This window comes from Halichoerus grypus, chromosome 5 (assembly GCF_964656455.1).
Source record: "Halichoerus grypus chromosome 5, mHalGry1.hap1.1, whole genome shotgun sequence".
NCBI lineage: Eukaryota > Metazoa > Chordata > Mammalia > Carnivora > Phocidae > Halichoerus > Halichoerus grypus.
In genome coordinates, this window is record NC_135716.1 from 171,457,516 (window position 1) to 171,527,157 (window position 69,642).

Sequence of the window (69,642 nt, forward strand, 5' to 3'; positions counted from 1 at the left end):
AGATGACAGAAACATATGAAGATTAGACGGTAGGAGACCACAGCCAACTGCCTGCCAGTGAACGGCTGAGGCTGGGCCACGGTCTGTTTAAGCCTCAGCCTGACCAAGGCCTCTCAGCTATAGAGCCCCATCTGTCCACAGGAAAGCATATGGGCCACATGATCTTTCAAGGCTACCTTCCAGCCCAGGATCCCATCAATCTGCCTCTCTCTACTTTTTCCATCCTCTACTCACGGGCCCTTGCAAATTGGGGAGCCTCGATTCTATTAGATATACAAGTTCCCTCCTTGGAGGCAAAAGGGGTCTGGGAAAAACCAGTCAGTAGGAAATCTTTCTGAATGACCCAGGAAAAAGCTGAAGATTCCACGTGCTCACCTTTCCTGGCCATCTAGGCTCAGAACTGTGAGAAAATGTGGAGGTCGTCTGGCCTAATGGCCCAGTCCCAGTGTACGCCTGTAAGAGGACTTCTCTGCTTGCATACATTCCAATGAACCCAAATCTTCTCCACAGCCCTGAAGTAAACCAATTCCCTCCAACTCCCATCCCACACATGGACATTTCACTCTTCCCTGGCAGCCTAAACTTGATGCTGCTGCTTGGAGGGACAGAATGTGTCCATAACGAAAGATATCTTGGTCTACAAGTTCCCCAAACACAGAGTCTGCACGAAAGCTTAGCTCATGATCCAAATTTTTAAATGGGAAGAATAAAGACTGATGCTTGGCTGCGGGTGAACTGAAAGATACTCATTTATTTGAGAAATGGAAAGCAAGATCACTGGCTCTGGAGGGTGGTAATGGTTCTAAGAATTATAGTACAGGCTACAGGTATGAGTGACAAGTGACTGCGGGCAGTGGGTTCTCTTCCCAGCAATTTGAGTGTCTGTACTCTTTTCCCAGGGGCAATGAGAAAGACAAACTCAAGAAACCTTTCTGAGTCCCAGGTGCACAACCAACCAGACTTTTCTTGCTATTTTTCTGCCATCTAGTGGTTCCTCTGGAGCATTACAGGTCCACCTCTGGCCATGTTCCTCTGCTCCTCCGTTATCTTCCTAAATAATAGGAATTAGCCAATCAGGCATTATGCGGGGTGCTTCACCTATGTCACTGCTGCTCTTCATAATACTGCAAGATGGGCATTAATTCCATTTTTCAAGTAGGAAATCCAAGGCTCACAGAAGTCAAGTCACCTCTCCAGGGTTGCACTGAAGGTCAGTGGAAAATGTGATACCTAAGTCCATCCTCATGTCCTTGCGTTGTTATCACTTGTCCTGGAGGAACCGAAGGCCCCAAAACTAAAAATAATCTCAGCTTCTCCATAAATCTCTACATGCATCCAACTCCTCGCAGTTCGCTACCACCCTGGTCAAACAGATGACGCCACAGCCTCCTCCGGCCCCAGGACACACCGGGCACAGCAGGGACAACTGCGCAAATCACTCCACTCAACGTCTCCATCTGAATACTGGAAGGCCAGACAAAAGACATGTACGCAACTGTTCGCAGGAGCACTAGGCTAACAGCCAAAAGGTGGAAACAACTCAAGAATCAATCAGCTGATAAATGAGTTAGACAAAATGAACGGTATATCCATACAATGGAACATTTAGCCATAAAAAGGAATGAAGTTCTGATATATGCTAAAATATGGAGAAACTTTAAAAACATTATGTTAAATGAAAGAAGCCAATCACAAAAGACCACACACTGTATGATTCCATTTATATGAAATTTTCAAAAGAGGCAAATCTACAGCAAGAGAAAGTAGGCTAGTAGTTGCTTAAGGATGGAGGGACGAGGGGCAGGGGGAGGAGGGTTTAGGAGGTGACAGCTAAAGGGTATGGGGTGGGTTTCTTTCTGAGGTAAAGATGATGTTCCAAAATATATCGTGGTCATAGTTGCGCAAGACAGTGAATATATAAAAAACACTGAATTATACACTTCAAATAAGTGAATTATATGGTACGTGGATTATATCTAAACAAAACTGTTGCACCCCACCCCACCCCCAAAAAAGTGAAAGGGTTGGGCTAAGTAACCTCTAAAGGTCCTTCCCAGTTGGCTTTTCAACGGATGGAGCCATCTATCATGGTCAGTCCCAGCACTGGTGACTTGGCCTGAACCAACCCAAACTGGTATTAAGACTCGTCCCATCAAAGGCCACCTGAGTAACTTTGCTCCATGCCCTCCTCCCAAGCCCCTGAGCAGCCTCTGCCTCCAAGAGGTGGCTACCCTGTCTTCCTACATATACACACCCACTGACTCTAGCAAAGAAAAACAGGGCAGAGGCAGCCTGCCTCCAGTTCTGGTCTTTTCTCTTTTTACAGAGGTCTTCCTAAATTTAGTGTGGCTCCAGCCTGAGCTCAACCTTTCTAAGAATATTCATTCACATTGGGGGGTGAGGGGGCAGCACATATGGTGAGAAACACACTGGCCTTGGAATCAGATAGATCTGGAGCTGAATCATGATTTCATCATTTTGAAGCTCTGACTTGAGCAAGTTCCTCTGAGCCTAAATTTCCTGAAAAATGGTTATGAATAAGGCTCTCATTACCATTATGGAAACATCATGTGTATCATTTGGGGATATTATTATCACAAGTCAGACCCACTGTCCAAGACATCAGGAATACACCCTTCTCCTGTGAGCTCCAGCTCAGTAACTGTATATTCTTTTGAAACAACCTACTGGAAAGCACCCCCTGATTGTTCCCCTCACTTACAGTCTTCCAAGCACTTGGGTAGAGAGTGTGATGGCCCATAACCTGTGGGGGAAAACTCCCTTGTGTCTGTAGACTTCCTGTTTTCCTATAACGTATTAAATACTAAGTTTTGCTACTCTTCATTAACAAGAACTGCTCATCCAGTCATTTAAAAAAGTGAGTATACTCTGGGGCACTTGGGTGGCTCAGTCGGTTAAGCGTCCAACTCTTGATTTCAGCTCAGGTCATGATCTCGGGGTTGTGAGATCAAGCCCTGTGACGGGCTTACGCTGGGTATGGAGCATGCCTAAGATTCTCTCTCTCCCTCTTATCCCCACACCACCGCTCTCACTCTCTTTCTCCCTCTCAAAATTAAAAAAAGTGAGTATCCTCTGTTGTGAAATAGGAACAAAGTCCTGGACTGTATATACTGATCTAGGTTGGTTCTGCCACTAAATGTGCTTTATGTGACTTTGAGTAAGCACCCTCCATAACCTTAGATCTCTGCTAGGTATATAAGACCTGCCCTGAAAACCTGTGATCGCTAACATCAATCAAACAAACAATTCATCTAAGTAAGGTAGAAAAGATGTCTGTAACGAGAAAAATGCTGTCAGGGTTAGACTAGCAACTTGCTAAATTTTTAGCCGTATCATTGGTACCATACTACCAGACCCCACTCTCTGCGCTCTAAATTTTCCCTTTCTACAAGACTCAACACAGATTTGTCATCCTACTTTTAATAAACTCCTGAAGGGCGCCCTGGGTGGTTTAGTAGGTTAAGCATCTGCCTTTGGCTCAGGTCATGATCCCAGGGTCCTGGGATCAAGTCCCACTTCAGGCTCCCTGCTCAGCAGGGAGTCTGCTTCTCCCTCTACCCACCTCCCCCTGCTTGTGATCTCTCTCTCTCAAATAAATAAAATCTTTTTTAAAACATCAAAAATAATAATAAAAAAATAAACTCCTGGGACGCCTAGGTGGCTCAGTTGTTAAGCGTCTGCCTTCGGCTCAGGTCATGATCCCATGCTGCTCAGCGGGAAGCCTGCTTCTCCCTCTCCCACTCCTCCTGCTTGTGTTCCCTCTCTCGCTGCCTCTCTCTGTCAAATAAATAAAATCTTGAAAAAAAAAACATCCTGAGCAGGTAAGCGTTACTATTATCCCCACAAGAAATACCGAAATTAAGTAACTCAGCCAAGATCACACAGCAGGTAAACAGTGGAGCTAAGATTTAAACACAGGCAGTCTGGCTTTAGAGTCCCTGTTCCTAATTACTCCTCTATACTGCCTCTTGCTAATGGACAAGATATAAACAAATGTTCCCTGAAGTGAGCAAACACCAACGAGTAAATCACACTAGGTGACTTATCATTTTGAACCCACTAACATAAAACTGGATGCTTTTCTATGAGAATTCCCTAACAGACCAATCTTTGTCCTTCTGTCTGACCGTATGTTCACTGGAGGTTGAAGATACGTTATCCCCTAATCCTTACGACAAATCTGCAAAAGGTTAGCAGGTATTACTGGCTCAATTTAAAGATGTGTAAATCAAGACTGAAAAGTTAAAGCAGTTTGTTCAAACACAGCTAGTTAGTGACAGAATCTAATTCAAATTTACATCCCTCTACTCCAAAGTATATATACTTTTCTTACTATTCAGTATTCCTAAATCCCTTAATATGAAACTGGCACTAGAATGATTCTCAAAACACAAACAACAGCAAATGTTCTATATGCTTTATATAAATAGTGGAGAATGCCAGGATACTTGTAAGAGAGGTATCGGTAAAAGCATCTAGTTTCACTACTGAATTATATATCCACTAGCTTGGATCATACTGGTATTCCCAGAAGGAAGTGATACCTAAGAGAGGGAAATATGGTATCTGCCACTCTTAAGAACCATTATTTATCCTACAAGCAAAAACTAAGTCAGTCTTTACTGCACATTGCAATATATTAAAGCATTACAGACTGAACCAAACTTTAGAATCTCTCAATATCAATGAAAATCTAATTCTTCTTAAAGACTCAATAGTCTACTTGTACATTTCATATATACATTTTACAGATTTTTATTAACTACCTGTCAAGAGCAAAAAAATTCTTAGAGCTGTAGAGATGATCCTGTACCAGTGATGTTCACATCTCTTGGTAGAGCCCTAGAAGTCCCACAGCGGGGCACAAAGCGTGTACATCTGCACTGGAGACAAGGAAGCAGTGGGAGAGCAAAACTGCTTGCCTGGCTTCAACCCCAGCATCTTTGTTCCATAGGACACCTTTTCTATTCCCCTCATGGGGCCCTCTGTAAGATTTTATTTGAAAGAAAAGAGGTTTACTGCTAAAAAGACACAAACCAAAAAGGAACCGAAATTCAGTTTTATCTATACATGGGGAAACTGAGGCCCAAAGAGGTATAGCAACTTATCCAAGGAAACTGTTGCCCCAACTAGAACCTGAGTTTCCAACTCCCAATCCAGAGAATTATATTACTATCAGGGAGAAACGGAGAGAACATCAAACACCGTAATGCAAGCTAATTGCAAAAACAGGACTCCATTTAGTCACGCTACATTTACCAGGGGCCAAGATCCCTGTGGGCTAAGGAAAGACTGGTCTTACAGCACACTGGCATCTAAGACAGGGAAATTTCTGCAAACTCAGCGCCCTGGGGTGAAGTCATTCTCACATGAGGCAAGTGAAGAATTCACAGTGCCTACCCACCCTTCACAAGCTGCCAAGGGATGCACCGAACTCCCTAACACCAAAACAGTTGTGAAGTCCTCAAGTTATGGAGGAAAGGGGGCAGCTCTTCAGGGAGTAAGAGATTCAGAATCAAGCCCAAAACCTCTCTCCCATCAGACCAATGCAGACCTTCCAAAGCTTTACAAAGGAGGTTCAGAAAGCTGGAAATGAGGCTCCATTGTGGGTCTGGAGCTCCAAACAAAGGGCCAGCCCAATCACAGAGTTGATTAAAGATGAAATGTAAGGGAGAGTAAAACAATACTCTCACGCTCCCTGGAAGTGTTTTCCTATTCCTAGCAGGGGGTGCCGAGGGCCCCTCATTCGTATAGCAGCCTGAGACCCAAAAGCCAGCAGGGTTCTCTGGCCCTAGTATGAAGAGAGCTAATGAGGATGAGGATGACAATGGTGATGACACCTTCAATCCATTCCATTTACTGCCTAGTACCTCCTACTTGCAAGCACTGTGCTAAGTGCTTTACATACAGCATTTCATGTAACCCTCACAACTCACAGGTAAAGCTAAGTATAGCTATTTCTATTTCACAGAGGAGAATGCAAGGCTCAGAAGGTTTAAGTTACTTGCCTAAGGTCAAAGGATCAAATTAGTGACAGAACCAAAACTCAAATCCAAAGCCAGTTATGCATTTTCTATCACACAATGCCAAGTTGTTTAACCTCAGTCTTGCCATCTGACAAATGGTACCATCTATCCCACCTCCCTTACAGGGTTGTATTAAGGATCAGGTGAAATCACTAATACAAACATGATCTGAGGTTTCTACCACCTAAACTCCAGTGTGAAGACCCCTGACCTTTGTGGAGAGAAGATGGAGATCCAGAATCCCAATCACCTCACTTTATTTGGGTCAAGCTAATGAGATTTTGTGAGCTAATAAGCTTTCTCCTACTCATCAGGCCCATATTAAATATACGGAAAACAATGGTGCTATTCTAAAGGCCATCCTGTGGGATGGTAAGGAGAAAAGGGAAAGGGTGCCAGGTTTCAGAACTGGCATTCCGATCATCCCCTTGGCCTTGGGTACTCACTAAGGTCCAGCTTTCTCATCAACAAACCCTGCTCTGCCAACTCACAGAGCTGCTATAATGAAAAAAAGAAGGGCAGTTGAACAGTTGAACTTTTCTCTTTCTACAAGACTCAACACGGATTTGTCATCCTTCCTGAGGAGTGCCTGGGTGGCTCAGTCGGTTAAGCGTCTGCCTTCGGCTCAGGTCATGATCCCAGGGTCCTGGGATCAAGTCCCGCTTTGGGCTCCCTGCTCTAAATTCTTCCCATTGCAGTGCAAATCTGGTAGCTGTTAATATTTTCATAGCACTTTTGCATTTATAAAGTATGTTCACCTATATGATCCCATATAGTCCTCACATTCACCCCTGAGATGTAGATATTACCATTATTCCTCATTTACAGATGAAGCAAATGAAGCTTAGGGACATTCACTGACTTACCCAAGATCATGTGGCTAGTAAGGCCAGAGTCAAGACTCAGGGCAATTATTTCGCCACAGGAGACACCATCCTGAATTAAATTCTGATTGACTATAAAGCCTCAGGCTGACCCTTAAGAGCCTCTCCTAGATAATTCAGTCTCCCCAGTCCATCAGTGTACTGACTCAGCTTCTACTCCTTTCTACCTCACCACTTTCTCCCCACCCTTCTGCCATCTATCAAAACCCCATAAGGAGTGGTGTCCAGATAGTAACAATGTACCCTAGATTCAACTGCCAGCTTTAACTTAAATTTACCACTAGGTGGAGCTAATCTCAACAATCCAAGAAGCTCATGGGTTAGCTCACTGGCAAAGAGCAGAAGGGGCCAGGGTAAAATGTAGCTCAATAAATTGTTTAAAAGCAAGATATAGATGGCATGGTACTGGGACGAGCTTGCCCACCTTTTTGAGGTTATGCCCCAATAGCCCATGATCACGGAGTTAAGAAAGAATTGTGCTTATGGCTCAAAAGCACTGAATATCTGCAAACCCCTCTAATTCCTGCCTCTGAGACTGGCCATGTGACTCCATAGCAATTTACAGCTCAACCACAAACTAAGACCCTATCCAATCAAATGTTAATTCATCAGTATCAGGCCAGAACACAAAGGGAGCCGCTACCTGTTTAATCACTCAGACTTAGGTTCAATCCACCCAGAACTAAATATTCACTGACAAAAGGGGGAAATAAAGCCACGTAACACTGGCCCACACCCTGCCAAAAAAGGTTTGACAGAAGTGTGCACATGTGTGCTGGGAGGGGGGCGATGATGACACACAACAGAGGACATCTACATCAGAGGAACAAAGTGACTTTGACCTTGTTTTTTAAGTTAGCAAGAGACTTCATCTCCTAGAAGTCCAATTTAGTCTGTTGGAATAACTTCAATTTCATACTCATTTCTAGTACTAACTTTACACTATTTGGAATATGGTTTGGTGTACTCTCTGCAGGTGAACTGGAATATTCGTGAGGGGAATGAAAAAGATATCCATCTCCAGTGAAATTATACTTGTCTTGAAATTATCAGGGAAATACAGCTCCCTACATTCTAGCTTTGAGTTAGAAAACCTTAGCTGATCTCCATAACTCAAGTAACTGCTCTCTCTCACACTGCTGCCTAAGATTTAATTACTTAGGCATCTGCCCAAACTATCTCAGTACCAGTTCACCCATAAATTATATGACAATGAACTCTCTACACGTTCTTTTCTGGTTAAGGAGTCAAGAAATGAATGCTGGTTGGAACCACAAGTTTGGAAAATCTCTTTCCTCAAAGAACAGTTAAACTGAAGACTTACGACCCAAAATTACTCTAAAATTCATGTCAGATATAAATGAAACCTTAAGAAATCATTTAGTGACATCGTTCTCAAACCTGGAGAAACACTAAAATAATCCGATGAGATTTAAAGAAATGATGCCCCTCAAAACATAATTTGAAAAAAAAAAAAATTAAGTGATAAATTTAAGTGACCCTATCTCCAGAGATTGCCTAAAATGGCCCCAGGCATTATTTTCCTTTTTTTAAAAAATTAGCTCCCGAAGTAACATTCACACAACCAGAGTTAAGAACCACTGAGGTGGGGCACCTGGGTGGCTCAGACGGTTGAGCGAACAACTCTTGATTTCTGCTCAGGTCATGATCTCTGGGTCCTGGGATGGAGCCCCGCTTCAGCTCTGTACTCAGCAGGCAGTCTGCTTGAAATTCTCCCTCTCCCTCTGCTCTTCCCCCACCTCCCCCACTGCATGTTCTCTAAAATAAATAAATAAATCTTAAAAAAAGGAAGAAAAGGAAATGAAAACCACTGAGGTGTGCACTGGTCCCCAAACATATCTAACCAAGGTTCTACCCGGGAAGCTTTTAAAAATTAAATTGATTCCCAGGCCCCACCCCATACCTATACATCAGAATCTCAGAGGAATTTTTTTTTTAAGTTTCCCATTAATTGTTGACCAAGCAGGCAACGGACTTGTATCTGAGACCCCGATAATGATTAAATGCCTAATTATTTTACAGATAAAGAGCCTGGGAGAGTCAAAGCTACCTGCCAAAGGGCACGCTGGGTTAGGGCTGTCCTGCCCCACTATCTCCAGCGCCCAGTACGGAACAAGCCATCTGATGAATGTGTGCCATGGGCAGGCACACACAGACAAGACTTTTACTTTCTTGATAGCCATTCCAAGGGCAAAGAGACCAAATGGTTATTCAAAAAAAGCTATCAAATTTGCAAGGAAAATTCCAAGTAGAAGTCAGGATCCCACATCTATTTTATTCTCTGCCATATCTTCAGGGCCTTATTAAGTACTTTAAAAAAAACTATTTTTGAATTTACTATATATGAATGAATGAATGAATGAATGAATAAGTGGTACAGACTTTAGGCTTGACTATATGGAATCTTCTGCACAATGAAATACGAGAAATTAAATGTGCTTGACTTGCACCCCCTTTGGCTCACCAGGCTCACCATGAGAAGTCCACTCTTAGATAACTACTGCTCTCTGGAACCAGGCTCCAGCATGAGAAGCTTGGAGCCAACGCTGAAACCTGGAGGAAAGGCCCAACTGACCCATTAGTGAGAGAAAAATAAGCTTGTGGTAAGCCAGAGGGTTAGGGTGCTTTATAATGCAGCATTAAGCAAAAGCTAATGAAATGAGGCTTAAGAAAAAGGGAAGGCACTTTGGAAAAAACTCAAAGTAATATACTGTATAAACTTAAAAGTATTTAAACAGTCCCAGAAAGAAAATAGTAAGGCAAGGTCTTCTGTTGTTCTATGTTTAAAGGATCACACTCTGAAGTTGGGGGAACTCGGAGTAAGGCCTACAGGCAACAAGGAGATCTGAATTAGGAATATGATTTCAAGCTACTTCCCTCAGATGTCATTCAGAGTTACCCTAACCAGGAAGAGCTCAGCCCCTCCCAAAAGATAATGAAGTCTCCACTTCCTGGTGAAATGCTGTCCCTTCCCCACAGGTTATACACCAAATCTCCAACAGTAGGTTAGTGGTACCCAGAGGGACTAAGTTCCAATCCTCCTCAAGAAGCAAGGTCCTTCTGTACCAGAGTTTCTTAGCACGGAGTACTCAAAAACTACTAATAATATCAAAATGGGAGGAGAAAAAAAATTACATAGTCCAAACCTAACAACAAAGAAAAAGAAATACCATTATTTTTATCCATTCTATAAAGACAGCAATTATGATACCAGCAGGTTTAATGACAGCTTTTCAAAACAAAAACAACAACAACAAAAAAACTACTACATTAACTGTACAAATTTTAAGAGGTATTCTGACTACAACACGAAGACTGAGGACAAATACACCTTAGAATGAAGGAAATACTGCAATTGGTGCTTTCATACCATCATCCTCCCTTTCCCCTTGGAATATGCTCCCCTACTGGCAAAAAATCCAGCTCTAAGGGTACAACTTTAACAAACCACAAAACCTATTTCTAAGACCTTCAGTAAAACATTTGATATTTTAGAAAACAAGTGATGTATTAGTGTCATATTAGCCTAAATGTTGTACATTTTGCCACAAGCTAAGCCTGCTAAGGACTGTTTTAGATAATCCTTTTCCAACCTCTACATCACACTCCCTGAGTAGTATTAGTCACTAAGCCAAGATGACGGACAAGTCTGTTAAGTCAAACAGAAAACAGTATTTAAATAGAAAACAATGTTGACTTCATCCATTTGCCACACATGTTTTTCTGATATGTGGAAGTCAAATTAAAAATGTTTAATTAGGGATGCCTGGGTAGCTCAGTTGGTTAAACATCTGACTCTTGATTTCAGCTCAGGTCCTGATCTCAGGGTCATGAGATCGAGCCCCATGTCAGGGCTCCACGCTCAGCAGGGCATCCGCTTGAGATTCTCTCTCTCCCTCTCCCCCCCCAGCTCATGCTAAATAAATAAATAAATAAAATCTGTATAAGAAAATATTTAGTTAGAAAACTGTTAGCTTAAATCAATCCCCTTGTCTTTGTTGTTCTTCTGATATATGGATATTTCATTGACACAACCATGTGACCTTTATTTCACTCATTCGTTCTTAAAATCATGTACCATCCAATGACTATTTTTATTTTTATTTTTTTAAAGATTTTATTTATTTGACAGAGAGAGACATAGTGAAAGAGAGAACACAAGTAGGGGGAGTGGGAGAGGGAGAAGCAGACTTCCCGCAGAGCAGGGAGCCCGATGCAGGGCTCTATCCCAGGACCCTGGGATCATGACCCGAGCCGAAGGCAGACGCCTAATGACTGAGCCACCCAGGTGCCCCCAATGACTATTTTTAGAGCTATCTCTCATGTGTCAAACACTACGCTAGGCCAGGGACACAGCAATAATCAGGATGGACCTATGTGCCACTGTACTAAGAACTAGGGATATACGGTCCCTGATCCCTAGGCTCTCAGAGCACAATCCCGGTACCTCTCCCTAGCAGGGTCAACAAGGAGTAAGAAACATTGGTTAAAACAGTAAAGCTTAGATCTGCCTCTTCTTAACCCCTTCCCAACCAAGCCACCCAGCTTAGCTCCAGCACAGCATGGAATCAAGCCAAACATGATTCCACTTAGAAAACCACCAAAATGAGGTTACGCTGTACCAACAGCTCTTAGTTTCCAGGACTCTCCTACAGATCAGTATAATGCCCTTAAGGTAAATGAATCATTCCTGTCGCCTAAAGAAAATGTGTCCCATACTCAGATTCACAGCACAGAATCTGGAATCTGATGGAAGCAGTCTGGATAACAATCTAGGAGCAATGGTTCTCCAACTTGGCCGTGTTCTGGAAATACATGGAAAGCTTTTAAAAACCCACTGCTCAAGCTGTACTCCAGTAAGCAACAAAGTCTGAAAACCACTGATACAGAAAACTTGAGAAAAAAACTGGCCGCTTTCCAACTAACCAATGGACGAGAGGTGTGCTGCCATTCCCTCCCAACAACATGAACAGGGAGCTTCCTGAGCATCACCTTCACTAAGGACTGCTATGAACCCACTTGCCAAACTCGGGAGAAAGCACAAACCTGAACATACTGAGGGGAAACCACCACCTCAAACTGAAGGCCAGAAAAGCAATAAAGTACATAAATAATAATAATAATAATAAAGCTTTAAAATCTTATCCCAACGTTTGTTAGAAATTGACGTTACTAAGAGTCAAGTTCCCACTCCTAGGTATCTAAAAAGAGGCGGAGGGAAAAGAACAACCCCCAGGCTGGCTTGTGAAGGGTTTTTTGTTTAATACATCTGAAAAGAATGCATATACAAAGAATTGAGACATGAGAAAGCATTGGTTCAACACTAATGAATCTACAAGAATTAGGATTTGGGGAAGGTGGAGATTACCTAAACATTTTTAAAAATTGGAAACTGCAACCAAAATAAGTAGATAAAATCCCTATTAACACTTATGACGAGTCTTCATAAGACTCCATGATTTTTTTTATTAAACTAGAGAGCCTTACTAGCTACTCTAGGGTTCCTCATATGTAAAACAAAAATAAGGGGATTCCCCTGACTGGTCCCCATGTTGTTAAATGTTCTCCCCACCCCCACCCACACCCCCAGCTTCTTCATGAAGCAGGTCTCCATCCTCCCAACTTGAAAGAGGATGCACATCATTCCATAGACATCTGTCTCCTAGCGCCACCCCTCACATTTCCTCAATTTACCAGGTCTTTAGCTGTGTTCTAGGAACACCGTATCATACACTATTAAGCTGGACATCTATGCTAAGCATATAAGACAATGACTGACAGGGAAAAAAAATGTTTTTTAATTACGTACTCAATCCATTTGGTGTATTTCAAAAGGTGCAATACTTTTCTTCATTTATCAGTGAAAGAAGTTAGAAATTAACTTCAAAAAAAAAAAATCAGCAAATGGCAAACAAATTTCCTTGAAAGTCACAGTCACATATATAGTGCATCCTAGAAAAGAGGAGGGGCCAGACAGGTTCCACCCACTTTCATGAGTTTCATCAAATACTGGGCCTACTCAAGGGTGGAGAGAAAAGGCAACTTTCAAAAAGGAGTATGTTATTAAATGAGGCATTTACTATACTCCTTCCTAAGAGCACCAGGTGGGGAACAAGTTTTCTAAACTAGATCTAGGAAGTGGAATGTGGAATCAATCCGTCCTCCTCCCCTTAAGGGCTGTCCAATGGTTAATGAATTTAAAAAACATGACTAAATAAAAACAAACCCCACACACACTCCCCGCACCCCACCTCCCTCCCCCGCAAAAAAAAAAAAAAAAAAAGAAAAAAGAAAAACAAAACAAAACAAAACCTAAATGTCCCAGATCATTCTCCAGAGTGGATGGAGCCCAGGAGCAGCTTCAACAACCCAAATTAGTCTGTTACAGAGTCATCACAAGCATGCCTTGCTTTTAAACAAAAAAAAAAACAAAAAAAAAAATTGAAACAACAAAACAAAAACTAGTACTAATCACTTTTCTGACAATACACAATTACTCAAATTAACTAGTAATGAGAGGGGGAAGGGGACCATACCTACGGGCCTTGTCTCACACGAGTGCATGTGGGTAGGTGCAGGGCATTTGTCATTATTGCAAAAACGAATTTTAATCTTTAATCTTTAGTTTGATTTAACATTGCTTTTAGTACGATGCTGACTGACACCAGCTGTGCGGAAAGGGCTCTGGAGAGATGTTCATAGCAGCACACACCTGCGGCTCTTCTTCGGTTCGGGAGGCTCCAGGGCAGCCAGTATTGCTTCGTCAAATACATTCTTTAGGCCTTTCTGAAAAGGGGTAGAAAGAAAAAAATGGGCAGTCTGATTTTCAGTATAATAAAGCTGAAGATCAAATTAAAAACATTCAAACCCCCAAGAGTCGGCAAAGAATGAAACGTTAAAACAACTCTGAACCTCAACACAATCATCCCACTTCACCAAGTTCTGTCCAGGACGGACACTGGAAGGATCCAGCAATTCAGGAGCAGAGGAATGGATATTCATGAATGAGACAGTGGTCCTCTGAGAAAGCTTTTTGCAGACCAATGTATGTCACAAGAAGCGAACAAGCCACATGTGTCATTTGCTCATTCAATGAGTTGTGTAATATGCCGCTGAAACATTTTACATAAAAACAAGTGAAGCAGCTCTGCATTCCAATGAAACAGCGGAGTATGGAACAGGACCGAAGGGCGAGCAGCCGGCAGCGGCATCCTTGTTACATGGAAGGCGCAGGCAAGGATGGAGAGCGCAGCTACCACGGCTGCGTCAAAGACCTTCACTCTGAACTCCCTGCATCCCACCGATCAGAGCCAGGGGGCTCAAGGAAGCAAAATGTGGGCACCTGATACATATGTAAAACTAGAGCCAGTCAGTGCAACAGGAATAAAGCTTCATCAGGCATTTATACAAACAAGTGTATATTTTTAATTTCAAAATTTGAAGGTAACCACAATTGTATGTTTCCCTCACAACAATAAAATCAGAAGCAGGAAAATATAAAGGTGGCAGCTTTACATCTCGACATTAACAAACCTTAAGTCAACTGTTAAAATGGATGCTATTCTTAAAAGATAGTGTAACAAATGATTTCATAAAGCAGTAGCAGATACATTAATACCTTTCCCACCCCAGACTGACAAATACTCCACTACAGCACAGACAGCCAAAGCAATAGCAACACAAAGTTTCACTGCACAAAAGAAAACCAGAGAAGAATCCTCCCTTCCCCGTTACACTCTACTAGCAGGTCACCCTTTTTCCATAAAGTTTGTCATGCAATTACAATTACAATTGATCATAAGAGTAAAATGATGTTTGTGTTATTTTCTCCATCTAGAGCTAAGAAGTGTTAAAAAACTCTTCTTATTTTTTCCAAGAGAACATTCTTAATGCCACACCAAGTTCCCTTTTGCAATAGTAATCCAAACCAAAAAGCTCTGAGCATCAGGCAACTCAAGAAGCAGAAAATTAAACAAGTCCAACTTGACTACTGATCACAAAAAATATTCTATAAGATATTGCATTCTTGATCAAAAACTAATACAGAGGTTGCTCTTAGGTGGTGAGTAAAAAGACGCAGAGGCTTTCAAACAGGATGGTTTTATTCCTTTGTTTTTAAATGCTCTTTCTACAGTAGTGGGACAGGAAGCAGCAGCAAAGAGGGGAAGGAGAAAACAGTTTAGAATATACAGCACTTCCTTTTGGGTTGAGTTTCCGGAGGCTCGAGGGCAGCTAGGATAGCCTCATCAAACACATTCTTCAGACCTCTCTACAAGACAGAGGGGAGGAGAGAGAATAGCAGCCAGGTTAGAGGATTAGAAAGACTAGCAGATACAATAGCAGTCTGGATTAAATGGGCTGAATTCACAGAAGCAATGTGCCTTCAGAAAAATAAGTGCCAGAAAGCTAGATCTTAAGCCCATTATCAGGACAGTAGATAATTGAACAGAAACTTCTTACATAAAAAAGGTTAACTGAGCAAGAAAGCAATTTTTATGGAAATGCTGTATGTTGACTTCTAAAACAATCACACTTTGAAAAAACAACATTTTAATGAAAATAATGCCTGGAGAAAAAAATGGGTATGTAAACAAAACACAGATGGCTTGGACAGGCCTTGTAGAACTCCCGAGTATTTCCAATGAGAAGAATGGCACACACATTCTGGAACTAAATCGATTACAATTTCAGGCTTCTGTGAATTCAGCCCCTGAATAACTGAAGGACACAAACAGACTTACAGGCATGCTACATGTTTCTAGATTCAATGACATATCTGGATGGGATTAATCAGGATTTAGAGTATATCAGTTTCCCAGAACAAAATGGTTCAGACATTTAGAAAGAATGTTAACTGTTCAACAGTACCACATGGGAGAAGTTTAAGGAACAGACTCTAGAAACAGCATACACTTCAGTTATTCAGTAATGTTATTAGAGCAAGTAACCACCACCCAAGTCATAGGAAAACAAAGAATGGGGTCCTTGAATGAGTTTTAGCAAGCAGTCCAATGTTTTAAGATGTCTTCATGGATATCAGAGCATAAAGCATGGAGTGAAAACAAAGAATATTCTCAGATCTACAGGGATTTAGATGCAGAAACACACTTACACCTCAGGCAGAACTCCAACGTGACAGTGTGACTCAGTAGCACTGGTACCTTGGGCCCAGGTCTACAGACTCACCTAAACTCACCTAAATCTGAAGCCACAGGTTTACCACCCAAAGAGGTTTCACGTGTTAAGTCAGTTTGATTCCAAGTAAAAATCTCCCATAAGTCCCAGAACACAGCTCCAGTAACAAGTACCAGCCCCAGACTACCCCAGGTATTCCCACCCCAACCCTAGGCATCCCAGAAGACTGGCACCCACACATCCCATGAGGTACAAAATAAATGAGAAATAACATTAAGTACTTAAAAAGAAGCAAAGAAGTTAAAAAGTTTTCTTCTATGTCTTTTACAAAGTAGAAATGTTAAAAGTAAAGTTCCCATGAAATTCTTTCTACACATCTCAGAGCAAACTCTGGTAGTCAAATATAAAAGGAAAAGGGGAGGGTGGAAAGGGAAAAGCATTTTATAAAGGAAAAAAAGAAGAGGACCATGAGAAACTAGGGCACCCCTTCATAAAAAGCAAATCCTTTCTTGCTTACTGACAAAGATAACTAATTCCCTAAAAAACAAAACAAATATTTGCTTTACCCATACTATCTGATATAAAGAGTTCAGTTTTAGAGGAACCAACAAACAGAATCTAGAGTCCTAAAAGTTCTATCTCCCAAACACAACCAGACACCCCATTTTCTATCTTCTCTTTTGACGTTTCCAAACGTCAAAATCTGGTAAGAAAAATGTAGTTGCTAAGACCTTTTCAAATTCCTACTGTCTGCAAAGTGAGTGACTTACTGTATAAACCTGTTCATATTGTAAAAAATCTTAAATGGAAGCATCCAATTCTTTAAACTTCACCAGTGACCTAGAATTGGGTCCACATGGTCTATTTGCCTCCATTTCCCCCAAAGGCAACCCATACTTGGAGGAGAGGGGTATGCGAAGGATGCATACAGAGTTAGTTATAATCTGACACGTGTTCAGCATATATCCTTCTTCAACACACACACACACACACACACACACACACACACACACACCCCTCTCACTTTTCTGATGATGGTGTCAAAACACAAGCATCAGGCTTTTTTTTTTTTTAAATCTCAGTCAGTGCTGTGTGTGAGAGGATATAAGATCTTCTGAACTTTAAAATATCTGCTTTTGCAATAGAACTGAACTGCCAAGGAAAACCGGGGGTGGGAGAATGATTTTAGACCTGGAAGTTATCCTGCGGAATACCCAGCTAAGCATAAAAATGTTATCTTTAAATATCCAACCTAGCACTGAACTGGAGATTATTAAATTATGTCTAGGCCATACATACTAACACCTAGTACATACATAATAGGTTAATTATATATGCCATTTGCCTTAGTATACATATAATCAAGAATCCAATAGTGTTTAAAAAACTTAATAAAAAGAGCAATTATCTAAACAAGTAAGCATGATAAATATACGTGGATTTAATGTAATTATAAGAAACCTCTTTAGCCCTACCCTATTCTAATTAGACATGTTTACTCAGTGTTCAAACCTCAAAGCACCAGTACCAATAGAATAAAATATTTCTGTGCTATTTCCATAATTTTTTCCTTTGCCCCCAGAACAGTACTCAAAGGGGAGAATCAGTCAGTAATACCATGAGGGTGGAAAAGATGAAACCACACAGATCAGTTATAGCTCCCACTCTTAATAAATTCTAACACTGTTCCTTATCCTCAGAATCTGATGTTTCCCATCAAACTAGGAGAAGAGCTCCAATTAAATTATTCAGAAAGGGACAGAAGGATAGAGAGGACCACAGGAGGAAGGAATGTCTCTAAAAACACAAGAACTGATGCTTTTATAAAGCATGCTTGAGAAACAGCCAAGGCAGCTTTCTCTAAAATTAAAGTCTCAATTACTATGACTAATTCCCTAGGTCATTTGAATTACCCCAGAAACTGTAGCATCAGTGGTGAGAATTGGTAAGAAAAAATCAGATATTTAGATAAAAATTTAAGTGTCTGGGGGGGGGGGGAACCATTCACATACTCTCTTGTAAGTTAGTGCTAATCTGGAACCCTCCCATAAAATTTAACACAATCCCTGACTACTACAAATGAGTCAGTACAATATGGGAGCTCACCAACACAAGAGTTTTACTCAGAGCTTAATAATTTTCTCCATAAACACAGAACGTCTAGCAAAAGAATATATACTATGAAGCTGGTCCTAGTCTTCCTGGGCAGCTTTCTTGAGCACCGCAGACCACTGTTAAAAATAACCCCCTGATACTCTTAAAAGAAACTACCCAACTGTAAATAAACAAGGGGCTACACAGTCCTCACCTGTGTGAGTGCAGAACACTCCACATACTTGACGGCCTTCAGGTCACGGGCCAGCTTTTCAGCAGTCTCTGGAGTGATAGGCTTCTGTTTGTTCTTGGCAAGTTTCTCAATCGTAGAGGGGTCATCTCGGAGATCAATTTGGGTCCCAACAAGCAAGAAAGGAGTCTTTGGACAATGGTGAGTTATTTCAGGCACCCACTAGAGAAAAAGTATTTTAAAAAATACGTCTGCATTAATCCACAAGCCTCTAAAGCTTTTATTTTTTTTAAGATTTTTTTTATTTATTTATTTGACAGAGAGAGAGACAGCGAGAGAGGGAACACAAGCAGCGGGAATGGGAGAGGGGGAAGCAGGCTTCCCGCCGAGCAGGGAGCCCGATGCGGGGCTCAATCCCAGGACCCTGGGATCATGACCTGAGCCAAAGGCAGACGCTTAACGACTGAGCCACTCAGGCGCCCCAAGTCTCTAAAGCTTTTTACAACAATTCCCTAGGTCAACAGTTCTGTGGCCAGCATTTTCAGGACAAGAGTATCTGACCAACTCACCTTTTCCTTCACATTTTCAAATGAGGATGGAGAGACCACTGAAAAACAGACTAGAAATACATCTGTTTGTGGATAACTCAGCGGTCGTAATCTGTCATAATCCTCTTGCCCTGGAGGAAAAAAATTGGAGAAGTCAGCAACTGAATCTTGGTGTCCTCACAGCATCAAAATCACCAGTCAGTCAACAGGTTAAGCATGCAACCAACAGCATGCTGACCATTACTGAGAAAGCCACTTACTAATCTAATAAAATGTATGGCTTTTGTAATATAATACTTGATGACATTCTTACCCAGCTAATTCTATTTAGTATTTCAATCCCTGAAAACAGCAATGAATCCATTATACATTAGTTTTTATTACCAATTTGTAGTTTTCGATCTTTGTGTCCATCAGCAACCCAACGACAATGTAATAAGAACAGTGAGCTATTGCTACAGAAATGGTTAAAATCAATCCTACTCAGATCTGGTTAAGAAATAATCACAGTGAAACCATCTAAGGAAACAAAAATCTCAGTGAAACCCAGCTGACAAAACCCACTGACCATCATGATTACCAAAGCATATTCACAGGCTTAGTTACTGTGTGCATTAAGACCAGTATATGAAAATGAGAACGCCTAAGAAAAAAAATAACTTGGCAAGAATCAATGGATGCCACATCTATGTGAGGATTATCCTAGTGAAAATTAGGATATTTGTATGGTCTTACAGACTGTTGATAAACCGCAAGGGGAAGAATGGAACTATATTGCCAAGAAATTTGGACATCACATTGACTGAGTCATTAAAATTACTATCACCAGTGAATGGCAGATGAATATCGTCTGCCCCAAGATTTATATCCTGAGAAAGACACATCCCTAATGTACTATTCCATACATAATCTGAACCTAATCATGAGAAAACACAGACCAAATCCAAAGTGTGGAATGTTTTATAAGGGGAGGAAAGGGAGAAGATGCACCTGTATCCTATAAAAATAATGTCATGAGAAACAAAACGAAAAAAGGGGGGGCTGAAGAACTGATCCAAATTAAGAGACTAAAAAGACATGACAACTAAATGCTATATGTGATCCTGTACTGAAAGCAGAAAACACTGGACTCGGCTAAGCTGACAAAGCTGGAATAGAGATGTTGGATTCAAGTTCTGGATCAACGTTACATTTCCATAAGTTGTTTACTGTTAGACAAGAATGTCTCTGTTCTTAGGAAATACATAATTATTCAAGGCTAAATGGCTATGCTGTCAACTTACTCTCAAACAGCTCAGGGAAAAACAATTCACGTGCATATTGTATTGAAAGAGATTAATAAAGCAAATAGGGCAAAATGCTAATTGGTAAATCTGGTTAAAGGGTGTATGGAAGCTCCTGGTACAATTCTCTCAACTGTTCTGTAGGCTTGAAAATTATTTCCAGATAAAAAGTTTTTAAAATATCTATACACATTTCCGGGGTGCCTGGGTGGCTCAGTCGTTAAGCGTCTGCCTTCGGCTCAGGTCATGATCCCAGGATCCTGGGATCGAGCCCCACATGGGGCTCCCTGCTCTGCAGGGAGCCTGCTTCTCCCTCTCCCTCTCCCCCTGCTTGTGTTCCCTCTCTCGCTGTGTTCTCTCTCTGTCAAATAAATAAACAGAATCTTAAAAAAAAAAAAACAAGGATCTATACACATTTCCAAAACCATGAGGGGAGGGGAGGAGTTGCCAGGACAGGGTTTAACACTCCAATTTCAAAAATGAGCTACAGCAATCCTATGTTTTAAAAGAATGGTTAAGTACTAAGTGCCACTGAACTGTACACTTGAAAATGGTTAAAATGGTAAATTCTATATTATATATATTTTACCACAATAAAAAATATTTAAAGGGGAGAAAAGGAGAGTTAAAGATTTTGTATGCCAGTGAAAATGTTTTTTTGCCAGCATTGAGAGAGAATACAAGAATTTAGGGTAGCTATCAAAACATGATAATTAAAGATATTACTGTTATTGCCACTTGAATAAGCAATACATTGTGAGTAGACAATAAAGGATCTATCTACAGGACAATAAAGAAATTAAAATAAAAGTTAAACGAAAAGGGAAAAGGAAGGAGATTACAAAAAAATAAAATCGTCATCACCACCTCTAGTATTGATTGCATGCTTACTCTTAATATTCTAGGGTCAGAGTCAAAGGCTTTAAAGGTATGCACTTACAAGTGTAACTTTCACTTCTTAAGTTATAATGTAGAATGTATAATTACAGACATGGAAGAGATTTAAAAAGAAAAGAATGGGCTTAAAGAAAACAAAATCAGCCAAACTCCTTAACTCTCTCAATCTAAACAGCCTGAGCTCTAACACTGGCTGGAGCTTTGACACATCGCATACCAAAGCTCCAATAAAACAAAACAAAAAATAAATTTTAAAATAAGATAAAGCTGGTAAGAACAGATACTACACTAAAGCAACTAACCAAGCCTTATTAAAAAAAAAAAAAAAGTACATTCACACACCTTTTCTTAGCTTTATTCTCTATTCAAATGGAATGAATATATTTCAAAAAAATTAAGCCTGACATAGACTAGAAAAGGGTTTCATTTTTAGTCATTCAGCTGCTGCAATCAATCCGTGTTTGTGCACATCAAAAACAAATCCAACTCTATATTCCTGAGCACCACTAAGAGCATCTAAATGAGTGTCCAATGTGTTACATGCAATGAACCTTCTACTCAGATGAAGACAGAAAACAAATAGCCATTCTTTTTTGAATACTAGGTCCAAAGCAGTATTGGTCAGTCCGTTTATTTGTAATAAACAAACCCTCAAAGCTAGAAATCTTTCTTTTCCTTTCCCAAGGAGAAAAAAAATCAGAAATGAAATTGTTCAATAAACAGAAATGAGGCTACCTTACCTCTACTTCTGCTTCAAGTCCTACATTTTTTTTTTTTTTTTAAAGAATGTTAACTTCCTCAAGAAGGCAGTGCCTGGATGGAGACTCAGAAAATAGTGAGGGTAGAGGGAGAAATTCAAGGCTGAAGGGGTGTTATGAATTACTGTGTTTTGTTCAGAAAACCATCAGCATTTCACTGTTGTCAAAGCTGAATTAGGAGCAATAAGACTGGAAATGTGACAAAGGGCAAGTCCACAGCACCCCTCGGATGTTCTGTTCCTCTGAAGCTGTAACACAGTTTCTCAGAAGGACACCATTTTATATCCAGTGTGCATGTCTTCAAAAAAATAATAAATTTCTCTTCATAATGCAGAAATTCCATGGTTGCAATTTTTTAAAACGAGGTGCTTTCTTACCTGTTCAATATGGCTACCTAATAAGCACCCCCCCACAGTCTGCCTTTACCATCCTTTCATATGTTAGAAATAACTATCGCCATATGTGACATGATGAATTACTTCAGACTTACTGAGCTGGGAGGCTACCAAGCTCTAGGAAGCCTCCGGATGAACCTAAGCCCAGTCTTCGAATTTTACTGGTTCTCTCTGCTTCCCTTTCTTGTAACTATCCTGTTAGCTTCCTACCTTTTTAGACTCCCCCTCCTCCCCCTTTTTGGTGTCATTTCCCCTTGTATTATTCATAGTGTAGTAGTTTTTCACTGCATATAGGAGAGGGACAGGGCATGGCAGTGTCAGTAGGAGCAAAGGCCTGCCTGCGAGAGTCTGGGTGGGGGCACACAGCCTTCAAAGGGGATTTAGCATAACTGAGCATGACAGTTTGAAAAGCTCACAAGATGATCAGACAGGTCCTGCCCCCAACTTCCTTGACTTCCCCTACCCTCCTCACCACCTGCAAACCTTGACATCACTCGGTGTGTTTGAAAGTATGCCTTTACTGCAATCGTTTGAGGTCCCTGTGCATGTGGTTAAGTGGCACAAATCGAAATGCCCTTGCTGCTTCTCTCCCCTCAGCCTGGAATCTCCATTTAAGGAAAAAGAATGAATGTAGTCCCTTAATATGAGCAAAATTCTTCATGATCCAAGCATAATTTATCCAGCTAAAATTTATAAGTATGTCACAAATAGCTGTTATTCACTTGATAAGAGTCAATGTCATCACTGAGCATCCTTTAAGGTACCCAACATGATCAAGAAAATTGCACTCTATGTCCAAGTCAGGTCTTGACTACAAGTCTTAAATTATACCTACTCTAACAGCACACCAGCTCACTGCTTAACTTCCAACATTTGCCAAAAAAGCAGGGATACATCTCATGGGTTGCTGACCTTTCCCTTGTTTAGAATCTCATATTTAGGGGCGCCTGGGTGGCTCAGTCGTTAAGCGTCTGCCTTCGGCTCAGGTCATGGTCCCAGGATCCTGGGATCGAGCCCCGCATCGGGCTCCCTGCTCTGTGGGAAGCCTGCTTCTCCCTCTCCCACTCCCTCTGCTGTGTTCCCTCTCTCGCTGTGTCTCTCTCTGTCAAATAAATAAATAATATCTTAAAAAAAAAAAAAGAACCTCATATTTAAAACTGAAATTCAGGGGCACCTGGGTGGCTCAGTCATTGGGCATCTGCCTTCGGCTAGGATCATATCCCAGGGTCCTGGGATCGAGCCCCGCATCGGACTCCCTGCTCTGCAGGAAGTCTGCTTCTCCCTCTCCCACTCCCCCTGCTTGTGTTCCCTCTCTCTGTGTCTCTGTCAAATAAATAAATAAAATCTTTAAAAAAAAAAAAAAAGGAAAGAAAGAAAGGAACTGACAGTGGGGTGATGATTATACAAAAATACAACAATTATACAACAATTTAACAAGACAAACATGTTGAGTAAAAAAAAGCTAAATACAGAACGAAATACACAATAGTACAACATGTGAAGGAAAAAAAGAAGAAAATAACTGTGGGGGGAACTCATGAACAAAAATTTAGTGTCGTGACCACATAGAAATAAAAGCTGTGAGACAGAGACAGAGTCCTATCTGTGATCTTTTTTTTTTTTTTTTCCTTTTAAGTAGGCTCTAGGGACACCTGGGTGGCTCAGTCGGTTAAGTGTCTGCCTTCGGCTCAGGTCATGATCCCAGGGTCCTGGGATGGAGTCCTGCATCAGGCGGCTTCCCTGCTCGGCCTGCTGCTTCCCCTGCTTGCTCAGTCTCAATCTCTCTCTCCCTCTCTCTCTTTCTCTCTGACAAATAAATAAATAAAATCTTAAAAAAATTAAAAAAAAAAATTGGGGGTGCCTGGATGGCTCAGTTAAGCATCTGCCTTCGGCTCAGATCAAAATCTCCAGGTCCTGGGATAGAGCCCCACAACAGGCTCCCTGCTCAGCAGGTAGTCTGCTTCTCTCTCTCTCTTTCCCTCTCTAAAAAAAATATATATATATATCATTAAAAATAAATAAATAAAAATGAAATAAATAAAATAAAAATTTAAAAAATAAGTAGGCTCTACCCCCAACCTGGGGCTTAAACTACCTTGAGGCTTAAACAACCCTGAGATCAAGAGTCGCATGCTCCACTGACTAAGCCAGCCAGGTATCCACCTATCTCTGATCTTAAATGGTATTAAATGAATCTGTAAGAGTTGCAGCCAGCACCTCCCAAACCTCTTATACATAAGCCATTAGCTTTGTTTAGAGACTTTGTATGAGAAGTATAGTTCTCCCTTGTCAGTTTTTGTTTCACACTAAAAAAAGAGAGAATTGTAGCCAGAGGTGAGATAGGAATGCTATAAAGAGAATTCAGAACAAAATGACAAAAAGTCAGCAGATTAAACACAATCAAACAGTCCGAGGCCATCTCAGTGGGGATGAAAGCTTTAGCAGAAAGAAAACAGTTAATGGCATGACTTGAACCAGGGACAGGGACTCTGAGATTAAGGCCTCTGCAGAAGGATACAAGTCTCCCCTTAAGTGTATCAAAAACAGAGACTCACTACGGATGCCTACTGCCCCAATTCTCCAATGCCTGTCAAAAAAGAAAAAAAACTCTGGCTTATAGTGACCTCAACAATGAAGATGGAAACCCCCCAACTTGCCTGGGCTGTTAAAATCATTTCCTTAGTGAATGTTTTTTAACCCCCAGAAAGATTCAGAATCTAATATAAAGATGAAATAAATCAAATAACTATTATTGTTAATTTTCAGTTACACTTAGGAATAATCTATCCTTATTTAACACCCAGTACCTATAATATTTAAAATAATCTGCCATATTAAAGAATATGATAAGATTTGTTCTCTGATTCCAATTTAAAATGTGTAACTGAGTAACTGATCTTAACCTTGGGGCTTTTTTGTTGAAAAATGTTAAGAATTTTATAAAGGTTATAAATAATACTGTTTATGATAAATTAAAACATAAATACAGGAAATCATAAGTTATCAGGCTAACTGAGGCTATGTATATAAAAGCCTGGGAATGCTTCACTTGTCAGGTCAAACAAATTGAATTAAAACAGAAAACTGGATATATTAAATTTATAAATGCAGTTTAAAGTGCCAGAAGATATTTAACACAGTTGTAAATGAGGCTGATTGGGATTCAAGTCTTATCAACATAAGTTAAATAAACCAATATTCATCAAAGGACCCTTGGCCACCTTGAGAATGATTTCTTAAAAGTGACTATTTTAATAAAAAATTTATTAAGTTGTACAACTAAATTTAAAGGCTTACCCACTCCAAAACTAAATACTGAAGAGAAATAAAATATGTCCATACAAAGATTTGTATACAAATGTGCACAGCGGGGCGCCTGGGTGGCTCAGTCGGTTGGGCGGCTGCCTTCGGCTCAGGTCATGATCCCTTGGTCCTGGGATCGAGCCCCGCGTCCGGCTCCCTGCTCAGTGGAGAGCCTGCTTCTCCCTCTCTCTCTGCCTGCCTCTCTGCCTACTTGTGCTTTCTCTCTCTGTGTCAAATAAATAAAATCTTTAAAAAAAAAAAAAAAAACAAATGTGCACAGCACCACTATTCACAATAGCTTAAAACTGGAACCCAAACGTCCATCAACTTGTAGACAGATAACCAAATTGTGCTAGATTCACAGTAGGGACTACTACTCAGCAATGAGAAAAAACTACTGACACATACAAATAGATGAATCTCAAAAACATGATGCTAACTGAAAGAAATCAAGCACAAAAGACTACATATTATAGGATTCCATTTATATGAAATTCTAAAAAAGCAAAACCACAATGATAGAAAGCAAAACTGTGGCTGCCTGGGTCCAAATCAAAGAGGGATTCTTAAAGAGCACAAGGACATTTTTTAGGTGACAGACGTTGATTATGGTGGAAGTTACATGACTATCTAGTCAGTAAAATTAATCAAACTGAACACTTAAAATGACTGAATTCTATTGTATTTTACTTCACTAAAGCTAAAAAAACAAAATACTGATTAAATACTGATTTGAAATTTAAAAATAAAATTTTAAATTAATTTTCAACCCTAAGAGGCCATAAATTATCTTTTTTCTGCATATAAATTGCCTCCAAGGGCACACATGAACACAGAAAAATCCCTCACCTATCATGAAGTACAGGTCATTATTTTTTCTATTTTCCAAGTTTCCTCCAATACACCATTACTCTTGTAATTCTTAATTCATAAACATTTTAAAGGCCTAAACCACCATTAGAAAGCCACTGATCTCTAAACTGAACTGCTTACTACTGTCCTACTGTCTCTCCATTTCACCTTCCCAACTAAATCTAGACAGTCCCTCAAAATGAGCAGTATAACATACTCCGTAAGAGCAGTATGTCAGCTGGCGGACAGGGAGAGAGTAACTCATAAAAAGTGAAGCACTTAAAATTCCTAAATACGAAAAGGTTACCTTTCTGAAATTTTCCTTTGGCTAATTAAGCTGATAATAACAGAGACTGCAGAGAAAGAAGTCAGAAATTAAGATGCACAGCCACTGTTAAAACAATGAGGAAATAACACTGAGGAATTGGGTATACTTAAGGAAGAAAGCAATTTATTCCTTTAATTTCAAAAGCTGACCACAAATGTCAGTGTGAGCTAGGTATTGGTTCATGTTCAAAGCATTTTCAGATGTAGTATAAAATAACGAACTATCTCTATAAGAAGCATATATTATATACACACAAATCCTAAATAAGCTTTCAAATTTCAGAGGGTGATAACACAGCTTGCCTAATATACTCTGCTCTCACCCTACTTTATTTCCTTCCACACTATCCACCCAAGGAACTCCAAACTCCTATTGCGATTCCAGGTCTGGGACTGCCTCTTGAGTCAAGCATCAGCCATCATAACATACGATCCTACTAAGTATTAACAAAAGGCAAGTGGTTTGCTAATATGCTAGTTTCCCAAAATGTCCACAAAAAAAGACAGACAACCAGCAACTTTAATAGTTATAGACTAAAACACGAAAGACGTCAAGTTTTCACCTGCAGTATCAAAAAGTCCAAGAGTATATGGCTCTCCACCAATCATAACTGTGACTGCATAGTTGTCAAAAACCTAAAAACATAAAAATACAACATCGTTAGTGTGCAAGGGGATGGTCAAAATGGGCTAGAACAACTCTTAAGTAAAGGCAATATTTCTTCCCTAAAACTTAATCCTCTCTTAGTCCATATGGTTCTTATATAACCAACCTTGCCAACTAAACCCTTGCATGAACTAAATGATTCTTGGGAAAAAGTGACAGGAGATGTATTCTGGGAGGTCCGCTCTACCCCAGCCTGGATTAAAAGCCACAAAAAAGCTAGAGGTGTCACAGAGGCAGAGTCCCCGAGCTATATAAAATGATCCTCTTCAAGTTTAAAACTTTGAGACAGTTAAGTTTATAGTTTACCTTAATGCTCAATCTGATTTCTAAGAAATTAATTCTTCACAGACCATTTCATTTTAATCTAGAATTTAAATATCCTAGATCGATGATAATCTTCTTCCTTTCAGGGTTCAAGACAAGAAGCGCCTTGTTACAAACAAGCCCATTAGAGAGAAATAAAGGAACCCTCAAGGTTAAGGAGGTGTCCAAGACAAGGTTGGGAGATTATTTGTTGAGATTTCACGAATAAAACTTACGTTACTGGATACAAATCACATGACCGAAGAGATCTTCTGTGACTAGATGCTTTTATTTGCAAATACTGTAAAACCCATGACGAACTCAGTATATACTAATACTGGTTGTGCTAAATTATTTGTGAAAATGGGAGGTAATGGCGCTAAATGGAAAAAGACCCAACACTAATTCATGGATTCCTCTGAATTGAAAATGAAAAGCAATCTTTCCAACTAGAAGAATGTTACATTTTCACATCGGCCCGGCTTCATCTAATTTTCTGGCTCAGGCTTAATGGATTGTTTAAATGTAAACAAGAGTGGAAGCAAGGGCATGGGGTAGTTAAAGGAAAGTCAGTTCTTGATAACAAGAACAAGGAAGGGGCACCTGGGTGGCTCAGTCCGTTAAGCATCTGCCTTCGGCTCAGGTTATGATCCCGGGGTTCTGGGATTGAGACCCGCTCCCTGCTCAGCAGGGAGTCTACGTCTCCCTCTCCCCCTCTGCCCCCCTGCTCATGCTCTATCTATCTCAAATAAATATTAAAAAAAAAAAAAAAAAAACAAGAACAAGGAAAATTACAATGAATGTGGTTAAGCTCTCAAACACACAGATTACTTTTTTAAGTCATACCTAACCCTCTTTCAGAGACCCACATACAAACACATATATGAAACACCCGCTAGCCCCCCTTAAATAGAACACCTCATGACCAAAGTCATAACACAGACTCAAATCATGTTTACAAGAAAATAATTTTAATGGAGACTGAAATGCCAAAATTCCGATAGCTGTCCTCTGAAACAAGATTCATGTATCTCTGAAAGTCCCCTAAAAGTCCCTCACAACCTCAGAGCTTTTCACTTACCATGTCCCCAAATGGGCCAACAGATTTAATTATACCTTCAAATTCTCCCCCTCTAAGAAACCTAACCTTCCCGCTTCCTACAGCCTTGGCCTACCTCAACCACTTAGTCTGCTTTGGGTTATTACAGATTGTCAATTCTAATTAAACATAATCACCAAACCCTTAACCTGTATTCACCCTCTTAACAATGTTCATGTCTCTTAAGATTAACCTAAAGTAGGGGCGCCTGGGTGGCTCAGTCGTTAAGCGTCTGCCTTCGGCTCAGGTCATGATCCCAGGGTCCTGGGATCGAGCCCCGCATCAGGCTCCCTGCTCCGCGGGAAGCCTGCTTCTCCCTCTCCCACTCCCCCTGCTTGTGTTCCCTCTCTCACTGTGTCTCTCTCTGTCAAATAAATAAATAAAATTAAAAAAAAAAAAAAGATTAACCTAAAGTATTCAGACATTTTCTTCCTTTTTACTTCCAAACAATACTAATCCCATATTAATCATATATTGGTTCTTCATAACTCCTAAAATAACTCAAAAGAGGTGGTCACTGCAAGCCAGGCCATCCCTAGCTCGGCCTACATCACTGAAAGAACATCTGTGTTTAACGTAATTATACCACTGGGTTGGATCACCCAACTTGGGACAAACAGTGGATCCCCAAACACATTCTTTCACAAGTGAGTGTTACTCTAACTCTTCTCTCTCACTTCATTATCTTTATTATTCCCATTTTCCCTCTACTCTTCTAAGGAGCTGATAAAAAGCATTTGTGGGAGAGGATACCCAAAGGCTTCTGCTAATGTTCTCATAACAAAAACGGGTCTCTGCCCTTAACCAATTTGGAGCTCCATTACTGCTAAGACAACAGCTCTATGAGATCTATCCCCTAAGGAGAGTAAGTGGAAACACATACTAATCTCTCTGAAGTTACAAGACCCCAAAAAGCATCCCAGACCTCCAAGCACTGATGACTCATTGGCCAAGTTATCAAAAAAAGGTCACCTCATTCCAAGCCATAGAGCATACTTCTCCAGAGACCACCACTCTTTAGAATTTTGTCTATTGGAGTTTGGTCTCCCAGCACTTCTTGCATACCCTTGTATCACCCTTCTGACTCTTCACTGATTCTTCAGCTGTTAATTTTAAAGTGTATATAATTTACCCATGAGAAGATCTTTAAAAACAGGACACAAAGGCAAACAACAGAAAAATTTCAGTACACACATAGTTTTCAAAAGATTTCCAAATAGAATACATTTCACTAACAGATGGAAGCCTTTATACTTACAGTCGGTACATACTCAGATGGAAATTTGTTTGTTGTGTAGGATATCAGAAGACATGTTTTACCAACGGCACCATCGCCCACAACAACACACTTAATTGTCTGCATTGCTGAAACAGTTTTGTATCCACTTTAAATATTTCAAATTCGATGATGACCTACAAAAAGATGAAAGATATTTGTTTCATTTGTAGTGATATATTTATTTTTTTCCCTTCTACTAGCAAGAGGTTCACTCATTCAGAGCAAGAACAGAACTAGCACCATAACTACTGTGGTTGCAAGAACCTAAAAAGAGAAACAGTGACTAGCTCAAAGTCAAAATAACAAATAAGAGTTAATTTTCTAAGTTTCTGATCCCTGGCTGTTTTCAACGTGTTTTTTTAAAAGTCCAAAGTAGTGTATTCCTATAATGAGAGAGAGGGGGGCACCTGGGTAGTTCAGTCAGTTAAAAATGTGTCTGACTCTTGATTTGGGCTCAGGTCATGATCTCAAAGTTGTGAGATCAAGCCCTGTGGCGGGCTCTGGGCTGGGTGTGCAGCCTGCCTGGGATTCTCTCTCTCCCTCTCTCTCTCTGCCCCTCTCCCACTGCACATGTGCTCTAATAAAAAAAATTAAAAATAAAAAAAGAAAGAGAAGAGGCTATTTCAGAATGAATCCCATGTAGTGTGCCAAGTATGACTGTGTGAAACTTCTCCTTCAGTTGTATGTGCACACATGTGTACACACATGTTGTATGTGTCCTAGACTGCAATACAGAGGTCACTGATTTAAAGAAATGTCCATTTATCCAATCTTGGAGCTATAATTAATCAGGTTGGTTACAGCTACAGAGCACCACCACCAACCCCTTGTAACAAAAGAGCAATATGAGGAATTGGACAAAGATCAGGGTGATCCCTGGTCTCAGCAGCTATTCTGACACCAGGTTGCCTAGTTACTAACTCAATATTCATGGCATGGAGAGGTCAAAACCTACATTTTTATAATAAAGAGATCACTCTAAAGCACACTGACTTATAAGCAGATATAATTAGTTTCTCTTACTATAGTCCTCCACTCTAAGAAACTATTGACTACAAATGCACCAAAGATTTATTATATTTCATCAGTTCAGAGATGCTTGCTTTCACGTTTAAACATCTCTAAAATCAGGACGCCTGAGTGACTCAGTTGGTTAAGCCTCTGCCTTTGGCTCAGGTCATGATTCCAGGATCCTGGGATGGAGCCCCACGTTGGGCTCCCTACTCTGCAGGGAGTCTGCTTCTCCCTCTCCCTCAGCCCATCTTCCCTAACGTGTGCCCCCCCCAATAAATAAAATCTTTTATAAATAAACTTCTCTAAAATCAGAACATGTCTTTACCGTAGGATTCTTAAAATCATTAGCAGTCATTTTTTCCCCACCTTTTGACATCTAAGAAATCAGGATAAATGGCATCTTAGAATCAATGAAAACTTTTTTTAAAAAGATTTATTTATCTTAGAGAGTGAGAGTGTGCTCGCAGGGGAGAGGCAGAGGAAGAGGGAGAGATTACTCAAGCAGTCTCCCCACTGAGCATGGAGCCCAACACAGGGCTCAATCCCAGGACCCTGAAATCATGACCTGGGCTGAAACCAAGAGCCAGAGGCCCAACCAACTGAGCCATCAATGAAAACTTTTTCCAGAAAAGTTTTTCTGGAAGAATAAAAAAGAAACATCATGCCCTGTATACCTACATTTTAAGATAAAGTCCTATTTCAATTAGAATCCTGAAGGGGTTGCAATTTCTTGTTGGCTAGAGCCGCCACCTTATTAAACATAAAAATGTCAGAACCACCTAACTTGGCTGGATGCCATGCCTACTTTGTCCTACAGTACCCATCACAACTCTTAATCATAATGAGTTATAAATGCCTGTTAACATCTCTGTACATATATTAGGAGTGACTTAGGAAATATACACTCTCCCATTCCGCATCAAAATCATCCTGATTGTATTTCTCTTTATTTAACCTCCTTTTATCTTGTTCCTTCCCTTTTCCTTATAATGCACTAAAGAAGCACTCATACTAATACAGCATTAAAGGTTAAAGATCTTAATCCCTAAACTAAATCAAAATTATTTATCAAAATAATTAAGCACACTGAGTACTAATTATAGAGAATTACTCCTAAAGAATGTCTTTTACATAATAATAAAGAGGAAAGAGGAAAAGCTTTCTTCTCAGGGTTCCTGAATCTACCGCTGAAAAAAAGCATAATGTTCTGGGAAAAAAATAATAAGGTCTTCTGTAGAATTTCTTTTCAATTCACAGTGAAGAAAAGAAAGGTAAGCAGAAAGTTCTGATCATTCTACAGAATATTTTCCAGGTGCCTACAAATCTATTTCAAGTTCAGTTCTTATACCTTCTATTTCTCCTGATTATTATTACCAGGTGATTTTATGTAGAGTTTAATCACAAACACTGGGCAGAAAGTAATGGTTGACCACTGTGGCAGAGACTGCTAGTGGTCTGCCAATTCTTCCTTTCTTCTTTAGTAATAGAATTTTCACTTAAGCACATGGTCCCCAGTAAAGACAGACTGCATTTCCTAAAGTCCTCTGCAGCTGGATTGTGACCACTGTGATTAATGGAGTGGAAATGATGGATGCAACTTTCAGGACTAGCCTTAAAAGCAAGGGGAACAGTCTCCCTGTTCCAACCTGTAGGCTGGAATGCAGACGTGATGATGAGAGCTGAAGCAGTCATACTGAACCACAAGACGCAAATTACATGTTAAGGATGAGTAACACAATAGGAAGGGCCAGCCGTGGATTGCCTCCAGGACTCTTACACAAGAAAGAAACTTCTCTTTCATTAAAGTCCCTAGTATTTTGGATTTCGCTGTTACAGCAGTAGAACTGATATCCTAATTACTGTATTTCATAGACTCTAAGAAGCCAATGATTTTTAAATACATCCTAAATTTAGAGGTGTTAAATGTAGGAGAAAAGTGTCTTAGAATCATTGAAATTCTAGTAATATATGGATTTATCAAATAACTTTACAGTAAAGCTGACCACTTTTGAGACTGTCTCAAAAACATCTAAGATAAAGGTTCCTTCTAAATTTTAATTATGGTTGAAATCAAATTAATTGTCATCCCTAACTATGAAGCTCCTTATCTTCATTCTATATCTGGTACTCACTTTTAAGATTTACAACCCATACTAACAAGCTAATACAAAATCAACAGCCCACTTAAAGCTTGAAACTTCTAGTGGAGGAAGAGCCACTGTTTCTCAAAATTTTTATTAAGATTCCCTAGGGAATAAGAAGAAACTGAGAACAAAAAATTCCCATGATCAGAGCTATGAATATGACTGCCTCATGTGCAAAATAACAACTATGACAAGCTGTGGACAAGGCTGGAGCTAGTCTAAAACATTCCAAAGAAGAGCTTTCATTAATAACTGTATTTAAAAAGAATAATTTAAATCTGATTCACACTAAATTCCCTTTTTTATATATTACAAATATATTTGGAAATTCCACCAAAATTAGCTGTCTTCAGCAGCCCATTCACAAATAGCAGTCTTAGAACCTGGTTCTTTCTGTGGAAACCTTAAATGCAGTACCTCTCTCTGATACCAGCAAGAATAAGGAAATGTTAATGAGATCATTCTTGGGGTGCCTGGGTGGCTCAGTCGGTTAAGTGCCCAACTCTTGGTTTCCGCTCAGGTCATGATCTCATGGATTGTGAAATCGAGCCCTAAGTTGGGATCCATGCTCCACTAGGAGTCTGCTTGAAGATTCTCTCCTTCTGCCTCATCCCCCTGTCTTTCTCTCCCTCTCTCAAATAAATAAATCTTTAAAAAAAAAAGAGAGAGAGATCATTCTGGCCACCAGGAAACTTCCAACTGTAAAGTAAAACATATGGATACAACACAATTTGTACTAGAAAAATCTACAATGTAAGTTTAGGAAAAAAGGTAACACTATTTCAAATGGGCTCATAAATCTCTCAGCATTCTTTTTTTTTAAGTAGGCTCCACTCCCAGCATATCCAGGGCTTAAACTCACGACCCTGAGATCAAGACCCAAGCCTAGATCAAGAGTCAGACACATAACTGACTGAGTCACCCAGGTGTCTCCTCTCTCTGCATTCTTAAGCACAAATTCATTAAAACTAAATGACAAACTTTCTGAGGGCAATCTTTAAGATTTTCCAAAGGAAGGGAATAGATTCGTGTAACAGAGATGTGCTCTGCATATAGTTTGGCTAGATCACTGAACAAACATTACTACTTTGAGAACTTTTAGAAGTCTGTATCTTCTCCTGTCCCAGCAGAAGAAACAGCCCCCAAGCCAACTGGGCCCTTCTTTGTGTGACCTGCCTAAAAAGTTGGAAAGAATATCCAAAATACAAAACTTCATTTATAAGTAATAGTAATTTTCTTAACTTTGAAGTCAGGAAAACTGGGTTTTAATCCTGCTCAGCACTTACTAGTGACCTGGGCAAGGTTCTTAACCTCTTTTTGCCTTAATGTTCTCATTTGTAAAACAGAACTAATTATGTCAACCTTGCACAGTTGTTATAAAGATTAAATAACATAAAAGGACCTCACAGCTCACAGCACATACTCAATATACATAAATTCATCTACCAAGTGTGCTAGTTAAATCGATCCTACTTCACACCTATTTTCATCCAACTGGGTCAAAACTTACACTGGTGGATTATTACCTAATCAAAACTTTTCACACTCTGCACATAATAGGTATGCCAAAAACGTAAGTTAAAATTAACTGAATATGTTTGCTATTTAGCTAATGACACACACACAAAAATAAATGAAACAAGAAACCCACCCAAATATTTCTTCACCTGAAGACTTCTGTATTCTTTTTATAGTTCCTGTATCTTATTTCTGTATTTTACAGAGTAGTTCCTAAAAATAAGTAACCTAACAGGTGTTAACAAAATAATTTAGTATGAGAATAGAGCCGATCACTATTGTTAAATGACGAATTAAATGTTTTTAGTTTACAAATCATCACTGCCTACATGTTTGAATTTAGCCTCTAAATCAGCAATTCCAAAATTATCAGACCCCCAAAATTACCTGGAATGGGTTTGTTAACAATTCAGATTCCCAGACCCTCACCCCAAATCTAATAAATCAGAACTCAACACTCTCTACATAATCCTAATGTAAAATGAAGCTTGAGAACTACTATCTTACATGATCGCAAGACAAGGAATACCAGTTAACACAAGAATCTAAGCTAAGATAAATATTACTGGCATTTTAGACCACCTAGAAGTGAATTTCTTAAAGTAGAATCAAAATTACCAACATGAAATAGCTGTATCAAACAGGCATTTTACGTATTTAGTAATGAAAAACTCATGTTAGATATTGAGAGAGCATGAACCAAGATACTTCAGAGGTGCTTCAATTACTAGTTTAACCTAAGTGTTCTCAAATAAGAATAACAGGAGCAAATACTTACATAGCACTTACTATGTGCTATATACTGTTCTAAACATATTACACATTTTTATACATTTCATCCTCCCAACAACCCTACAAGGTATGTACTGTATTATCCCTATTTTGCAGGTAAGAAAAGTGAGGCTCAGTAAAGTTAAGCAGGCCAAGATTACTCAGCCAGTTAATGAATTTAAACCCGAGCAGTATGACTGCCAAGCCCCTGCTCTAAAACACTATACTAGTCACTACCTCTCCTCTCACTACCTCTCCTGAGAAGTGACAGTGATTAAAAACAAACATGATCAGTGCAAATGGAGTGGCAAGTATGTACCTATGACAGCTGCCAGCACTGGAAAGAGGAAGGGAGAGGAGGAAGCAAGAAACAGGAGCTAAGTTCATTTCCTATTTCTTCACCCTGCAGACAACTACTAGATTTTATTGGGAGAAGGGAAGAAGAATTAGTAAGACAGAGTTTGCTCTTCCCCTTTCTATAGTCCCATAAATCTTTCATTTCTCAGGCTTCCTGACCTAAGCTCAGCAATCGGTCAGAAACTGGTTTTGGGTCCCCTGTTAAAAGCATTGGTTCAACAGGAACCGACAGATGTTGGCGAGGATGCGGAGAAAGGGGAACCCTCCTACACTGTTGGTGGGAATGCAAGCTGGTGCAGCCACTCTGGAAAACAGTATGGAGGTTCCTCAAAAAGTTGAAAACAGAGCTACCCTACGACCCAGCAATTGCACTACTGGGTATTTACCCCAAAGATACAAATGTAGTGATCCAAAGGGGCATGTGCACCCCAATGTTTATAGCAGCAATGTCCACAATAGCCACAATATGGAAAGAGCCTGATGTCCACCAACAGATGAATGGATAAAGAAGATGTGGTGTATGTATGTGTGTATATATATATATACACACATACACACACACACACACACACACACACACACACACACACACACACACTGGAATATTATGCAGCCCTCAAAAAATGAAATCTTGCCATTTGCAACGATGTGGATGGAACTGGAGGGTATTATGCTAAGCAAAAAAAGTCAAACAGCGAAAGACAACTATCATATGATCTCACTGGTATGCGGAATTTGAGAAACAAGGCAGAGGATCATAGGGGAAGGAAGGGGAAAATGAAACAAGACAAAACCAGAGAGGGAGACAAACCATAAGAGGCTCTTAATCTCAGGAAACAAACTGAGGGTTGCTGGAGTGGAGCGGGGTGAGAGGAATGGGGTGGCTGGGCGATGGACATTGGGGAGGGTATGTGCTATGGTGAGCTCTGTGAATTGTGTAAGACTGATGAATCACAGACCTGTACCCATGAACAAATAATACATTATATGTTAATTAAAAAAAAAAAAGCATTGGTTCAAGAGTCAGACTGGGTCTACCACTCTATCTAGGTGACTTTAGGCAAGTTACATAACTTCTCTGTGGTTGTTTTCCCTTCTCTAAAAATGAAATAGACCTTCTTCATAGAGTACGTTGATTAATACATGTAAGGAATTTAGAACAGTGCCTGGCATACAGTAAATGCTTACTAAATGTTAGCTATAACTCTTGAATGATTAAAGGCACTTTTAAGTCAATATAAATTTTAAAACATCAACGATTCCAACCCACTTAGAAAAGAGCACGTAGATTTTTTTATTTCCAAAATAATTATTGATAGTACATAGCACTTACTATGTGCTATATACTGTTCTATATACAATTACTCATTGTTCTTACTACAAATGTAGTCAAATTTAGCTGTAACTACAAAGGTAGTCGAGTTGCAATTTAATTAAGACTATTCTACAAAGCATTTGACATGTATTAAAAAGTCAGCAGATGGGGCGCCTGGGTGGCTCAGATGGTTAAGCATCTGCCTTCGGCTCAGGTCATGATTCCAGGGTCCTGGGATCGAGCCCCACATCGGGCTCCTGGCTCAGCAGGGAGCCTGCTTCTCCCTCTCCCTCTGTCTCCCCCCCTGCTCATGCTCTCTCTCTCTGTATCTCTCTGTCTCAAATGAATAAATAAAATCTTTGAAAAGAAAAAAAAAAAAAAGTCAGCAGATGACCCACAGATGGGGAGGGAGCAGGCAACCAGGGAAAAGACTTTTGGCTTTGCAATACATACAACGCCAGCTTCAGCAACATGGAAATAACTAGGCCAGACAGGTCTGTATCCTATGTTAGCTTCCTTTTTAAAAAATGTCAAATCACTATAGCAGCAAAGAGGCTATGTAGTACCAATTACCGTTTTGCTATCCAGAGTGGCTAGAAAAGTTATTTTACATCAATAACTAAACACTCTAATACTGAAGTTCAATCATACCAGCACTTAGAACTGGGGCTGGGCAACTTTAAGCATAAAAAGCGAGTCTGCCAATCATAAGCAAAATAAATTGTGAAATAAGACGTATCTTCCACATGCCTTCCCAGTACCCACAGTTCCACCACACAGCGACACCAAAACCTGTCTCCTAGGTTCTTAAATGCTTTAGAGATCCAATTCCCTGTTGAGAATCTCAGAACTACAGCCCCTTTAACTTTTCCGGAGTCCTTGAGCTCTAAATTTAAAGAAGCCATGGAACCCTTTCTGCATTATCATTATTACTGGCTGGCTGCCCACTAAACTCCACTAGACAATCCAGTCCCTAGGGAAAAGATCTGTATGGGGGAAAAGGAGGCTCCTAGCTACAGATGCCCCATGCCCAGTGGTTCATTCTAGGCACAAAGCACAAACAGTGCATGAAAAGATTTGAAGATTAAGTTTTGCTAATAACGAGCATCTTTCGTAAAAAATGTATATTCTCAGATTATAAAACTATGTCAAATATTAATGGTAAACAAAGTGAATGAAAAGCAAGTTTAAAAAGGGAAAAAGATAAAAGAAAAAGAGAGAAAGAAAGAAAGAAAGAAAAAGAAAAGGGAAGGAAGGAAGGAAGGAAAGAAAGAAAGAAAAGAAAAGAAAGGAGAAAGAAAGAAAGAAAGAAAGAAAGAAAAGCAAGTAAATTTTTTGGTAATTTCACTGTGGTAAAAATAAGTTCTGGTCTTTCTCCTGGGTTCCTGGTACAGAGCTCCTAAAACCCCTGGAATTCCCTAGATGACAGGAATGTCTTTAGTCTTTCATAATGACCCCTTCCATCACAGAAGAGTTTATGCTAATGTAACTTAGGGCCACATTAGGGTGGGGCCCCCAGGCAGCTTCGGGAAGGGACTGCTCACCAGAAAGACCAAGTGATTAAAGACCTGGAAGTTTACCAACCTCAGGAAGGGGCACTGAGAAGCCCACTGGAGATTGAGCTCTGTGAAAACTCTTGAACAAAGAGATCTGGAGCAAGTTGGTGAACACAAGATGGTGAACACAAGCATGTGGAGGAAGGAGTGTGCCATGACAAGGAAGGAGTGTGCCATGACGAGGAAGGACACAGAAGCTTTGAGCCCCACCCCCACCCCACCCCTTGTCCTATACATCTCTTCCATTTGACTACTGAGCTGTATCCTTAACAATAAATGAGTAAATGTATTTTCTTGAGTTCTGTGAGTCATTCTAGTGAACTGTCAAACCTGAGGGGGGTCAGGGGAACAGGCTAGGCAGAAGGGTAGACAGCCTGAACACCCCATTCACAACTCGTGCCTGAAATGGAAGCAGTCTTGTGGGATAAGCAGTCTTGTGGTATAAACTGTGGGGTTTGGACTCACTCTTAGAGTCAGTGTCAGAACTGAACTGACAGAAGTGGTATCAGAAAAAAAGACAGTTTTCACACTAATGTGAAATACACCAAAAATAATACTGTTTTCATTCTAAATACATTTCTCCCCGAAGTAACCCATTTTCATACCTAGGATACAGGAAAGAAGAGGCACTACACAAATCAAGACAAATAGTGACCCTGAATTTCATAAGCCTTCCTTACCTATCCAATGGTGTGGCTGCAGGATTAGACATAACAAAATCAGCACCACTTGTCTCTCAATCTACTATCCAGTCACTTCAGAGAGTACTTTATATAACCTTTTGCTGTAAATTATAGCAGCACACACAAAGCGTAATTTTTAAAACATCTGCCCATGTGATTGTTAAGTAACCCAAAACAAAGTACTCAAACTACAGAGATGTATCCCATGCATTCACATGTATGCAGGTGTTCTAACTCATCATCTTGTTTGGTTCTCCTATTACACCTCCATCATAATTACCTTTCTCCCCCAAAACAAACAATACACTATTAAAGGAATGTTTTTAAACCTTGAAATAAATGTTAAGCTTCAAACAAAATTTAAGAGAGATTAATTATATGAGTTTAATAATAAGTTTTTTTTTAGAAATGAACTTAACGCCATCATTTTGCAGATATTCTGGCCTAAAAGCAAAGGACTTACCCTAAAGCCAGATTGTTAACACCCATGGATCCTGATATTTTTCCAACTCTTCAGACTTCAAGCAAATAAAGAACACACCACATAAAGACTGTTCTTTTTGAACTTTATAACTTGTTTTCAGAGTCCTTAGTAAACAGCAAATAATCTTAGAAAACTTTGGCATTCATTTAAAAACCTAAAGCAATACAGCTACTGCTCAAAGTTATTTGCCCTAATAAAAATCCAAAAGAAAGGGCACCTGGGTGGCTCAGTCGGTTGAGCGTCTGCCTTCGGCTCGGGTCATGATCCCAGGGTCCTGGCATCGAGGCCTACATCGGGCTCCCTGCTCAGCAGAGAGCCTGCTTCTCCCTCTCCCTCTGCCTGCTGCTCTGCCTACTTGTGCCCTCTCTCTGTCAAATAAATAAATAAAATCTTAAAAAAAAAAAAAAAATCCAAAAGAAGCTTAATATGATCAGCAGTATGCCTGTTTTCAATAATAAGTGTATCCATTCCATTTGAAAAATAAAATTAGAATTCTGTAAAATATCTTTCAATTACTAAAAAGTAGACAACCCTATGTTGGTAAAGATAGTCCCTTGTGGGTCCCTTATGCTCCTATACATCTGGCTGGGTATGCTAAGAAATACAAGGTCCTGACCACCCCACCCAGGCCACACTGTAGGGTTATGTTTGCAGCAAACGACCTTGAAAAAGACAGTAATGTCTCCTTCTAGGAGAAAGAGCAGGCTTACTTCCTGCTTGCTATTAAACAGTGGGTTCCCCAAGCTCAACGTGAGCTCCTCAGCTGTGACACAAACCCACTGCATCTCCCAACCGAAGTCTTAGGGGCAAAGAGAAAATACAGACACTTATCTGCTGCTGGCTGTGCCTTTAGTAATTAAATTCTTTGTCTCTGACCCAGGAGTCTCATGTCTTCAGCCAGCATCCATAAAACAGTATCAGGCTAACATATTAGCTTTAAGGAGAGTAAAATAAAATCCCAGACCTATTTACTTGATTGAGCTTTGTGAGACATCATCATTTTGTTGTGAATTTAAGTTTTGTATGTAAGTAATATAGCTTAGTTTCTTACACTAATTACTAGATACACGGTCTTATATTTTATTCATTACTCAAATTTTTTCTTTACAGAAAATCCTCCTGAAATAATCTTAAAGTTTTTTTCCACCTTCTCCTCCACAGTCCCAAGCCAGCTAGCACATCTTCTCTAGAAATAGGATGTTTTAGTTTGTTTATGGTTCCATCTTCTAGGTGTCTACTCTAACAGGAAGAAATTAGTAAAGGCCAGAATCCTACCATCAAGAAAGGGGGTAAGGTAAGCGAGGTGGTTCCTCATAGTGAGGATATAAAAATGAGGGAAATGATGTATTATTAATTTGTTTTGCTCTAAAGTAATAAGGCTAATAAAATTTTTAACTTTAAAAAAAATACCTTATTTTGTTCTCTCCTATCCTTGAAAAGCTGTGAATAACATTATTTTCCCCCAAAATTCCATTTATTCACCCCTAGAATTAAGTCTAGAATTACACAAATCTAAAGGACAAGGTCTTCATGGTAGTGTCCAAAAGCCCTGTTGCTTTTCTCTTGATTTTTGACCCAAGACTGGTGCATATATGCTAAATTGGTAGATATTTTACCAAAAAACTGTCAAAAAAAAATCAGAGAAGTAGACCCAGGCAGAATGTAAGTGGTAACAGCACTACTACAGCTTTTCACTGCTATAAGATACTGGGGCTTCTCCCCTAAATGTACTTTTCAGATCTTGCATAAAACAAAAGTACCTTTGGGTTTTTGACAAATAGCATCTCGAGTTCTTTGTGCATAGATCTCACCCACAGAATGGCTGCGAAACTCCTAGTATCTCCAGGTGCCAAATAAATGCATTAATATAGGGGCACCTGGGTGGTTCAGTCGGTTAAGGGTCCAACTCTTGATTTCGGCTCAGGTTGTGATCAGATTGAGCCCTGCATAGGGCTCCACACTGTGTGTGGAGCGTGCTTGGGATTCTCGCTGTCCCTTTCTCTCTGCTCCACCTCCTACCCACCGCCCCTTCCCCATACATGCACACACTCTCTTTCAAAAAAAAAAAAAAAAAAAAGCATTAATAAATACAGAGTGTCAGATGGCAAATATTAACCACTCTAAAGCAATTATTCAAATTCCTCCATTTTCTGCCACTTGTGAAAGAAACTGATACATGTGAAATCACAAACTACGTAAGAGAAAAGGGTTCTATGGGTCCTCGGGTTGACAAAAATGAAGGATTCTATGGGTCCTCAGGGTGACAAAAATGAAGCCACTGTAAAGAGAAAAAGTGCTTGAGAGCAACCCGCATAAAGTAAAAGATTACGAGTCTACATGGTAAAAGATGATTTCCACAGTGCTAGAAGTTTGTGTCAGCTTCATTTATGAAAATGACTTCATTCCAAAATGTCTAATCCAAGAAGAACATAAGTCCTTATTTTTACTATATTGAGTTTTCCTTCCTCAAACTGGCAAAAACAAAGGGATACTAACCAGAGTGATCATTTTATATTATAGTGACAAAAAAAAAAGTTTAAAAATCCAATTAGCAAATATTTAAATAAGATACATAATTTTTAAATTTAACATTTCCAAGAAATTTGGTAAAACTGAAGAGTATGTAATAATGTATAAGAGTACTATTTAATTAGAAGAGAACTGAAATTACAGTAAGATTTTCCCTCAAAATATTCAAGACTTGTAAATTTGGGAAGGGAGGAGGGGGACATCCAAAATTTGTTCTCCAACGAAACAGACAGCATCAGCAGGTAAAACTACAGAAGTTGCTCCATAGATCATACATTCACAAGGCATTATTTGCTTAACAGTGAGAAAGCCTCTGGGTTTGTTCTCTGTAATGAGAACCACTTCACAGTGTAAACAGGTACTAGTAGTATTGTGTCCAACTTACAATTCCAGGAGGAAAGGCACAACTTGACAAAAAAATTTTTTTGGATCCTAAGGTCATCTGCAATAACACAAACTTTTGATAACAGTCTTGATCTACTTTTCCACATAGAAGGGGACTTCTCCACTTAAAACACCTAATACGTGCCATCATTGTCCTATACATAGCCATATCCCACCCTGTGCCTGGAACAAAGTTCATGTCCTCTTGGGGCAACGGCCCTAAGTGGAGTATCCAGACAATAAACAAGTAAGTAACACCTACACCACCACCACCACCCCCAAACACACACACTCTTCCTTTGTAACAATACTGACACCCTCATATGCAATTTTCCCATTCCGGTCTCTTAATTAAGGGCAATATCATTCTATGCTCTTAAGAAAGGGCAAGGAAATATTAAACACATTCAAAGTTCCCCTCAGTTTCATGCAAAAGAACAGATAACTATGGGCTCCTGGCTGGCTCAGTTGGTAGAGCATGAGACTCTTGATCTCAGGATTGTGAGTTCAAGCCCCACGTTGGGTGTAGAGATTACTTAAAAACAAAATCTTTAAAAAACAACAACAACAAAAGAATGGATAACTGAAGATAAGGGCATTTTGCTTATCCCAAATCTCAAATCTGAGTTTGTCATAGCTCTGAGGTCTAGACAGAGAAAAAAACAGGGAAAAAACAGGACCAAAATTGTTCAACCAGCTTCCATGCATCTATTCTGCCCATCTAATCAATTGCCAATTGCCTGGTACTATTTAAATTATCCATTCATCTGCTGAAGGGCATCTCGGCTCTTTCCACAGTTCGGCTATTGCGGACATTGCTGCTATGAACACTGGGGTGCACATGGGCCTTCTTTTCACTACATCTGTGTCTTTGGGGTAAATACCCAGAAGTGCAATTGCTGGGTCATAGGGTAGCTCTATTTTTAATTTTCTGAGGCACCTCCACACTGTTTTCCAAAGTGGCTGTACCAACTTGCATTCCCACCAACAGTGTAAGAGGGTTCCCCTTTCTCCACAACCTCTCCAACATTGTTGTTTCTAGCCTTGTCGATTTTTGCCATTCTAACTGGTGTAAGGTGGTATCTCAGTGTGGTTTTGATTTGAATTTCCCTGATGGCTAATGATGATGAACATTTTTTCATGTCTGTTAGCCATTTGTATGTCTTCTTTGGAGAAGTGTCTGTTCATGTCCTCTGCCCATTTTTTGACTTGACTATTTGTTCTTTGGGTGTTGAGTTTGAGAAGTTCTTTATAGATCATGGATACCAGCCCTTTATCTGTAGTGTCATTTGCAAATATCTTCTCCCATTCTGTGGGTTGCCTCTTTGTTTTGTTGACTGTTTCCTTTGCTGTGCAGAAGCTTTTTATCTTGATGACGTCCCAAAAGCTCATTTTTGCTTTTGTTTCACTAGCCTCTGGAGATGTATCTTGAAAGAAGTTGCTGTGGCCGATGTCAAACATTCAACAGATGTCAAACATTCAACAGATGAATGGATAAAGAAGATGTGGTCCATATATACAATGGAGTATTACTCAGCCATCAGAAAGGATGAATACCCAACTTTTACATCAACATGGATGGGACTGGAGGAGATTATGCTAAGTGAAATAAGTCAAGCAGAGAAAGTCAATTATATGGTTTCACTTATTTGTGGAACATAAGGAATAGCACGGAGGACATTGGGAGAAGAAAGGGAAAAAGAAGAAAGGGAAAAATGAAGGGGGGAAATCGGAGGGAGAGATGAACCATGAGAGACTATGGACTCTGAGAAACAAACTGAGGGTTTTAGAGGGGAGGGGGTGGGGGATGGGTTAGCCCGGTGATGGGTATTAAGGAGGGCACGTACTGCATGGAGCACTGGATGTTATACGAAAACAATCAATCATGGATCACTACATCAAAAACTAATGATGTATTGTATGGTGACTAACATAATAAAATTAAATTAAAAAATAGTAAAATAAATTATCCTTATACGGTTTGTACTTATTTCAAAGTCTAAGCCTTTATTCACATCATCTCTAAACCCTGGATGTCTGACCTTACAACTCCTCCTATTTCTATCCTAGCTTTCCACCCCCAGTACCTTATCTGAGACACCTTCCCTAACTATTAAAACCGCCCTAATTCTCTGAACCCCCATGGCAAGGCCCTTCTTAGTCCTTAGATCTCATTTCATACTCGCTCTTCGCTTCCCATGCTCTAACTACACAGGCTTCTTTCTATTCCTCCAATATGCCCTGTCCTTCCTGCAGATCTTTATACTTGCCAGTACTGTTCCCCCTGCTCTTAAAGCTGCTGACTTCTGCAGATCTCAGCTCAAATCATCCTCTTCTCAGAAAAGCCTCCCCTGAGCACACTATCCCCAGTAATATCCAGCTTCCTCCCTCCTTACTTCTCTCATATTACTCTGTTTATTTCCTTTATAGTATGGTCATAATCTATAATTATCTTGTTTGTTATACTGCAGTAAAGGAGACATAAAAAATAAGGACATCTCTATAAAGGTAGGGACTCTGCTGTGTTGCCAGAATACAGTTCAATTCTGAACACAAAACAGGCACTCACCAAACAAATGAATCACACAACTCAGTACTGGATCATGCTGGTTTTATTCACGTGTTTATTCTAATAGATTTTAAGCTCTCTGAAAAACTAAGCTTGCACTTCCCAAGGGACCTAATGCAGTACTGACCTTATATTAAGGGGAAAAAAATTTTTTAAATTTAAAAAAAAAACTTTAAAAAATCTTGCTAAAGTTAATAACATGAAAAAAGCATGGGATTTCTAAAGACAGGCAAATATGGGTTCAAATCTTAGCTCCACTTCAGTATGTGTGATCCTAGCAAGTTACTTCACTTGTACACAGTAAGTTTCTCATCTACGAAGTAACATCTATCTAACTTACAAAATCTACTAAGTAACATCTAACTTACAAAACCGCCATAAAGAGAAACGATGTATAGGGGCGCCTGGGTGGATCAGTTGTTAAGCATCTGCCTTCAGCTCAGGTCTTGATCCCAGGGTCCTGGGATCGAGCCACACATCCGGCTCCTTGCTCAGCGGGGAGCCTGCTTCTCCCTCTGCCTGCCGCTCCCCCCTGCTTGTGTTCCCTCTCTCGCTGTGTCTCTGTCAAATAAATAAATAAAATCTTAAAAAAAAAAAAAGAGAAATGATGTATATAAAGCAACTAATATATCACTTGGCACAGAATAAACACCTAATATGGCATTCTCAACCCCAACTAAAACTTGCAAAAACCAAAATGGCCCTAAGATAAAGATCAGAACTACAACTGTTAAATGAAAGCATCGAAACACTATAAATAAGAGGAAACGCAGAAAAATCCTCACTTCTTGACAGGCTTATTTGCTAAATTAATCCTTTCTAAAATCCCCATACTCGGATCTTGAACAGTTTAAACTAAATGTCATGTGTGTAGTCAGAGGATTCGGAATGTTACAGAAAGGGTTGTAATCCGACTCTATTTTAAGAAGAGATAAATTAACATAAGTTAATTCTACAACAAGTATTTATCGGGTCTCTAATATGCTCAAGGAAGACAATCTAGTTGTCTAGCACAGAGTAGTTGTCAAGCACAGAGGCTTTCAAGTCAAGCAGCCCTGAACTCATATCCCCCTTCTCGTGCAACTTTGGGCAAGCTAGTCAACCCCTCTAAGACTTTGTTTCTCCAGGGGCGCCTGGGTGGCTCAGTCGGTTGAGCGTCTGCCTTCGGCTTAGGTCATGATCTCAGGGTTCTGGGATAGAGCCCCATGTCGGGCTCTCTGCTCTGCGGGGAGTCTGCTTCTCCCTCTGCCCCTCACCCCTCTCATGCTCTCTCTCTCTCTCTCAAATAAATAAAATTAAATTTAAAAAAAAAAAGACTTTGTTTCTCCAACCATAGAACAGAAATAGTATTAACATCATAGGTTGTAAGAATTAACTGAGTTACTCTTCTGTAGAGCACTTAACACTCAAATATGAGCTCTTCTTTATCATTGTAAAGTAACCCAGATAAGCAATCAATTTAGAATCTGATTATCTAGACAATCTTGTATAGGGGGTTGTGTTTATACTCCATCAAAGTGCTAAGTGAAAGCCAACCATGTACTCTTCAAAACAAAATCTGGTTTTGGATTAGGACATAATACACAAGACAAATTTTTGCTTTCAAATCAACAGAAAAATAAGAAACAAGGCTTCCCCATCTGGGCAAACACCTACCAAATTTAACATGTACATTCTTTGACCCAGAAACTCCATTTCTCCAAGTATGCAAAGAGGTAAGCATAAGGATATTTACCACAGCCTTGCTTACAGGAACAAAAACAGAAGACTACCTACGTGTGAACTAACAGAGGACTGGTAAGTTATAACACAAAGGAATATTACACAACTATTAAAAAGAATGAACAACAGTGCCTGTTATAGACAAAACTGTGCCCCCCCCCCCGAATGTTTATGTTGAAGTCCTAACCCCCAGTACCTCAGAATATATGACAGTATTTGGACATAGAGCCTTTAAAGAAGTAATTAAGGTAAAATGAAGTCATATTGGTGGGCCCTAACCCAACATGGCTGGTATCCTTATAAGGAGATTAGTACCAAACAAAGAGGGAAGATCAGATGAAGACACTAAGTCAGCTACCTATAGGGGCGCCGGGGTGGCTCAGCATCGGGCTCCCTGCTCCATGGGAAGCCTGCTTCTCCCTCTCCCACTTCCACTGCTTGTGTTTCCTCTCTCGCTGTCTCGCTCTGTCAATTAAATAAAATCTTTAAAAAAAAAAAATTTTTTTTTAAATAAATAAATAAATGTCAGCTACCTATAAGCCAAGAGAGAAGCCTTTAGAAGAAACTAGACCTGTCAACACCTTGATCTTGGGCTTCTAACCTCCAGGACTGTCAGGAAATAAATTTCTACTATTTAAATCATCTAGTCTTTGTTATGGCAGCCCTAGCAAACTAAACAGTGCCAACATGGAAGACCCCCAAAATGTATTAAGTTTTTAAAATGCAGGGGCACCTGGGTGACTCAGTTGTTTAGCATCTGCCTTCAGCTCAGGTCATGATCCCACGGTCCTGGGATCAAGCCCCGCATCAGGCTCCCCTGCTCAGTGAGGAGCCTGCTTCTACCTCTCCCTCTGCGTGCTGCTCCCCCTACTTGTGCTCACTCTGTCAAATACATAAATAAAATCTTTAAAAGAAAAAGTTTTTAAAATGCAAAGTACATGGGGCATCTGGGTGGCTCAGTCAGTTAAGCATCCGACTCTTGATTTTGGCTCAGGGTCGTGGGATCAAGCCCCACATCAGGCTCCATCCTCGGTGGGGAGTCCGCTTGAGATTCTCTCTCTCCCTCTCCATCTGTCCCTCTTACATTTGTATTCCCCTTTAAAAAAATAATTCCACTTTAGACAATTTACCCAAAATGAATAAAATAGTTTATCAAGAAACAACAGAATGCTATTTACAGTAAAATAGTTAATGCAAGAGACAAGTGATTAAGTAACAATATACACAAGATGAAATGCTATACATATTAAAAATAGTTGTGAAGACTACCAACGTGATAACACGATATTATTAAAAACACATATTATTGGGGCACCTGGGTGACTCAGTTGGTCAGGTGTCTGCCTTCAGCTCAGGTCAAGATCCTAGAGTTGTGGGATCGAGCCCCATGTCAAGCTCCCTGCTCAATGGGGAGCCTGCTTCTCCCTCTGCCCCCCTCCCTTCACTCATGCTCTCTCTCTCATGTTCTCCCAAATATTTAAAAACAAACATATATTATCACTAATTGTTAAAATTTTGAGTTCTCATGTGTAAAAAAAAAAAAAAATGCAAAAGGCGTTAAACAGTAGCTACGTTGGCATGTGTGTGGGGGTCACTTAAAGAACAAGACCCAAGCACCTACCAGATCTTATGCAATCTTCCCTGCATCAGGACACAAGTTGGGACTTAGAGCATGTTACAATAGGCTTCTGTTCTTCCAAGAAACAACTCTATTAGCTGTAAGTCAGCAAGATATTTAAGTGCCTGTTATAGCACTACATTGGGTAAGACAGAAACCCTGCCTTTAAAGGCCTTCAAAACATTTCAATAATTTACTGAATGCCTGCCTACTCTGTGCCAAACACTATGCTAAACAGTTTTACATACATCATATATCACATCGTATATTTTACTGGTTTTAAGCATTACAGGGGAACACAGTTATAGTAGTCTTGCTAAAAAATTACACTATAAACTACAAGTGCCACAGATTTTCAAAAGAGTAATGATAAATATGGGAGAGTGGTCTAGAAGAATGTTAGAATAAATCTCTAGTTAAATGGAGTATGAGCAGAAAGAGTACAAGTAGTGCCAACCTGCAAAGTGGAAGAAACAAAAAAAACTGGCTAAGTCCAAGTCATATAGACTCTGAAAGCTTAGCAGAGGAGTTTTCATTTAACCTGGGTAGGAAACTCATGAAGAACAGCTTTGTTTTAGACTATCAATCTTGTACCTGTATCCCAAGGTGGACTGTCAAAGGTAACAAGATAAAGTAAAGTAACTCAGCTAAGAAACTACTTTAATAATGAAGGATATGCACTAGGGTAGAAGCATGGAAAAAGAGTAGAAATAGTTGATGGGTTTGGGAGTGGAGGATGGGTTTAGGAAGATGGCAAATTATGAGGAATTTTTTTATTTTAGGAAATTAGAGGACTGGTTTGTACCCACAAATGGAGAAGTTAGAAGAAGAAACCTTAAGGTCAGGCTATATGTTCTTAAAGCCCTCTTGTAAGAAAACACACAATAGCCTTTTCACAATCAGTACACAGTAACTTGGTCCGAAGTCTTATCAAGGATGAAATCACGAGGCAGCCTGTATCAGAAATCCCACATACAAGCATACATTTGCAGCAAAAAATAAGTCACTATATTCCCAAGGCAACAACATACACTGTAAAATGAATGACAAGCTGGGAAACTTTCCTTTGAAAAATTACCAAGTGACATGCCAACTACAAAACTAACCATGACTTCCTTTGTTACATCTGATGAGGCAGAGGTACCTTCATTCAGATTCTCATAGAATCTGTCTTACAAACCACAAGCCATATTTTAAAAGAAGACAAGATTACCAAGGCTCTAAATCAAAAAAGTCTACCAATTTTGATGCAGAATTTATTGTTAATGGGGTGAACTTTGACAGAAGCATTCAACCATATACTTCAAGGCATAGTTCGACAAAAATAATAAGAGCAGCTGTAACACTGGCACCAAAGTCCGTGTCAATGCAGGACACCAAAGTCCATGTCAATGCAGGACACCGGGAAGGAGGGCAGACGTTTCAGTTTGGTTGCACAGATTAAGTGTATTTTATCCACTCTCAGAGAGCAAGAGAAACAAAAACAACAAAGAAAGAGTTGCAAATACTCTGAAAAATAACCAATATGTGTTGGCAACAAATCTGCCTTTTCAAGAGCACTTTCAAACCAAAGCAACACCATCAAAGCACAAACTTCTACTTTGACCATCAATTGTTTCTATGGTTAATATACCGGGAAACTAAGCTACTAAAATGGTACTCCAAATGCATTATGAAATACACTTGCTTCATGTTCATTTTTAAAGATTTCCTATAAACTTAAGCGTAACAGTACTTGCCACTGATTAAAAGCAGTTACATTTGTTCTCTCTAGAATGCTCTTGCCTGGATAGCTCATTCAGTCATCCCCACAGGTCTTTGCTTGAATGTCAGTTTGGAGAACTCCTCTACCTTATTTTTTTTTTTTTTTAAGATTTTTATTTACTTGATAGAGAACTCGGGAAGAGGGAGAAGCAGGCTCCTGGCTCATGCCTCATGTGGGGCTTGATCCCAGGACCCCGGGATCATGACCTGAGGCAAAATCAGATGCTTAAGCCACTGAGCCACCCAGGCAGCCCTCCTCTAATTTTAAATTGCAGCCCAAGTTCTATCAAACCCCGAAGCACTCCACTGTACCCTACCACCAGCCCTCCCTGATCATCCGCCCCTTCGTTTCTCTCCAAACTATGATGTAAATCAAGAGGGCACAGATTTGTTTGGACCTATTTCATCCACTGCTTTATCCCCAACCCCTGGAACAGTGACTGACACAGAGCAGGCACTCAGAGTTGTTGAATTCATAAATTAATAAGATAGTATGGGTGAATGATGCAGCAGGTCAAAAAACATTTTCTTTGTATTCAGAATATCCCCTTTAACGGGTCCTCTAGGCTCCTAAACCCTCTTCTGTTACTCTCTGGATAAAGAACCAAAAGCAAACAAAAATTTAATTGCTACCCTTCTGAAGAGAAAACTCATATTCCTAAGGTATAAGGCAAGTCCACAACCTGAACCAGCTGGAGTAGCTAACACCAAGTGTTTGAAGCTACCCAGTATTACTGTCAGGGAATACTCTGTCCTCTGTTCTGGGAATGCCCAATTCTACCAACTTTTAAGCTAGCAAAAAACAAACAAACAAACAAACCAAAAACAAAAACAAAAAAAAAACCCTCCTAAAAAAGCAGCATTCCTACGAATTAGGTGTATCACATTGTGATTGCAACTGTACCACAGTGAAATAGTTAATGTACATCTTACACTCAGTAGTTTTAGATAATGAAAATATATCTAATTTTGGAACAATTCACTTAGATTTAAATTAACTGAAAGTGTATAATGAACTTAAGGATTCACAAAACTGCCAAAAAATTATCTCTAGGATTTAGGTCTTCATAAAAATCTTTACCATTAATTAGTCCATTTTAAAAGGTGCTCCTATGTATTGTTTCTTTTTTTCGAAAAATTTTTACTTGGTGTTTTTTTAAATATTTGTAAAAAATCATCTCATTTTCATATTAAAAATAGAGACTGAAAGCAAGAGAGACAGATTTATATTTTATAAGAGCAAAAATTATATTAATTTCTCCAAATGAAAGTAGCAGAGGTAAAGAATCTGGTTTCAGCAGAAAACAAACTTTCGTATCTTTAACACCGGTCACATCCAGGACATGAATTAATCTTGCTCCTGAAGAAAATGTACTCAATTACTGAAAAATAGTAATTTTTTTAAAGAAATACCACAGCCCAACCTAAGTATCTAAACCTGACCTGGGTATATAAAGTTATATCTAGTTATATCTTTCCCCTCTCTCCCATCTCTGGTATAAGTGAAATGATTTTTCCTGACTCTGATTTAACTAGAACCACGGACAAGTTTTTAGGAGAATATACCTTCACTGCCATGTAATAGGTGCAACATGAAAAAAAAAAACATTCATCTAAAAGACAGGATCCGAGGTAGGAGTTTTCTTGGGGGCAGGGATGAGGAGTATGTGTGACAAGGAAGAGAAAGCAAAAGAAATGTCAAATGGTAAAATACAAAGACTTTATAGATTACTGTACAAGCTCCTGAAAAAACTTAACTTCTCATATATGTGAACAATTATTTTTTAAAAACATCATAGAAATTCTTTGAATCACAAATAAAACAATTATGAATTCTATGACTTTCAGGGGGTGCCTAGGTGGCTCAGTCGGTTAGGCGTCTGCCTTCAGCTCGGATCAGGATCTCAGGGTTCTGGGATCGAGCCCCACATCCGGCTACTGCTCGGTGGGGAGTCTGCTTCTCCCTCTCTCTGCCCCTCCCCCTGCTCATGCTCTCTGTCTCGGTCTATCTCTCTCAAATAAATAAGTAAAATCTTTTTTAAAAATAATAATAAAACAGTTATGAATTCTATGACTATCAGAACATTAAAATGTTGGCTTTGAAATAACTGCAAGCTTTTCAGAATATTGGAAAACAGTAAAATACTCTAACTAGGATCACTGATCCAAGAACAGAAGAAACTGGAGATCGTGACCTCCGTTTCAGAGGATTCACTTGCAGCCACTGGACAATCACTTCTCCAGTTCCTAATATTGGTCTGCTTCTCCCTTCCAATGCCTTGCCCCAGTTTTAAGTTGAGAGGGAGCTACTTGCCCAGAGACCCCAAAGATGTGTTTTATATATAACATACTCGGTTCAATCCCAAGAAATTGCAAATTAGCAATTTCTATGCAACACCTCTTGAGTGGGGCTTAATAAACCAAGAACAGATCATCCATGGCCTCTGCTGAAGTCTCTGTCTCTACCATTCACGTGCCTCAGGAACTTGAGAAAATTGTTCCCATTCTTCTATCCATAGCAAGCATTGTTTGGCCACACCAACAGTCCTTGAATCTAATGGAGATTAATAAACCACCAGACACCATGCCTCCCAGTTCATTTTCCCAAAACTTTAAAGGAGCAGGAAAAAAAAGGGGAGGGAGGACTCCATCAAACAAGTTTAAGAAACACTGAATTAAACAGACTCCTAACTTTTCTGAACCTTTAATAAACTTATGTAGATTAGGAATTCCCAAGATGGAGATATAATAACTACAGTTTCCAACTTGATGCCACGCCCCCTGGAAACATCCCTCAGGTATTCCGAAACACACTAGAAAAACACAGGCATTACTCTTAAAATTAAAATTATCCCCTACCCCCATTTCTACTGGTTTAGGAACCCTCAGAATGATCTAACACTCGCTTTGACCCCGTGGTGACCAGAGCAAATAAATAATATGACCTAAAATAATTCAAACATTTCCATAGCTTATATTTTGTACTATTTATTCTATTTGGACACTTTCTGAAACAAATGCGGGCATCAGATATTGACTTAAACCCTAGCACTCTAATATTCACAGAACTATTCATTTTTTTTCTCTAGTTAACTGATAAATGAAAATTTACATTCTAAAATCTAATAGTTTGGGGTGCCTGGGTGGCTCAGTTGGTTGAGCGCTGGACTGTTGATTTTGGTTTAGGTCATGATCTCAGGGTGGTGAAACTGAGCCCTGCGTCAGGCTCCATGCTCAGCGCGGATTCTGCTTGAAATTCCCTCTCTCTCCTTCTGCCTCTGCCCCTCCCCCCAGGGTCAGCTGCACTCTCTCTCCCTAAAAATAAAATATTTTAAAAATAAATAAAATCTACTAGCTTATTTAAAACCCATTAATCTTAAATTCCATAATAAAAATATGGTTTTCTGGGAATCAATGAGTGATATATAGATGGTTTAATTCCACTTCAAAAGATTCTAAAATCAAGCTCCTCTCAAGTAGCATTCAGCTAGTGAAATAAGTACTAGTTGCTACAAAAATAGGTTGTATAATGAAAATCCCACAAATACCAACAATTACTTGCTAAGAAACTTTATTGAATTACTTCTCATTCCTCTTCATCTGTTTTTTTATAAAGATTTTATTTATTTATTTGACAGAGAGAGAGAGACAGTGAGAGAGGGAACACAAACAGGAGGAGTGGGAGAGGGAAAAGCAGGCTTCCCGCTGAGCAGAGAGCCCGATGTGGGATCATGACCTAAGCCGAAGGCAGACGCTTAACGACTGAGCCACGCAGGCGCCCCTTCATCTGTTTTTATTTTTAAGATTTTATTTATTTTAAGATTTTATTCATTTATTAGAGAGCAACAGAAAGAGAGAGAGCACAAGCAGGGGGAGAGGGAGAAGCAGGCTCCCTGGAACCCTGGGACCATGACCTGAGCCAAAGGCAGACACTTAACCAATGAGCCACCCAGGCGCCCCAGCTCTTCATGGGCTTTTAAACAGATTTCAAAGCAAACCAAAATATACAAATACTCTTAAACTGCCTATCAACAAAACAAATGGATTGTGGCTGAAACCTCACTTACGCTTTCTTCTATAAGGAATCTTCTTCTCATACTCCTTAACAAGAATTAACAGCCTCCTTGTATTCTACCTCCATCTCTCCCCCCTGGTTTCATTTTCTCTTCATTGTTCTGTTCTCAATCTCTTCTGTTCCCACAAGGAACAGCAGTCATAATCTTTTTAGCTGAAAAGGATGGCTGTGCCTTAATATCCAACACTAGATGGCTTCATACTGCCACCTGAAACAGAATGGACGGACACAAGAGTGCCTGAGACACTGCTCCCCCAGCTCTCCTGGGGTCTGCAACATGTCTAGCCAGCCAAGAGGAGTCTCATCCATTCACTTCAGTGTGGCATATGAATACTTTTCTACATCTGCCTTGATTTGAAAAGGATTAGGAAACACTACTCTAAAGCATATACTGCACAAGGATAGTACTGGTGGATTTCTCCTACACCAAACAGTTTAAGGAAAAGTTATTAGAGAAAAATTCAATCTAGTCCTTTAAAAAAAGGATGGTAGCTAAATAAGACTAGATTTTAGTTATCAATATTTTCCCTTGAGATTAGAAATATGGTTTATTTCAGGAAAGAAAACAGAAAAGATTTGTTATATTTCACCAGCTAAATGCCAGCTTTGTAGTTCACCTGTTTTCATAACCAACAATTACAGGAATTATCCTTCATAACAATGTTTTCAATAAAACGTCATTTGAGTTCAAAAGTGTAACTGATATTCTAAACTAGAACTTAAGATTAGTTAGTACTAAGCGGTAAACAGTACTTTAAGAACTCTGCATTCCTGATAGTGAGCACAGACATGAGGCGATTCTACACAATACGCAAGACACTATAACTCACTTCTTTAAAAGCCAAACCGGTTTCACCCACTTTCAGATTAGGATCGTTGCAATACATACTGCTACAGTGCCTAAAAGAAACCAGTTCATACTTAAGTAGGAGGAAAAATAAAAATAAAGCACCCAACTGCTGTTTCTGAAATTCCTTAAGACATCACTCTAGCAGTCTAAAGAGGATGCTTCAAACTTTAATGTGCATAAAAATCATGTGGGTGTCTTGTTAAAATGCAGATTCTGATTCAGTGGGACTGGGATGGAACTCCAAGGTGATCTTATGCTGCCGGTCCAGAGTCCACACACTGTATTTGACTTTACACCCTTGTTTATGTAACACTCGTTAAGATAGTAGACAAAAACTTAAAGCAGGTAACAATCTCCACTTCATTTAATAATTTTTATGGTTTCATGATATTAATCTGGGGGAGGGGTGGTTAAAATTTTGATTTGAAAAAAAATTTGTTTTAATTTTGATTTGGGGGGGAAACCCAGCTTCTCAAACATGAGGGCCTGAGAGAGGTTGTAATAATAACAAGAACAAACATCTATAGAGCACTTAGTATGTGCCAGTGAATTGTCTTAAATACTTCACACAGATTAACTGATTTGATTCTCATAACAACACTGTGAGGTAGGGACTATTGCGGGCCCTGTTTTACAGAAGGTAAACCTGAGTCACAAAGACATTACTTAGACTGCACATAGATAGTAAATGCAGGATTTGAACCCAGGCAGTCTGGTTCCAGAGTCTACACCTTTAATTATGATACTAGTAGTACAGCTCCCAAGAGAGCAGAATTAAAATGGCAAATCACGGGGTGCCTGGGTGGCTCAGTCGTTAAGCATCTGCCTTGGGCTCAGGTCATGATCCCAGGGTCCTGGGAGCCAGCCCCGCGTCAGGCTCCCTGCTCCGCGGGAAGCCTGCTTCTCCCTCTCCCACTCCCCCTGCCTGTATTCCCTCTCTAGCTGTGTCTTTCTCTGTCAAATAAATAAATAAATAATCTTTATAAATAAATAAATAAATAAATAAAATAAAATGGCAAATCAGGATGGCTTACTTTTGGAGAAAATGATGCACGAGTTAAAGAGCTGAGTGAGCAACAGAGGTGACCAATGGCCAATTATTGGTGAATCCCAGGACTTAACAATATACAGTTTTTTCCTATATTAGAAACTATTTTGGACTTCAGCTAATAATAGCTAAATATGTGATAAATATTTCTCTACAGTATTTTTTGTAATGTTTTATTTTATCTATCTGAGAGAGAGAGCGTGCATTCATGAGAGAGGGAGAAGGGGTAGAGGGAGAGAGAATCTGAAGCAGACCGAGCACCGACCGCGGAGCCCCACATGTGGCTCAATCTCACCACCCTGAGATCATGATCTGAGCCAAAATCAAGAATCAGATGCTTAACCGACTGAGCCACCCAGGCGCCCCTACAATATTTTTTTAAAGGAGGAAAACACCTGGTTTCATGGGGTGCCTGGCTGGCTCAATCGGTAGAGTGTGCAACTCTTGATCTTGGGGTTGTAAGTTCGAGCTCCACACTGGGTATAGAGATTACTTAAAAATAAAATCCTAAAAAAATTAAAAACAACAACAACAACAACAACAAACACCTGGTTTAACTTCATGCAATAAGCATTCTGAGACCAATGTCCCAGGGCCAACTAGGGAAGAAGAGTTTTAACATCCAAGAATTATAATAGAAGCAGTAGCAAACATAACTGAAATAATAAGTAATGAAAACTGCTTTAACAAAAATATTTTGGACTGAAAGGATGAGTAACTAAAAGTAGAAACTGGTAAGGGACAAAGCATAACATGACCAGGAATTTGATACTGTTGAGCAAAGTGGAAAAAGTGGCAAAAATAAGCTGCCATAGCAAACAAAAGAAAGAGAGGAAAGAAGCAAACATTAAAGTCTAAATAAGAACTGGTCATCAGAAAAAACTTTCTAAGCGATGGTGAACAGTCCAGACAGTACAGCTATGGAAGACACTGGACTAAACAGATGGATAAGATCAGGCAAGAGTAGATTAGTAATCATCACTGCAATGAGACTGAATACGGATGTGGCTGCCCAAGCACAAGTCTCAGGAAATACAGTAAACAAGCCTATGGAATATGCAGAAAGAGAAAACGTTAACCCTCAGACATCATCAAATTCATTCATTTGACAAACATTTCTTGAGACCTACTATGTATCTGGCACTATTCTAGGTGCTAGGGATACAGGGGTGACCATGCCAGGTCAAAGTCCCACCCTCATATCACTTACATTCTGGTGGGGGACACTAATAGTTCTGAAAGAGAACAATGAATAAGGCATTATCATAAAAGCCTAGAATGAAGCCCTTTAATATAGGAGGATACATGGAACTATTCATGGGACGTAAGTTAACAAAATAGTAATCCCTCCTTAACCCTTATAGACTGAAGTGCTTCTCACTGTGTTCCTTATCCTCTCAAAAAGACCCTAAAAACACTAAAGAAATGCATCTAAAATGTATCTAGAAATAAAAGGACAATCTGACTTTTACTCCCAAAAATGCCTATAAATACTACTCCCAGACAGGCACAATAAATTATACTTCAAAGTTTTCCAAATGTGACAGCTCTTGAATCAAAACATTTTATTAGTGTAACCATCTTAAAAATAACTAGAAATGCTTTTCTAATAGACCAAATGCTTTTCTAAGCAGAAAAAGTATCTGAATAAAGGAAAACCAATCTTGAAATTACAGAAAATGTCAAGATTTGGTCTCGTTGGGCTTTAAGAATTTTACAGACGTTTGATTTAAGCCCGCTGACCTCCGCTGCTGTAACATGGGCCTTAGATTCACAAAAAACTTAAGTTTAACTGAATACAGGTTTTGGTTAGTATCAGAAAACATTTTAAGAGGATGTGATACCTTCCGGGTCTTGAAGAAATTACTAGAAAACAGCTCATTTTTAATACTCAGTTAACTATCAATCTCTTATCTCCTTGCCTCAGTTTAAAAACTGTAAATTTAAACCATTCTGCTATATTTTAAAAGGAAAGACGCAAATTGATGTATGTATATTTAAACTTCTTAAATGTAGAAGTCTCAAGAAATAAGGCAGCAGGGAGTGTTTTTAAAACAAAATACCACATTATGACAGATGTATTTCAGAAGATTCAAGCTCAATACCTATCCAATCATCTACAACACCTTACACACCACAAAAAGTTGATTTAAACCTACCACTTCTTTTAAGTGTTTCTTAACAAGCAATGTTCTCTCTACACACAAGAGAAACAATAAGAAAGTACTTGTTCCAACATGAACTACCCTTATTACAATGCCATTACACAATGGGATCTCATTTGCTTTACAATGCTAACATTTTTCTGTGCTATAACCCTGTAATCAATGAAGGATATACAATTGGGGATGTATGTAATATTCTGGGGAACAAATACTGTGATCCCAAAAGTCTGAAAATGTTACTTAAGTGTTTTTGGTTAAAAATCCGAAATTCGTTTTTAATCATAAAATTAAATTATCTAGCAAGCAAAGGTAAGGCCTAAAATGAACTGATTCTCTTTCCACCACACCCTTGCCACAAAAAGCGCACGTGAGCCAACTTAGGTCTGTACCGTGCATCAGTTAAGTCGTAAGGGAGAAGTTAAACAGTCTGAAAGTCATTTTGACCAAAGAAATGCTCTCACAAATCACTTCATTGGACTGCAACGGGATCTTTAAAGTTACTGCCTGCACAAGTGGCTGTAGATGCTGTCTTATCCCTGGCACAAGCTAATCTTGAGATTTTAAACCTTCCTGGCTTTTAGATGCCTTTGAGACAGCCAAAAGATTTCAAAGGATCGTCTATGAACACGATGCGTTGGGAAGCAGGCAGGATGTGCCACTGAGTGCCCAACTGAGGCTGCAAAACGCTGTCTTCATTCGGTGAGTCCCTGACTTGTAGGAGTTAAAACTCTCACCCCTTATATTGAGATGACGTAATCCTCCACACTGCATTTCTCTTGGACTTAAAGGGGAGGAAAAAACAAATGAACAAAGAAAATTTCACCCTTATAAGAGGAATTAAGCAAGCGGCAGAACGACAGTTTCGAGAGGTGGTTAGGTAACTCCCTGAAAGGGAAGCTTCAGCTGAATAAGCAAGGAGAATTGGAGAAGCAAACGGAAATGGTGCTAGGAACTCAATCTAAGGCCGGAATAAAGGAGCCTGGAGAAACAGCGACCCGGCCCGCCAGACGCGCGCCGGGCCGCGGGGCTGCGGAGGGAAGCGCGTCGCAGGCACAGCCCGGGGCAGTCCGCGAGCCGCCCCCTCCCCGGCCGCCACTTCCCCGTCGCGCTACGATTCCGCTCCCCTCCCCCCCGCCCGCCGCAAAATGTCCGCGGCGGCGCCCGGAGAAGCAGGAAGTCCAAGCCGGGGCACAGGGGACAGACCCGGCCCGGGAGCCCGAGCCACCCGCGAGCGGCTCCGCGGCCCCGGCCCTCCGTGCCCCGGCCCGCCACCCGTCCTCGGAGCCCGCGGGGCCGGGCCGGGGGGGAGGGGGCCCCAGGCGGCCGGGATGGGTGTGACCCCTTACTTCCGCCGCTCCCGGTGACAGCCCGGCCCCGCCCGCGCCCTCAGGTCGGCACCCCGCGCCGGGGCCGCGCCCCTCTCGGCGGCCGAGCGCCCCCGCCTGCCCCGCCGCCACCCTCTCCCCTCCGCTCCCCGACAGAACCCGGACCCGCGCTCCCCGGACGGCGCCGCGCGAGTCGGACACCCTTCCCCGCGCCCCGCACTCCCAGGGTTCCCGGGATCCCAGAGGCGGGGTGTCCCCACGGACGGGGAGAGGCCGGGGACCGCGCGGCGGGGACGGAACGGTGGGGGAGCCGCTCCCGCGGGGAGCCTCGGGCCCCGCACTCACCTCAGCTTCTCCGCCGGGGCGTTGGCAGCACTGCGCGGGGTCTCCTCGGCTGCCGGACAGGGGCACGCGCCTGACGTCAGCACGCAGGAGACGCAGGGTTGGGTGCCCGCGGAAGTGGGCGGGGCCCGGAGGCGAGTCCAGGCGGAACGGTTGGAGGCGGGGCCCGAGTTCATCCCCCGCCCCGGCTCTGGCCGGTTATCGCGCACGCGCCGACCGGCTCGGCTCGCTAGTTCGGTGCTAAGCTTTGCACCTCGTTCTCCGACGGTTGTGTTTGCTACAGTTATTTGCAAAGCGCTGCCACTAACAATGCTTTTGTTCCTTTCAACCTTCTGAGGCAAAGTATTATCATCCCTATTTTGCAAAAAAAGACGGAGGCTAAAAAAAAAAAAGAGACGGAGGCTTTGACTTGCTTGCGGGCAATGACTTGCCTGAGACCACCCCCTCCCAGGCCTGCATTGGGTCCTTCGTGGCGCGCCACGCTTCTCATCTGCCTACACCACACTGTCCCTCGCTCCAGTCACTTCGGCAGTCTTTTGGTTCCGGGACTTCCTCCCTGCTACAAGGCCTCGCACTGTTTCCCCTGGCTTCCTCTTCTTCAGCAGCCTTTGGTTGGCTCTCAACCCTCAAATGTCACTGCCTTCCTGATCACCCTATCCTCACAGCACCTGTTTATCATCTGTCTTCCCTGCTAGTGCGCAGGCTTTGGGAGAATAGGAACTCTCAATCTTAGTCTCAGATGTTTCCCAGTGTTACAGGAAAATCGCTTATCTTAATAATACTTCATTTATTGGTGACTACCACAGCTATTTGGCCAAGAAAGACACCTATTTCCAATACATCTGATATATTTTCTTCTGAGTTTTTCAATTGCACAAGAAGAATAACTACATGTTTGAGTGTTTACTATAAGCATGTTGCTAACAGTTTTGCATGTAATAGTAGCTAATGTATGCTCACAACTACTCTATCAGTTAAGAACCATTACCATTTATTGGTGAATGAACTGAGGCTCAGAAGTGTTAAGGAACTTGCCCAAAGTTGCCAAACCAGGCAGTGGCAGAGTTGGGACTTGGACTCAAGGGGCTGGCTCTAATTGATCATACTACCCAGAAGGTGATTATAGAGAAATCAGATGATAAGCTTCAGCTGTGGTCCTATCCCTACTGATACAAAATATTAACATTTTGGTGTACATCTTTCCAGATACATAGAGATGGAGAGAGGTGTATACACATTAATTGCACAAAAACTGTCTTGTTTTTCTCTTTCAAAACTACATTGTAAATATCTTTCCATCTCAAATGAAACATCGTTTTTAAAGGTCATATTCTACTGTATGGGCATTACAATCTAATCAATCTACTATTGGAATTTAGGTTGTTTTCGGTTACTGTAACTTTTTGACTATTGTAAAATGCATCAGCTTGGTTTTTTAAACTTGAGGAAAAATGGTTGTGTTTTCTCCCTCTGCAAGGCCAGTTGGCAGTGACCTTTCTTTCATCCCCTCTCACAATCCCATGAATGTCCCCAGACAATACCTGCCCTTTCCATGAGCAGCAATATCTTGATGGGTGTCACCCAACCGCTTGGCTTTTCCTGCCTTTATTCTGAGAACAAGGACTCACTTAGCAATTTGTCTTTTCTCTTGTCAGGTTTTTGTCAAAATGGTCCTCCCCAACCTTTTCACAGCCCCAAAAGACAGGAGCGTTACTACTAGACCCCAGTCTACCCCTTCCCTTGCGGCCAGCCTAGACCCCAGACTCCCTAGGGCCTCCTCCCCACTGCCCCTCCGTTGGCGGCTGCCTCATACTAACGGCAGGAACAGCCCATGGGTCTCCAGCTCCCCTTCTCCTGTGGTTACCAGCCCGGCGTCCATTCCTCCTTCTGGTATCACCACTTCCATTCCTGCAGCAGCCCCTGACCCCAATTCTCAATTCCTGTGGCTCTAGAGGAAATGGCTCCACCCCTAGGTGCAGGGATAGACACGTGACCCGGGCTTAGCCAATCAGAGAATTCTAGCAGCATTTCAGCGATGGGCATATGACCCGATGAGAACCAGTGAGATTCAGTTCTGGAACTTTGATCAGAACTGTCCAGTTGATGAATCTCTCCGCGGAGGGCTGGATGTCACCATGGCCCTGCTGGCGGCCATCTTCCCACTGCAAGGAGAGAAACTGCCTGAGAAGACCACACCAGAGGGCAAAAAGGGAGCAGAGAGAAAGAAACAGTCAAACCAAGGCCCACCGGCATTGTTCGAGCCCTTGGATCTAGTCTTACTTCAGTTTTCAGTCACATTAGCTGATAAATTCCCTCTCCTTCCTGAGCCAGGTTGAGTGGGTTCCTGTCACTTGCAACTGCAAGATTCAGCCACCCCACCCCTCCATGTGCGCCCCAGTGTGGTACTTGACACCACCTTCTAGATGGTACCCAAATCTCTACTTCCTCCAGCCCCTAATCCCACCGCCAAATTTCCAAACTTCCAGTTACTCACAAGTCCCATCAGCGCCACTGATGCCGTCTGCAGTTCCCCCCTGCTTCGGGTTCCGCTGTGCCTCTATCTGCTTTGGGCCCCTGCACCCTTGTACATCCAGGGGCTCCCAGCCTTTCTGCATCAGAGGTCCCACACCTGCAAAGTTAATGTCCCATTTCTAGAGGCTTCCTTTGATAATCTCTGTTTTAATTCATTTTATACAGCACAACCTTTGCCTTCCTAGATCTCAGCTCCTATTAAGTCAGCTTCCCGCTCAGGAACCCCAGTGTTTTTTCCTTTGCCTTCAAAATAAAATTCAAAGTCCTTTAGCCAGGCATTCTGTGTCCTCTGTGATCTGGCACCAGCTTGCCTTTCCAAAGTTATTTCCCTTTCCCTTCTGTATTGGTCAGGGTTGTCCAGAGGAATAGAGGCAACGGGAGGAACAGGGGGAGGGGGAGGAGGAATGGGAGAGAGAGATTGATCTGTATTGGTTTGTATCTATCTATCTAAAAAGATTTATTCTGGGATGCCTAGGTGGCTCAGTCAGTTAAGTGTCTGCCTTTGGCTCGGGTCATGATCCCAGGGTCCTGGGATCGAGTCCCACATTGGGCTCCTTGCTCAGCAGGAAGCGGGGAGCCTGCTTCTCCCTCTCCTGCTGCTCCCCCTGCTTGTGCACTCTCTCTCTCTGACAAATAAATATATATTTTTAAATCTAAAAAGATTTATTCAAAGGAATTGACTCACACAATTATAGAGGTTGATAGGTTCCAAGATCTATATCGTGAGTCAACAAGCTGAGACTCAAGAGAACTGATGGTATGGGTCCAGTCCAAGTCCTCAGGCCTGAGAACAAGAACTGATGTTTCAGTGGCAGTCCAACAGTCAGCAGGCTCAAGACCCTGGAAGAGCCAATGTTTGAGTCCAAAGCCAGGAAAAATCTCTGTTACTCGACAGAACGTCAGTCTTTTTTGTTCTAGTCAGGCCTTCTACTGCTTGGATGAGGCCCACCACATTAGGGAGTGCAATCTACTTTATGTGGTCTACCAATTCAAATGTTAATCTTATCCCAAAACACCCTCACAGACAGGCACACCCAGAATAATGTTCAACCCAGTATCTGGGCCCCTGTGGCCCAGTCAAGTTGACATTTAAAATTAACCATCACACCTTCCATCACACATCTTATATGTGTGTGCTGCAGCAAGACTGAATTACCTAGTATCGTGCATGTAGGTACCATGATTTCTTTTTTTTTTTTTTAAAGATTTATTTATTTATCTGAGAGAGCGAGAATGAGAGAGAGAGAGAGTACATGAGAGGGGGTAGGGTTAGAGGGAGAAGCAGGCTCCCCGCTGAGCAGGGAGCCCGATGCGGGACTCGATCCAGGGACTCCAGGATCATGACCTGAGCCGAAGGCAGTCGCTCAACCAACTGAGCCACCCAGGCGCCCCGGTATCATGATTTCTTGCCTCCATGTCCCTGCTCATGCTGTTCCCCTTGCCTAGAACACCTTTCCCGCTCATCCATGCTACCTATCAAGTCCCACTCTCCTTCTCACCATAAACTGTACCTTTTTTTTTTTTTTTTTAAAGATTTTATTTATTTATTTGACAGAGAGAGGCACAGCGAGAGAGGGAACAGAAGCAGGGGGAGTGGGAGAGGGAGAAGCAGGCTTCCCGCCGAGCAGGGAGCCCGATGTGGGGCTCGATCCCAGGACCCTGAGATCATGACCTGAGCCGAAGGCAGACGCTTAACGACTGAGCCACCCAGGTGCCCCTAAACTGTACCTTTTGCCAACACTGACCTTGTGTCCTTTCCCACCTCTGCTTCTGCAGATCCAGCAGTTCCCTTCCCTATCTGCCAAAGTCCTATTCTTCTCTCCTTCAAGGATTAGTGAGGACCTCAGCTCCTAAGCCTTGCCTGACAACCCCAGGCAACCCATCATTCCTATTACACTGTGTATTTAAAGCATACTATATTAGGGCGCCTGGGTGGCTCAGATGGTTAAGCGTCTGCCTTCGGCTCAGGTCATGATCTCAGGGTCCTGGGATCGAGTCCCGCATCGGGCTCCCTGCTCCTTGGGAGCCTGCTTCTCCCTCTGCCTCTCTCTCTCTCTCATGAATAAATAAATAAAATCTTTAAAAAAAAAAAAAATAAATAAATAAATAAATAAATAAATAAATAAAGCATACTATATTAAAATCATTTGTATCTGTGCTAACTAAACCATTAAGCCATGAGCAGGCAGGGATCTTATCATATTCATTTTTGTATCCTTTTACCTAATTTCCTGGCACATTGCCAGCCCTCAAAAATGTTTGCTAAATAATGCATGAATGAGCATACTGCCACTTTTTCCACAAAGCCTGCTCTGCTTCTGGCTGCTAAAGTAATCTCTGCTTCTTCGGAACTCCCACAGCATCCACCTGAGGATTTCTTTTTTTTTTTAAAGATTTTATTTATATATTTGCAGAGAGAGAGATAGCGAGAGCAGGAACACAAGCAGGGGGAGTGGGAGAGGGAGAAGCAGGCTTCCTGTGGAGCAGGGAGCCCGATGCGGGGCTCGATCCCAGGACCCCGGGATTATGACCTGAGCCGAAGGCAGACGCCCAACGACTGAGCCACCCAGGCGTCCTCACCTGAGGATTTCTTCAGGCCCTCACCCTGTCCTGTCATGTTTATCCATGCTTTCTCGGCCCTACTGTAAGCTCCCAGGGGCGGGCTCAGCTTGGGGTGCATTTTTGCACCCCTCACAGTGCTCTTCAGGTGCCTTAAACATTTTGAGGGAGAGAAGCCTCAAAACAGCATTCTCTGCCAAATGCTGAAGACCGCAAATCCACCACCATTTCCCCAGGGCCTGCCAAGATTTACTCAAGAAGATGAGGATCCACATTAAAGAGGCTCTCCTTTGTGGTCTTCAGTCATAGGATTTACATGAGAAAGTTCCAATTTAAGACTTTCCATGTGAAAAAAAAAAAAGACTTTCCATGTGATTCATAGGCAATAAAACTATAAAGAAAAAGCAAGGAGGTGATTATTATAAAAATCCGACTGCTGGTAGCTTCTAAAGGAGTTTGTAATCTGGAAGAGATTGGGGGTGGGGGGTGTTGGCAGTGGTCTCTTTCATGACCTCAGTGATGATTACATGGATGTCTGCTTTATAATCATTCGTTGTACTATATATTTGTTTTATGTGCTTTTCCTCATGTGTAATATTTCACAAAAATAAAGGTTGGAAATGAACAAAAATAGTCTCACTGTTGTAACTAAAGGGTTGCTGTTGTGTAAATTCCTATCACTAAGAGGCAAGCCTACCCTTCCCTCCTGATTTACCAGCTAGGTCTTCCCCTCGACTGGCTGGTCATGGTCATGGCTCAGGCCATCCCAGTAGCCCCAGTCTGCTGCTAGGACTCCAGATGTGCTCCCAATCTGGCCTGTCATGCTGTGAGGGGCTAGGACTGCTGCAGCTGCAGCTCTACTCCATCAGCTCCAACTCAGGGACCCTCTGAGCCCCTCCTGCTGCTCAGCCTCCCTCTTCCACTTTGTGCCACATCATTACGCTTGCCCAGGGACCTGGACCCTTCTTGGAGTCAGAGAAGGGAGAGGAACTGACCAAACCTGTTTTCTACCTGCCTTTTCTCTAACTGGCCCAGGCTTGCCTCCTTCATCTCTGTTACCATCTCTGGTGGAGACAATCTGGGTCACTGAAGAAGGGTGCATGAGATAGGACAGGGGAGAGGAAAGTCTAGAAATGACTGAGCAACTCCATCTGCACTGGTAGGTTTGGGTAAGAACCCAGAGGCACATGGTATGGTGATGAAGTTTTTAATTTGAAAATGATCTGAGACTCGTTCACGTGAACCAATTGGTCATGGGCCTGTTGTGACCAATATTCAACAGTTAGTGAGTGTATTACGTGCTAGGCACCTTGGATGCGAAGATACTGATATCCTCCTGATTAACCTCTTCAATGGCTTCTCCTGGCTCTTGTCCACCTCTCCAAAGTCCTCAGAACTATGCACTCACTCACTGGACTCCAGTCATGCTGCCTTCTTTGTCATTCCTCAGACAGAACTGAGCTTACTATGCCTGCCTCAGGGCCTTTGCACTTGCTGCCCTGAGCACTCCTGCTCTGCGTGAGCCTGCTCCTTTTCATCCTGCACATCTTTGCTCAAATAGCAACTCTTTAAGAAGACCTCCTCCCCACCCAGCTTAGAGTAGCAGTTCCAACCCACTACCATACCACGCTGTTTTCTTTCTTTCATAGCCTTATCATTCTCCAAAATGATCTCACCCTTTAGTATTCTTACTGTCTCTCCCAGACTCAGTAAATTCAAGGGCTTCTTTCACCACTGTACCCTCAGTGCTAGAATGTAGTATATACTTAATAATTACCTGTTGAAGAAATACAGTGAATGAAGACATAATCTCTACTCAAGGAGCTAAGGTCTCATGGTGAGACAAACAATAATCAAAACAAGTGCTAGGACAAGGGTTTGTACAAGTATCTAGGAGAATCAAAGAAAAGCAGAAGAAAAAAAAAGAAAAGCATAAGAGTTATACTTAATGTTTGGGACGCCTGGGTGGCTCAGTCATTAAGCATCTGCCTTTGGCTCAGGTCATGGTCCCAGAGTTCGGGGATCGAGCCCCACATCGGGCTCCCTGCTTGGCGGGAAGGCTGCTTCTCCCTCTCCCACTCCCCCTACTTGTGTTCCCTCTCTCACTATGTCTCTACCTGTCAAATAAATAAATAAAATCTTGGGGCGCCTGGGTGGTGCAGTTGGTTAGGCGACTGCCTTCGGCTCAGGTCATGATCCTGGAGTCCCTGGATCGAGTCCCGCATCGGGCTCCCTGCTCGGCGGGGAGTCTGCTTCTCCCTCTGACCCTCCCCCCTCTCATGTGCTCTCTCTCATTCTCTCTCTCTCTCAAATAAATAAATAAAATCTTTAAAAAAATAAATAAATAAATAAAATCTTAAAAAAAAAAAAAAGAGTTAATGTTTACTAAGTGCTTCCTATGCTCCAGGCATTGTTCTAAGTATTTAATATGTATCATCTCACTTGAAATTCACAAGAATTCTGGAACATAGAAATTATTACCTTCAACAAAAATGAGGCATGAAGAGGTTAGTACCACTTGCCTAAAGTCATATAGCTGGCAGGTGGAAGAGCTGAAATTCAAACCCAGAGCCGATAAGGAACGGTTTCCCAAAGGAGTGAGGTCTGATCTAAATCTAGAGAACCAGCACAGGCTGGCCAGGCCAGGGTGGGGCGTGCTGACCACTGGCAGAAAGAACAGGCATGTCCAGGTACGCAGGCATGGAAAAGCAGGAGGCTCAAGAGGTAGATGAATCTCATCGACATAATGTTGAACACAAGAAAACAAACACGAGAGGGTATACACTGTGTGATCCCATTTGGTTCGGAAACAGGCAACACTACTCTATGGTAGTAGAAATCACAATAGCTTACCTTTCAGGAGATTGAAGACTAGGAAAGGGCCTGAGGGAGACTCCTGGGCTGCTGGCTACACTCTGCACCTTCATCTGGACCGTGGTTATGGGGATATGCTCACTTTGTACAAATTCATCCACTCATACAATTTCCAAGATGCATGTTATACTTAAACTTAAAAAAAATTAAAGGTCACCTTAGCAATAGTATTGGCCTAAAAACCAAAACACTTGTGATTTTTATTTTTTATTTTTTTTTTTTTTAAGATTTTATTTATTTATTTGAGACAGAGAGAATGAGAGAGAGAGAGAGAGCACATGAGAGGGGGGAGGGTCAGAGGGAGAAGCAGACTCCCTGCCGTGCAGGGAGCCCGATGCGGGACTCGATCCAGGGACTCCAGGATCATGACCTGAGCCGAAGGCAGTTGCTCAACCAACTGAGCCACCCAGGCGCCCAACACTTGTGATTTTTAAAGAGGTATAGAGTATTTGTGAGTCTTGATGGTGAGCTTTAATGGCTGAGGATAAGAAAAGCAAAGAGGGGCAGTTGGCTGGCTCAGTCGGTGGAACGTGCCACTCTTGATCTCGGGGTTGTGAGTTCGAGCCCCACGTTGGGTGTGGAAAAAAAAATAAGATCTTAAAAAGAAAAAAGCAGAGAAATGGGATGGAAGAAATGAGAAGCTAAGAACAGGATTTAATGTGTAGAAATTAGAAATGGGAAGATGGAGAGTTCAAGAGAGGGGCTCAGAAGAAAAGAACAAGATCAAAGGGTCACCTGAGAAAGAATCACTAACTGAATCTTCCCCTAACTGGGCAGATTCAGCTACATTAGCATCTACTGGATGTTTCTGTGCTTCCGGTGCTGCGGGAGGGTGACCCTCGCTGGGAATAAGACAGGAACAAGACAGGTGTGGGAGCTGAAGCTCAGGGAAGTGACACGACTTGGTCTGAGATCACACACTTCATAACCGCTGGAGTTATCTTCGGCAGAACCTCCAATTTGTGCCAAGACAGGCCCCACTTGGAGGCGGAGTTTGGGCTCAGAGGAAGTGAAGGGGAGGCCCTGGCCGCTTTGGTGGTGTGGGTGGCTTCCTGCCCAGGAGACACACCCAGCTTCTAAATCACCATTCTGGGCAGTCAGGTTGTTGCTAGGCACCCGGGGGCCCCTTGAGTTTTCAAGCAGAGCCAGCCAAGGGCAGTTAACTTCACCTCATTGCAAGGTCAGGTGCAGAACAGAGAGGGAAGCCAGCCACCTGAGTGAAGCCTTTCCTTTTGTTTTGTTTTGTTTACCTCCATCCCCAGCCCTCCCACATGCCCCCTCCCATTGTCTCCCATAAATTCTAGTTGTTTGTGTTTGCTAGAAGGAAGAGCCTTCAACCAGGCAGCGATCAGGTGTCTCCTA

The 69,642-nt window shown here is 41.1% G+C and overlaps 1 protein-coding gene across 4 annotated transcripts; it reads right to left on the reverse strand.

The window, feature by feature from the left end:
• Positions 1-12,190: 12,190 nt before the first annotated feature.
• On the reverse strand, positions 12,191-60,422 carry CDC42 (cell division cycle 42). 4 transcript variants are annotated; one of them, XM_078073679.1, is made up of 8 exons: positions 60,319-60,373; positions 48,067-48,224; positions 45,775-45,967; positions 30,062-30,216; positions 27,298-27,370; positions 18,941-19,050; positions 18,396-18,593; positions 12,191-13,738 (listed from the first exon to the last, which is right to left on the reverse strand). In XM_078073679.1, the coding sequence occupies exons 4-8, from the start codon at positions 30,164-30,166 to the stop codon at positions 13,649-13,651; spliced, it is 576 nt and encodes a 191-aa protein (XP_077929805.1). In that variant the 5' UTR covers positions 30,167-30,216; positions 45,775-45,967; positions 48,067-48,224; positions 60,319-60,373; the 3' UTR covers positions 12,191-13,648. The 4 variants fall into 4 exon arrangements, with proteins under 4 accessions (XP_077929805.1, XP_077929806.1, XP_077929804.1 ...); XM_078073680.1 differs by lacking the exon at positions 45,775-45,967; XM_078073678.1 differs by lacking the exons at positions 45,775-45,967; positions 48,067-48,224 and having other exon boundaries at positions 60,319-60,422.
• Between the last annotated feature and the right edge of the window lie 9,220 nt (positions 60,423-69,642).

Coding starts and splice junctions, on each gene's coding strand:
- CDC42 (XM_078073678.1), bottom strand. CDS start 30,166: ATGCAGACAATTAAGTGTGTTGTTGTGGGCGATGGTGCCGTTGGTAAA. Junction 27,371..30,061: donor CATCTGAGTATGTACCGACT/GTAAGTATAAAG, acceptor TTATGTTTTTAG/GTTTTTGACAACTATGCAGT. Junction 13,739..18,395: donor AGTGTTCTGCACTCACACAG/GTGAGGACTGTG, acceptor ACCCCTTTTCAG/AAAGGCCTAAAGAATGTATT.